General features: G+C 43.7%; 1 protein-coding gene across 1 annotated transcript; it reads right to left on the bottom strand.

Annotated features, from left to right (window-relative positions):
• Window positions 1–9,570: 9,570 nt before the first annotated feature.
• ccdc71 (coiled-coil domain containing 71) lies at window positions 9,571–52,742 on the bottom strand. Its single transcript, XM_023954695.1, has 2 exons — window positions 52,626–52,742; window positions 9,571–12,593 (listed from the first exon to the last, which is right to left on the bottom strand). The coding sequence occupies exon 2, from the start codon at window positions 12,581–12,583 to the stop codon at window positions 11,507–11,509; it is 1,077 nt and encodes a 358-aa protein (XP_023810463.1). The 5' UTR covers window positions 12,584–12,593; window positions 52,626–52,742; the 3' UTR covers window positions 9,571–11,506.
• Window positions 52,743–72,089: the final 19,347 nt, after the last annotated feature.

Genomic DNA, 72,089 nt, shown 5'->3' on the forward strand with positions numbered 1-72,089 from the left:
CACTTTGAGTGACATCTGTTGTCGAAAAAGTGCTATATAAATAAAGGTTGATTTGATTTGATTTACGCACCACTAAGCTGAGTTGCCACACCGGTCTCGTCTAGTCTCGCGATACTACAGCATCAGCCCTACTACCTCCCTCGATTACATGAAATCTTTCCACCTTTATCCACCTTTGTCATGGTAGGGAGAACAAGTCAATGGAAGGGGGGGGGTCATAGGATAACACAAGGGTTAAAGAAGGCTTTTGATTTTGATTTGATTTGATTTTGCGGTTGTCATGGAGACAATGCAGCGACGGAAGGAGGCGTTGCCTTGGGCGCTCCAGGATGAGGCAAGCGACCGAGAGGGGATGCGCGGGAGAGGAAAAAGGAGGGCTGCTCGGCCGGCTTATGTGCCCTCTCTGAGTTTTGAACGAGGAAGTGTTTGCAGACGTTGTGCTGTCCTAACAGTTTGATCCATGCAAAGAAATAAACGGCTTCTAGCCTGTTCCAGAGCAACGGTGTCCCGAAGGATTAGTTACCGTTTGCGTCCCGACCGGGAGCGGACCGGGAATAACGAAGTCTGAGGCTTGAAGGTAACACGCTGATGGGGCTCCAGCTGTCCTCGAAAAGCAAAATCAGCGCACAAAAGCACCTTAAGTCATGTGATCTCAGTTGGTGGTGTCCTGAGTTGACGTCACTGACTTACGTGTAACGCTTCTAAGATTATAGGACCAGGCGCAAGTTGCAATATTCAATTCGTCTCAGGGAGCCCAAGGGGGGGGTAAATGAAAACAAGACAGCGATGAAAGTAAAATGCAATCGATTGTATTAACAGAACAAAACATTTAAACAATGCAAAAAACAAAAAGGAACTTTGATATGGGTCTGAGTCCTATTAAGTTGTTTCCAAATGTCTATTGGTGATGATTTAGTTGAGTTTTGCTGCAGCTGAGGAGTCGTTATTGAAGGTGGTAGTATCAGGATCTCAGATCATGTAGTTGGGTAGCTCGCCAACAAGTTGCAGATCAAAGAATACACACACAAAAAACCTGACCTAGAAAGGGTCAGAAAAAAACAGAAATCAAGAATTGAACAAAAGCAAACCACAGTCATTTCACTGGGTGTACTGAAATAGATCAGATTAATCATCTTTTTAGAAAGCAAAAACAAGAGAAACATTCTCATCAAAAATCAAACAGCTGTTTCAAGTTGAATTCAAATTGTGTGTACACAAGTCAAACAATTCAATGTCAAGGTTCAAGGTAAGTGGATAAAAGTTTTAAATCAAAAATGTACTCTAAAGTTACAAATTAACTTTATCCCATCATTAATCAAAAGCAGTATTATAAAATAAATTAAACATTCAAATTGTCAATGTACGCAACATGGTTGTTCAATCCATCTAAATCAAAAACAGTGGCCATTTTGGCATCATGGAAATAAAATTAACTAAAACAGTTCAAAGTGTTCACTTACCACAAAAGAAAGAAAACGACTTTAAAAATAAATGCTTTGGCGTGAATTCAGCCGACTAAATTAAAACAATTAAACCAGAACCATTAAATAAAACAAAGCCTCAAAGGTGAGTGCAGCGTTAGCTTAGCGATTATGACAAAGCTTTGTGCCATTTGTTTTTTGTGCCGCAGCCGCAAAGACTCACCGATGAGCAGGTCTCTTTGGGGTTAGTGTTCAAATGAAAGTGTTGAGGTTTCCAATTATGATTGTGTCAAGAAAAGGTTTCAGGCATCCTGGTGTGGCTACAGCAACAGCTGAGAGCAGGAAGCAGCCAGGAGGAAGCAGGAAGCAGCCAGAAGGAAGTGCACCAGCTGACCTGGAGCTTATATCCACATTGACCCTTTCACAATAAGGGCGGGGCCAGGTGTTCCCACTTAATCTGATGGCAAGGGGTTACATAGGACTCGCAATTACTGGGGAATATCCGATTTGTCTGCTTTCAAGGCACACGCAAATGCACGTATCCGATTCGTATCCGATTTATTTCCACATATGAATGAGGCCTGAATCCGATCTGAGAAAAATAGAATCCATGCGCTTTTTTCCTGCTTAGACGCTCACCGGTCATATCCGATCTGTGCCACATGAGAGGAAGAAATTGGAATTAGGTCACTTGAACCATGCAGTGTAAATGCGGCCAAAGTGAGCGACCTCGGGAGCATTTCAGGTAGATAACTCAGGCAGGCATTTACTTCTGTTAATCAACTCACCTGTTCAGCATCCTATTTAAGTCCAGGTGTGTAAGCTGTTCATCCTTCTTTACTGCAGCGCTGCGTTTGTTGCCGGTTGTCCTTGCTCGCTGTTCTCCTTCTCATTTTCAGCGTCATGGTGTCCCCCCCCCCCCGTTCCTTTCGGATCGTTGATCTCCCTTCTTCTGATGTGGGGGCGTCGTCCCCCCGCGTCTGCCCCTCCTTTTTCGATTGTTCAACAGCTGTCCCAGCTCCCTTCTTTCGGCCCCGCGGCCCTCGCGTCTCCGGCGTGTATCTGCAGAGGAAGCGTCCTGCAGTATTCAGGTTGTCAGCGGCGATTGATCGGGAGATGTGTTGGCCTTATTGAGTGCCATGATCGCCGGAATCTCTTGGTGAGCTGCCATCTTTCGTGCTTCTGTGTTGTGATCTTTCCGAGTTGCGGCTCTTCCTGTTTCCTGCTCGACACGGTCATCGGTGATGTCACGCCCCTAAAGACCCTGGGACTTGCAGTTTTTTTGTTAAAAGTACCTGGTGCGTTTGTGCAGCACATCGAGAGGGACTTCTCTCTTACCATTAATGCATATAAAAATATTACGGCAGGTTCCATATTAACTATCATTACTTGTTGGAATCTGTGCTCTGATGGTTTTCTATGGTGCGATGAATACACAAATAGAACCTTCTCTTTAAACTCACTACTTGATTTCATCTTCTTAGAGTTGTTCTTAAAAGCACTTTTATTCCCTTTATCTCGAGCATTCTAAACTGATCAGTTCTAAATTATTTATATATTCATTGCCAAGACTAACACTGCTTTGTCTTCATCTATGCATCGCTTCCTGAGCCTGCGACCCATACTCCCCGGTCAGCAATTCAGTTTCTGGCGGATGATGTAAAAGCCTCAACGAGGTCGGATGGCTTCCAGGTCCCACATTCTCTGCTCGTCCTGCAGCTTCCTTGCAGATCGTAGCCCCTGCACTGTTTGAATGTTTGAAAACTATATTGCCAGGTGGAAGCCTCAAATTTAGGATGTTCCTAAGCTGTGTTACGATATGCAATGGAGCTCGAAATTGGAGGTTACTTAACCCTTGTGCTATCCTAGGCACTTTAACATTGGGAGTTGGGTCATCTAGACCCACTAGACAGTGCTCTGAACCTTTTTTCTTCAATGATTTGTGATCTTCACTGGTGTCCATGGATTACATGAAATCTTTCCACCTTTATCCACCTTTGTCATGGTAGGGAGAACACGTCAATGTAAGGGGGGGTCATCTAGGATATCACAAGGGATAAAAGGGAGGAGACAATTACAAGAATAGTATTCTTCAATTCTGTTCCTTTCTAATCAGGAAAATGTTAAATAATGTAAAACAAACATGTACACATATTTGACAATCAACAAATTTAATGAAAGGAACAAATAAATCCATAAAAACTGAAAAAATCCTGACCTGGATGATGGATCCCACAAACCACCCTGGATAACCCCCTAGGCCTAGACCAGAACCCCCCCCCCCCCCCCCCCCCCCCCAACAGGCCACAGGGAGATGGTGAATATTTATGGGGGACCAGAGGGACTGAAGTTCTTCTAAATTGTTTTTGTTAGCAGCCAATGTCAACTCCAAGCTGATAGGTTCTGGTATTGATTGATTATAACTGACGCTGTTTTTACTCTTCCAGTTAACTACTATTGTTTTTTTATCAGAATCAGAATCAGAAATACTTTATTGATCCCACATGTGGGAAATTTGTTCGTTACCATAACAACTGACAGGGAAAAATAGACTAAGAATAATATAAAATAATAAAAAACAAGAACAAGGAAAATGTGGTATGATTTAAAAAGCTATTTACAAAACAGTGCAGGTAAAGAGATGTGCAAAAGAAATGTGCAAAATAAAGAAAAAGAGGAAAAAAATGTGCAAGGGTTATCTTTTGCATTGTGAGTTGTTGTACAGGGTTATTGCATTGAGTATGAAGGATTTTTGGTACCGGGCAGTTTTGGAGCGGAGCTGTCTGAGCCTCCTGGAGAAGGAGCTCCACTGTTTGTCTAGAACAGGGTGGAGAGGATGCTCTGGGTTGTCCATGATTGAAAGGAGTCTGTTCAGGGACCTCCTCTCCATCACTGTTTCAAATGTGTCCTGTTTGCAGCCAATGACATAACCCGCCTTCCTGATCAGCTTGTTCAGTCTGTTGGTGTCACTGACTGCAGTGCAGCTTCCCCAGCAGACCACGGAGGAGAACAAGGTGCTGGCCACCACAGACTGGTAGAAGATCTCCAGCATCTTGCTGCACACATTGAAAGACCTCAGCTTCCTTAGGAAGTAGAGTCTGCTGCAGGCCTTCTTGTACACAGCAGTGCTGTGGCTCCTCCAGCTCAGCCTGCTGTCGATAGTCACACCCAGGTATTTATACTCCTCCACCACTTCCACATCCTTGCCCAGGATGCAGAAGGGCTGTAAGGGCCTGTTCACACCGGGACGAATTTCGCCGGCGATTTTCGCCGACGTTTAACGCCTCGTGACTAAACAAAGGGCACCAATGTGAGTGTGCACACCGAGGCGAAAAAACGCCAAGCGCCAAAGCGTCCAAAAAAAAAAACGCCTCGGGTTCGTTTTTTTTTTTCGACGCGTCGCGTCGAGATCTATTCGACCAATGAGAATGGCGCTTTTGCACACGTGTCTGGAGCTTCTGAAGTTCCAGTAAAACACAACTTGGGGGCGCTCAAACACAAAACTGCCTTGCTGAGCACACATACCAGCGAAGAAGATAGACGCCAAGTAGCGTCTACACTGCCGCGAAGAAATAATGACGGACATTCTTAAATATCCCCGAACCAAGTACCAGTTGGAGCTACTGATGCTTGAAATATTCATGTTATCTTTGTATGATTCTGACAAGCGCGTAAATACTTGCTCTCTTCTTCTGAGTGAAAAGCGACTTTAAGAAGCGTAAAGTTGCGCAGCGCCACCTTGTGTACAGGAGTATTTCTGTTTACATTAAGCGCCATCTAATGTCAGGGAATGAAATTGCATGTTCGCTCGGCTCATCGTCAGCGAAAATCGCCTGGGTGTGAACACAAAAGACGTGGCGAAAAACGCTGGCGAATAACGCCTGGCGAATATTCGTCCCGGTGTGTACGGGCCTTAAGACCGTCCCTTTCCTCCGGAAGTCGATCACCATCTCCCTGGTCTTGTCCACGTTGAGCAGCAGGTGATTCTCTCCAGCCCACTCCACAAATCCATCCACCAGCCTCCTGTACTCTTCCTCCTGTCCACCGCTTATACACCCCACAACCACAGAGTCATCAGAGAATTTCTGTAGGTGACATGACTCTGAGTTGTGCTGAAAATCTGAGGTGTACAAGGTGAACAGAAAGGGAGAGAGCACAGTGCCCTGTGGGGCTCCCACACCACTCAGCACTAGCTATGCAAAGGGCAGTAAAGATGACAGATTTTGATCTTTCCTCTGAACCAGGTGTGGGCAATTATATTAACTCGAGGGCCACATTGGGTTCTAAATTTCGATAGAAGGGCCGGATCAGGTGCAGATGCGTGGAGTGAGAATGAAATAACATGGAATTTAAATGAAAACATTTAGATTGAAAATTATATTCTAAAACAGATTATTCTAGAGTTTTTAGTTTAAAACTTTTGTTCCCGTTTTAGATCTCTTTTTTATTGTGAAGCCCTTTGGTACCTTCAAGGAGTTGTAAAGTGCTGTATGTATAAAGTTTCATTCATTCATAATCCTTTTACTTAAATAAATAACTTTATTTATGAAATAAAACAATGACCAAATAACACTATGATTTCCAAAGACAAAAATTCAGAAAAAATATACAGATGCATGAAAAAAAAGCACACAAAAAAAATTAAATAGTGGATCCTCTCCCGTCATAATCCTAATAAAGAATTTGAGGGCTGCAGCTCCTCACATCTCACAGTTTGCGCAGCTGCGCTGTGTCCTGCACGTCATCCAGTAATTATGAAAAAGCACATTTGTACCTCTTCTGCTGCAGATAAGCATATATCTGAATTAACTTTTCACCAGTACAGAGTTCCTCGTTTATTGCAGGAGTTACGTTCTAAAAATAACCGTGATCGGCGAAATCCACAGAGTCTGATTACTGACGTTCATGATATTGTAGTGACCTGGGGGTTAGCCCCGCCTTCAGCCCCTAAGACTCATGGGAAGTGGGGAATCTTGGTGTGAAAACCATGAGTGAAAGGGCTGGAAACACAAGTCACCTCCATGCTGTTTGGCTGTGTCCACAAAAATGGGCTTTGATGCTGAAAAGGAGCCTTTGCTTCTCTGCTTATTCCTTCCTCTCTGAGACTGTCCGGAGTCGTTTGATGTATGAGACACAGACAGCTCTCCAACGAAGCCAGTCAATTAACACCTTGGCTCTTGCTTCCCCGCTACAGTGACGAACCAACTGGGTCGTTACATTGGTGTCAGAATAGGGATACTTATCCGATGCTGCTACGCCATGGAGAGTTACGCCATGGAGCGAGAGATGGCTGAGATGGAGCAACAAATTTCACATCTTGGCGGCAACTCAGGACAAGGGAGGAGCAAGGGCGAAATCATCTTTCTAATGGTACGAGCACCCGCTGTCATCTGCAGCCTGTCCCTGCGAGTCGGGTTTCCACGCCAGTGATGAACCGTCCAGAGCAGTCTGTGATGATGGTGCACAGCCCTGTCAAACTTTCACAGTGCAATGGCTTAACACCACTGGAACCAAACCTAGTTCAGGTTAACTTGGCGATCAGCCATGAAGGCTGGAGTCCAGAGGGAGACTTGTTACACACCCAGGCCTGGCGCTGGAGGGCGCTGTACTGCTGGACCTCTCTTCTGCGGAGCTGCGAGACCTGTCGGCACTGACAGCAGCATTAGAGCGACGCTTTGGAGAGCAGGGTTCCACAGAACGGAACAAACAGCAGCTGAAGTCTTGTCACCGTGGGGACTTTCGCCGCTGATCAGCAGCTTTTCGCTCAGAGAGTCTACTCCCCCAAGGCGACGTGCACCCTGAGGGTGGTGCTGCCACCGCTGCGGGACAGTGCTTGATTCTGCTGGATGGGCACTTACTGGCACGGAACTGTTTCAGTAACAGATGTGGGAACCCAGCTAGCTGGGAGGAAGACTGTTACACGGTGGTGGTTGGAACCCAGGATTGTGAGCATAAGTCTTCAGCCATGTGCTCATGTGCTTTCCTGTGTGTTTTTTGTTCTCACCTATGTGAGGGTTGAGGGGACACTTAATCCTCTTAGGTGGGGGCAGTGTAGCGACCTGGGGGTTAGCCCCGCCTTCAGCTCCTAAGGCTCATGGGAAGTGGGAAAACCTTGTGTGAAAACCAAGAGTGAGAGGGCTGGGAACACAAGCGACATCCATGCTGTTTGTGGTGTGTTCAAATAAATGGGCTTTGATGCTGAAAAGGATACTTTGCTTCTTTGCTTATTTCTTCCTCTCTGAGACTGTCCGGGTCATGCGGTGTATGGGACATGGACAGCTCTCCACCGTAGTCAGTTAATTAGCAGCTTGGCTCTTGCTTCCCTGCTACAGTGACATACCAACTGGGTCGTTACATTATTATGGGAGTAAAACTCCTCACTGCCCACTTCTACACTTTTCTCACACAGACATGAACATTTTCACTTTTCTCTCTTGTTTAAATTCTCAAACCTTCCTAGAAATTAGGTCCAGGATCTTCGAATGAAAACAAAGATCTGATTGATCACAGATTTTTGATCTGCAGAGATCCGCGTTTCTGTACAGGAGACAGCTCGGAGGAGATTTATTGACAGGGTCTCCAGCCAATCAGGACACAGAACAGGGTGCGCTGTTTAAAAAAGTCAGAATGATCGCTCTAAAAGAATGAGCTAAACCAGGAAAGATGAACTACGACGTAAAAAGGGAAGACTGTCTTCTGTTCTGTTTGACAGAGATTTTAGAGGGTTTCAGGTTGGAGCACAGACTGCAGAAGGGGGGAAGAAAATGTCACGTCTTGATTGTGTGGCCAGATTAACCCTTGTGCTATCCTAGGCACTTTAACATTGGGAGTTGGGTCATCTAGACCCACTAGACAGTGCTCTGAACCTTTTTTCTTCAATGATTTGTGATCTTCACTGGTGTCCATGGATTACATGAAATCTTTCCACCTTTATCCACCTTTGTCATGGTAGGGAGAACACGTCAATGGAAGGGGGGGGGGGTCATCTAAGATAACACAAGGGATAAGTGGTTTTACTCTTACCTTACAGATCGACACTTTTATGTAAGTATGGATACGTGCTCTTCAAGAATCCATGAAATAAGTTGTGGGGTTCCCCAAGGGTCGATTTTAGGTCCTACACTGTTTAACTTGTATATGTTGCCTCTTGGAGATGCCATCAGGAGACAGGGTGTTGACTTTCCCAGCAATGCTGATGATGATACACAGCTTTAGATCCCCGTGTCTCCTGATGACCTTGAACCTATTAAGTCTTTTAAACTGTATTTTTGATATAAAGTCGTGGATGGCAGAAAACTTCTTACAGCTCAACCAGGACAAAGCTGAAATTTTTATTGCTTCTGAAGATGAGAGAGAGCTAATTTTACTGCATCTTCAGAATTTTAAACCATCTCACTGTGGGTGGGGTCATGGGTCTTATGTTTTAACAGAGGGAGTGGGCAGGCAGAAGAGTTGGTTGGGTCTTTAACTGTTATATTGTGTTTTTTGTTCTTAATGTTAAAGCGCTTCAAGTGGCGCAATGTATGATAAATGCTTTCTTTTATAAAGTTTAATTTCATTTAAATGTACTGTTAGTTGGTGTCGTTTGTGACCCCCCCCCCCCTCGTGTCAAGCTCTTTACTCATGCAGTTATCAGAAAGGGAGGATCAAGGGCGGGGCTACTCAGCTCAGCATCAATGGCCACGCCCATGTAGAGGAGACTTTGGAAAGAGACTTCAGATAATTATAAAATATGGCTTTTTGAGACATTTAGGTTGTGGGATTTTGGTTAAAAACATCAGTCATAATAAAAAAAACACTGGGAACTTTTTTAAAAAGACTTTCTGAAAAATGTGATGGGAGGAATTTAAAGTTATTTGACCCCACTTTGCGTGTTGATTGGAGAAGAGCAAACAACCAAATCCTAAGTTTCTCTAAATTTCAAAGACATCAAGGACAAAAATGTATCAATCACATCTTGGACCGTGAATAAAACCTTTCAGAATGCAATCTCTTGCTTATTTAATAAAGGAAAATTTGATTATTCCTGCACTTTGTAATTTCAATAAATAAGCACATATTTTAAATATGGAGACCCTTTTTCAGTATTTAGTGAAAGCGTTTTTCTTGCTCTTGTGAATATATAATTTAAAAAATGCAACAATTGAAAGAAATTTAAGAGTCTTTTTGTTTTTATTGAACAAAAACATTTACAAAGATCGCGTAGGAAATACATTATATTACAAAAAGTCTAACAGAAAAAAATGGAAGGAAAAAATGACAGGAGTGGCTGCATAAATGAAAATAATAGAGAGAAAGGGACAAAGATGTGAAATACATGGATGTGGTCGCCAAATGCCAACTTGGTCTTTGCTTGAGAAAGGCAACAGGTTCCTCGTCAAAAATACCTCCATTTATCATAGTTTTTTGTAGTATTTCTAAAACAGATCTAATTTAGGTACATTGCTAGTTCTTTTTAGAGTTTGATGTCATTTATTAAAGATTGAGACTTTAAATAAAAGTTTAAATAAAGGCTAATACATTACAATACATACAGATTTGTTTCCAAATATTAGCTCTGAAAACTAAAATGAAAAATGTTGTGGAATGTCACTTTGTAACACAAAATACACAGTTTTTACCAAAGATGATGAACTGAAGGATCTGGGTGGTTTCTCACAGTATTAACACTTCGAAAAGCACACAAGGCGGTTTGGTGTGCTAAATGGCATCAATACCCAACAGGGAGTGGACTTCTCTGAAATGCATCAGTCTGAACAAGTGAAAGAGACAGCAGAAGACACGATCTGTGCCAGCACCAGCATGAAAATGTTAGCACCTGTAGTGCTAATACACCTCTCCCAAAAGGAAGCCATTAGCCGTTTGTAGACCCACCAAATCTCAGTGTGTCGTTTTTGCAGAATTTATCAACACTGAATTACAAAGTGCATTTCGTTCGATTTTCAAGTGGGCTGTAACAGTAAAACCACATTTGAGGAGCTTCAAAAACTACAGGTCTGTTTTTCTTTAGTGTTGGACAGTTCAGTTCAACAAAGCACAAGGTAATGCTGGGACGTGAACCATACACTAGTTCTATAGTTTCTAATGAAACGGCTCAAGAAACAGATTAGCAGCCACAGATTGAACAGAAACATCTTAAAACATCAATCCTGCCAACAGACTGTAATAACAGCTGTGCTGTGTATCTCTTTGATCAGAAAAAAACCTGATGCGAAGCAACTTCAACTTCAGAACATGAACAGAGGCCAAGTACTCGCCTAATTTTTTTTATGACAATCAGAATATTTGAAATCCTACAAAACAGATTCAATTCAGATTTTTTTCATTTAAACAAGGCTTGGATACAACTTCAGAATAGCTTTTCCAATAATTGCTGTGCCAGAAAGATATTAAATATTGCAAAAATGACAAATTTGCTATTATAAGGGTTTTATTTCCAAGTTATAATGTTGCAGGTTTTTTGCCTACAGTGAGCCCCATGTGTGTTTCTGGACTGAGCCTCCCAGGTGGTAATGACAAAAAGGAAGACCAGGAAAACAAAGTTTCCCCTTCTAAAATCACTAGGAACTGAAGTACAATTTGGTCTTTTTTCAGGTGTTAAGTGTGGTGCCGTACTACAATAGTGTCGTTATGAGACACAACAACTGTTAAAGAAAAAAACTATTCAATTTTAAAAATCTGGCTTTTATTTGTTTTCACTTATTACTCTGAGCCCATAGCCAAACCTTTCTTAAAAGGACAGAAATTCTTTCTTCCAACCAACAGAGAATGATGGGTCTGGTTCTGAAGGCTGATTCATGTTCAGCTGAAGTTTTGCACAGAATGAACTAAGGCTGACAGTTTAAATGTACCAGCATTTGTCTCAGTCAATTCCCAGCCTGCTGGGAAGACTACCACCGTACTTCAAATGCCTAACATTACCAGAAGCTTTTGCAAACATCTCCAAACATCCAGCAGCAATCACAAAAATCAATGTCATGGATCTGCTACAAACACAAGAAACCTGGCGGATGGGGCTAATGAAAGTCAAATAATAACATCTGTAGAAGGGGTTCTGGAGGTGAAAAGAATCAGGGGGGGTATAATCACTTTCTCTGGAGTCTGAAGTCTCTTAGCGCACGGTTAAGAGGTTGGATCTGTATCACAGGAGAAAGGTTGACCTGCAATATCTTCTGGGCTTTTTGACGGGCCTCAGCCACGGAGCGAGAGTCATCCACTTTTATTACTCTTCGAATAAAATGTTTTTTGTCCTTCCAGCTATTTCTCCTTCCAGCAGGATTCCCTAGATCCTTAGAGCCCTGAACATCTCTGTGAACGCCGTTTCCCCTCCAACCATTGCTGGTCAGCTCTGTGTGAGTTTGCGGGAACACCCGACCGTTGGGATTAAAAACTGGAGCAGAATCTCCAATTAGGGCACCATCCAAACGAATAGGACAGGACAGGCTTTTATGACTAAACAAGGCCACAGCTTTGGTGGAGGCCCCACCTCCGTTCTGGGAAGGCTGAGAGGGTATTCCTGAAAGAGTTGGACAGTGCTGCTGTGATGGAAAGGTAACAGTTTGCATCTCGGAGGACGGGTCTCTGATTGTGTGGATTTGAAGTCTGGCGGTGGGAAAACCAGACAAACCTTCTATGTTTGTCAGTCTGAGGCACGGCTGCAAGTCCACCAGCGACATCTCCACCATTTGACTGGCTGTCCTGCTACCGACAACTGTGTGATGGTCCACAAATACTTCTGCAGGTCGGATCCCTTGAATCCTAGGGTTGTTCCTATCAGATGAGATCCAAGATGGGTGAACCTCCCGCTTTTTGACCATGGGCTTTCTCTTCCTTTTCTTGGCTGCGGGCCTGTTGACATTCTTACTGGCTAGCTTTAGCATGTCTTCAGTCAGGGGCTGGCTTGTGTAGGAGCGGTATCCATAAACTTCCTTACTTCGCAGCACAATGGGCCTGTGGCCTTCCTCGCATAGCTCCTGTAGAAATGTCACAAGCTCCTCCGTGCTTGAGAGATCTCGGGACATTGGGCTAAGAACCTTCTGAGTGTCCAAGAGGACGCTGAGGCCTGCTGATGAAATCCGGGACCAGGAGTGAACAGCTCTGCGCTCTTCATTTGTGAAGGCCAGTGGGCGGCTGACCAGGGAACCTTGTGGCGTGTCAGACATTTCTCTAAACCTGCAGACAAAAATAAGAAAAACATCTTGAGTGAAAGAATTAGAAAAAAATTACTTTCTTTCTTTCTTTTTAGAGCAAGAAAAAAAAGAATCGCACTTATTTCTACTGTGTGATTAAATGAAGATGATCAAATATTGATATGTAAATAGAAGCATTTATTATAAATGTGAGATCTTTCATTGACAAGTGGTGCATCTACACCAGCCTACATGCAGTGCACCATCGTTTTTATAAAATACCAAGAATAAAAAAACTTTTTAAAAGACATACAGTGCTTCAAAAAAGAATTTTGTCAAAGATTCTGCAACTTGTCCAACTTAAACTATTAGAGGTTGGTACTGTTTATCATAGACACTTATACTGTAAGAGACGGAATGTAAAAAAAGAATCTAGGAAATCACGTTGTGTTTTTAAGAATTTATTTGTATAACGGTAAAGAAAATAACGGTGCCCTAACGAGTATTTGACTACTCTCACACATTTAATCTGTTCCAGAAAAAAAAAAAGTAGGAATATTTGTGACATCTGGGGCCTCATTTATAAAACTTTGCGTAGGATTTGCGTCAGAAGTGGCGTCCGGATGAAACATAGGACGTGCGTACGCACAGAAATATTCGGATTTATAAAACCGTGCGCACGCACATCCTACGCATCTTTCCCTTTATAAATCACAACCGATTCTAAATGCAGCGCAGCTTTTGCGGCTACATGACACGCCCATAGTTGCCCATAAATAGTCCGTGAAACGCCCACAAATTAATATTCATGGCTTGCTAAATCATGGCAAACACAGAGAGGAAATCAAAAAAACGTAACTTCACTCAATGTGAAGTAGAAGTTATCGTTGGCGAGGTGGAAAAGAGGAGAAAAATGTTGTTTGGAGGGCCCAGTGTGGGCATTACTAATGCCAAAAAGGTACGTGAGCGGCAAACGGTGGCAGACGCCGTAAATGCTGTAGCCTCACAACCTCGGACCGTGGCCGAAATGAAAAAGAAATAAAAGAAATGATCGGACATCAAAGTCGAGGCAAAAAAACGTCTAGTGCTGCATCGGCAGAGTGTGTCCGCCACGTGGGGGGGGGGGACCGGAGCTGACCCCTCTTGAGGAGAAACTGACCGCTATTATTGGGGAATCCCTATTAAGCCCCCCTTATCGGCGTCCTCCTCCGCCTCAGTCACCTGACTGAGACGGAGGGGATGCCGACGCGCCAGGGTCAGGGTGACACAGGTAAGAGAAATAATTCAAATGAATGCAGTCAAGTCACATGTATGCAGGCTACACAATTACAGATTATTAATATAGAACAATTTTATTTTAGTTGCTGGGTGTTCCAGCGGGGCCAGTGGTTACGATGCTGCAGCTGAGCAGCCGTCTGGACCCAGCGTCTCCACGGCACGCGGCTCTCAACCCTCCAGCAGTGGACGTTTCCTCACCGATGCAGTCCTTGAAATGCAGAGGGAAGTCAGTAGTTCAATCAGAGAGGTGGCCAAGGAGTTGGACGAAATCAAGATCGCCCTGACTGAAATAAACTGCACGATGAGGGAATTCTTAAATAAATAATATTTTCCACACCTCTTTTTCTTTACAAGCGACGCATCACTTCCAAACGCTGGCGCACAGCAGCAGCGTTTGGCTCAAATGCGTGGGGATGGGGTTCAGGGTCGGGGCCAACACAGCAATCAGCGCCAGGGGGTAGAGGCACGTTTTTAAGCTGTGCCACATTGTGTAGCACAGCACATGCCAGCACAATTTGGCACACACTGTCACTTTCACGTGTTTCTTCCATCTGCCGACGGTGTCGCCGTTTCTCATTTCACCCGTTTTTGTGCGTACGCCTGGGTCAGAGCTTGCGTGAAGGACCGCACATTTTCCCGTCAAGTTTGCTTTTTATAAATCTCAACTATTGCGTAGAGAGTGGCGTACGCCTTCTTTTGTGCGTACGCAACGTTTATAAATGAGGCCCCAGATTGCTGGTTCATGATCTTTACATATATAGTAGAGAATAGTAAAAAAAACAACACTTGAGGCAATGTAATTATTGCTCTAAAATACAGAATGATGTTGGATTTTAAGTGTATAAACTAAACAAATTGAGTGTCACCAGAATTAAAAGTAAAAGAATATTTAAATAAATAAGAACATTACAAAAATGTGATCAATTATGTGATGTCATATGACTGCCTACTAGCACGGTGGAGAAGCTGTAGGTATAATGGAACTAGGGGTCGACTGATTATTGACCACGTCAAGTATCGGTGCCTATAAGTGTTATTTTGATGTAAATCAGCTCCAGCCTTTTTCTTTAATCAGACAGGCTGATATTAAACTGCTTCTTTTGGCTCTGTTGCAGCCAGGCCACTCTTTCTCCAGCATTGTCCCACTCAGTGTGATCTGAATGGCTAGGCCAGGGGTCGGCAACCCAAAATGTTGAAAGAGCCAAATTGGACGAAAAAAACAAAAATGTCTGGAGCAGCAAAATATTAAAAGTCCTATTTAAGCCTTATAATGAAGGCAACACATTCAATATGTATCTATATTAGCTATATTAGCCTACTATCAAAATGATTAAGTTGCTACAAATACATATTGAGCATTATTAATGATTAAATGTTTATTTGCCCTGCAGTGCATTCTGCGGATAACGACGCGTCACGTGACTGCTCTGTTCAAGTTTGACTTCATTACAATATTGTAACGACCCAGCCGGGACGTCACTTTAGCGGGGAAGATAAAGCCAAACTGCTAGCATAGTGGCGTCATTGGTGAGCTGTCTGTGCCTCATACACCGCACGACACCGGATGATTTCAAGATGACATAAACAGGAAGCTCACCGACATTCCTTCTCAGGATCAAGCCCCTTTATTCTATCACATGTAAACACCCAAAACAGCATCTAAGTCACTTCAATTCACAAGACTCTCACTCAAGGTTTTACCCCAAAACTCCCCACTTCCCATGAGCCTTAGGGGCTGAAGGTGGGGCTAACCCCCAGGTTGCTACAATATCAATAAATTATGTTTCATTGCTTTGATAAAATTAAAGAAATGTAATAAAGAAATCCGATTTTTGATGTCCTTTTTATTTTGAGGATTCGAACAAAATGCTCCCCTGGCATATCTGAAGTTTAATTTGTAAATTTGTGTTTTGTATTGTACTTTTGTTTTGTACAATAAAGTTTAAAAAAAAGTAATATTGTAGTGGCGGTCATGTGCATTTTAGGTCTGTTAGCAGCAGGGGATTGTGGGATGCGGTCTCTTGATCTAATTAGGGCTCAGCATGAGCGTTTCTGTTTGCCCACGTTTCTTTTCACATGGCAGTTTTGTTGTTCCACCTTAGTTTATTCTTCCTGTTATGTTTGTTTCTTTATGTTGCACCGTGAGTGTGGGAGGGGGAGTGGTTGATGACTCCTGTGTAATGTTCAATGTGGTGCGTGTCTTAAGGAAAGGGGCTTTGTAATGCCAGAAAGGAGACTATGCTCGCAGCTAAGCTTTCTGCCTGCTCCTCTCTGAAACTGCTCTGAGACGTGCCTTGTATGAGACACTGACATTTCTCCAGCACAGCCAATTGATTGACAGCTCAACTTCCAGACAGCTTGGCTTCCGTTTTGTACTCTGCAAGTGACGTACCTGCTTGACGTTACAAAGTTTTATTCTACGCATTCTTACAGCATTGGAAACCGTTAAGAATGTTTGTGTCTTGTTTTTCCTCCTACAGAAACCATATTAAAACCAAAAATATATTTCTCTCCCCCATTTTTTTACATTTTCAAACATTTTTGAAAATGCTCCAGGGAGCCACTAGGGCAGCGCTAAAGAGCCACATGCAGCTCCTGAGCCGCGGGTTGCCGACCCCCGGGCTAGGCAAACCACACAGCCAGTCCCGCCAGTAGCAACTACAGTTGTGACGAACTATTGCAAATGTCTTCTTTTGTCTTCCCCGTACGGAAAAAAACAAATAAAACAGCACATGTACAACCACCCACCACGCTTTAAGCAACTTGCAAACATGCAAGAATGTTTCTTTGTACACTACCCCTCATCAGTCCTGAGTGATCGCATCTTTAGCGAGGTCTCTGCCATTTCCAACCCTAAGCCAATTTGTTGGAGAACACACAGGCTCCTCCGAGACATTATCTCATAAACACTTTAGAACACCTTCAACTCCTCTGTCACCCATACAGCACACACCTCACCACTGTCTTACAGCCCTCATACATGTCCTGCACTGCTCTAACATACTTCTCTGTCACTCCAGTTTTTCTCATATATACCACAGTTCCTCTCTGGGCCCCCTATCATAAGCTTTCTCCAGATCTACAATTCAAATTAATTCTATTCAATTCAATTTTATCTGTATAGCCCAAAATCACAACAACAGTAGTCTCAATGGGCTTTGTGGGGATAGATGTAGGGTAAAACATCAGATCAAAAGGATCATGAACACAATTCAATAGAAAGATTCTAAACTGAACTTACTGAACTCTGAGCAATAACTTTACAGATTTATGTTTAATGGTGCGGTGGGGAAGCTTGCATACTCCATGCTACCGTAAGCCCCTGCTCTGTGGCATTGGGGGGCCCCTGTGGCAGTTCTGTTGGCCCTGCTCCTGCGGTAGCTGACGTGGGTCGCCCGGTGGGCGCATTTCCTCCATTTGCTATCCCGTGTGGGTGTCTGGGGGACCCTGGCTACAAATGCACAGTGTAGCGGTCTCTGTACTATGTGTATGTATGCCTTCCATTGTAATAAAATGGTGACATTCATTATATTTGACGCTGCTGTCGCTAGTGAACACGTGCACAGCACCGTGTCCCAGCTGCAGACACAACACCCGCAGGCCATGATTCTGCTAACTGGGGACTTTAACCATCGATGCACCCCCCCTCTCCACCACCCTGTCCAACTTCACCCAACTGTCATACAAGGGACAGGAAAACTCTGGACCTTTTATATGCTAATGTAAAGAATGCATATACTTCTGCCCCCCTCCCCCCTTTAGAACGCTCTGATCACAACCTGGTCCATCTTTTCTGCGTACACTCCAGTGGTGAAACATCAGAAACCACAGGTTAAAACAGTGAAGATCTGGACTGAGGAGGTAACAGAGCGACTAAGGGACTGTTTTAGCACCACAGACCGGGACGTTCTCTGCAGTCCACACGGGGGGGGGGGGGGGGGGGGGGGGGGGGGGGGGCATTGACAGTCTCACTGACTGCATCACGGACTATGTCAATTGTTGTATGGAAAACACAGTGCAAACAAAATCAATGCAGTGTTTTTCCAACAACAAGCCCTGGGTCACTCCTGAGCTGAAGACCCTCCTAAATGAAAAGAAGAGGGCTTTTCTCTCTGGGGACAAGGAGGAGCTACGCAGAGTACAGAAGGACCTGAAATACAACATCAGGAAGTGCAAAGACGCTACAGGAAGAAGCTGGAGCAGCGCCTGGAACAGAACAACATCCGTGATGTGTGGAGGGGTCTAAAACACATCTCAGGACATGCTGAGGCTGGAAATGGTCGCCAGGTCACAGGTGACCAACCCTGGGCAAATTAACTGAATCTGTTCTTTAACCGATTTGATTCTGCCCAGCCCACAGTCTCCACCCACACGGCCCCCTCTTCACACCTTTCCAGCTCAGGCGTCTCCTCCCAGCTGCAGCTGTTACCACCTCAGCACCAAGCAGTCCACTCTGCCCTTCCTCCAACTGGAACAAAGGGACCCCCTAACGACTCACAGCACCAGACCAGCCACCGCCCACCCATCCTCCAACCCCCCTCTGCCTCACCCTGAATCAGGTTAGGATGGAGTTAAGGAGAACAAAGGCCAGGAAGGCAACAGGCCCTGACAGCATCACCTCCAGGCTCCTCAGGGAGTGTGCAGACCAGCTCTGTGTGGTGATGCTGTTCATATTTAATATGAGCCTCAGACTGGAGAAGGTACCAGTCCTCTGGAGGACTTCCTGCCTGGTTCCGGTTCCAAAGGTACCTCGTCCTACGGAACCAAACCACTTCAGACCTGTCGCCTTAATCCCCCACCTGATGAAGACTATGGAGAGGATCATCCTCAGCCATCTCTGCACCCAGGTGAGCTCAGCACTGGACCTGCTGCAGTTTGCATATCGACCAGGCATCGGGGTGGATGACGCCATCATCTACCTGCAGCATCGGGCCCTGTCTCACCCGGAGGCCCCTGGAAGCACTGTGAGAGTCATGCTTTTTGATTTCTCCAGTGCTTTCAACAGCATCCAGCAATCACTGCTGAGGAGGAAGCTGGAGGTTGCAGGTGTGAACCATCAACTACCTCACAGACGGGCCACAGTTTGTGAGGCTGTGTGTCTGATGTGGTGGTCTGCAGCACGGGGGCACCTCAAGGGACTGTGCTCTCCCCCTTCTTGTTCACCCTGTACAAGACTTTATATACAACTCCCAGCACCTGCAGAACTTCTCAGATGACAGTGCCACTGTGGGCTGTGTATCAGGGGGGGACGAGCAGAAGTCCAGGGGGGTCATCTCTGACTTTGTGGGCTGGTGTGAAAATAACCACCAGCTGCTAAACACCAGCAAGACAAAAGAGCTGGTCCTGGATTTCAGGAGGTTCTAACCATCACACTCTCCGGTGAACATCCAGGCTTCAGACATTGAGATTGTGGACACATTTAAATACCTGGGTGTTCACCTGAACAACAAACTGGACTGGACCAATAACACGGATGCTCTGAACTAGGGCTGGGAATCACTGGGTACCTCACGATACGATTCGATTTGCGACACATTGCTCACGATAACGATACTATCACGATATGGCGATATTGTGGTAGTCGATAGATCTCATCTCTTACAACTCACAATATATCAAACTTTAAGAAAGAAGAACTTGAAAAACTGTTTTTGGGAAAATATTTCCCCATTTATTTTGATAATAAACAACTTGTGTCCTATTTGGTGTAGTGAATAACAGACTTTTATGTAACATTGCTTAAATCAGTAATACTCTGTCTTTGACAAACAATGACAATTTTCATTTGGAAATATCTGTAAAACTTGGTTTAAACAATAGTGAACATGAACAGCAGCCATTATTTAGTCCAAGATTGCTGTAAACAGGATAAAAATCAATGTCAAGTAGCTGCCAGGCACATTGGTATTAACTTTTGAAAAACAAAACCATAGCCATCACATTTTTTAGAAAAATGGCTGTAAATCAGATATTAATTCTGTGAACAAATGATAGTGTGCTTGTTAAAAAATAAATGACACCATTTAGTGCAAATGTGGTGTAAACAAAAATATAATTCTCCCAGAAAAAAAAAAGTAGCTAGAAACGTTATTTTAAGATTTGTAAGACATAAACTGCTTTCAAAATAAATGACCAGGGATAAAATACATGAAGAACTTAAAGTGCATGTGATGTATGTTTATATGTTCATGTTCAGGCTTTTTAGCGTCAAGCTGCTCGTCTTCCGCTGCTTAGAGGAGAAGGGGGGTCTAGAGCAGGGATGCCTCTCTATCTTCCGTTTCCATCTCAACCATAGCTCTGGTCTGGCCGTACAGTGCAGGGATCTTTTTTTCAGTATTTCTGAGAGGGAACGTCAAAGCGTGCCTCTAATGCATTCAATAAAAACCCAAACCCCTCGTTCTCCACCTCGCTGCACGGAGACCGTTCTCCGTTTGTTATTGCCGCTGCTCTGTCTTGCAGAAGACGGCGGTAGCTTCGTCTGGAAAAAGGTATCCGCGCCGGGCTGTGTCGATAATGCAACTTCAATGCTGCCAGCGCGTCTTTTAACTTGCTGCTCTCACTATTTTCCTTGTTTTTCCCCTCTGCCATTTTTGTTTGAATGTGTATTATTCTTCGTCCGCCCGCGACAGCCAATCTCGCAATGAGCGCCCCCTATCGACCCTCTGAAGAATTGTCTTCCCAAAGGATGGTTAATATAACGTTTTACAGGGTCTTTAAACGTAAATAAAGGGTCGAACTTGATGAAGACGTCTCGAGAATCAATCGCGGGACTAAATATCGGGATATATCACCATATCGATATTTTGGCACATCCTTACTCTGAACAGCAAGGGTCAGAGTTGCCTTCACCTGCTGAGGAGACTGTGTGGTGGGCGGGGGGCAGTACAGACAGAGACAGGAGGAGGCTTAACAAACTGGTTAAGAAGGCCGGCTCTGTCCTGGGCTGCATACTAGAGTCCATCGAGGAGGTGGGGGATAGGAGGATGTTGGCTAAGCTGACATCCATCATGGATAACTTCTTCCTACCCCCTGCACCAAACTATAGAGGCAACTGACCAGCTCCTTCAGCATCAGGCTGTTGCACCCACAGTGCAAGGACACAACCGCAGGTCATTCCTCCCCACAGCCATCAGACTGTACAACACCGTGTTACAGTGACACACTACGGACCCAGGGTGTTTTTTATCTTTTGTTTTGACTTTGCTGTTTTGCTTTTTCATTCACTCATTTTATTCATTTTTACAAACTGTTGTTGTTTTTCAGTTGTTGTTTTTTTCTTTAGCGGTTGCTTTTGCTGTGTATTTTACTTAGTTATTTTTGTTTAAATTGAATTTACTATTTCATAGAGTATCTATAATGTAGTTTTATAATGTTATTTATATATAATACTGTTCGGATCACTTTATCCTCTGGGTCTGCCCATTCTTTTTGCTGTTTGTATTTCTGAATGTCTTTTTTTGCCGCTGAAGATAAGAGAATTTCCCCATTGTGGGATGAATAAAGTTTATTTAATCTAATCTAATCACCACAATGTTAAGTACTGCAACTGTATCGCCTGTACAAGTTGCTTTTATCTAAGCAAATTCATAGTGCTTTTATTTTGGTAACTTAAAATACATTTGTTCTGAAAGCGAGGGAACAGACAGCATTGTCTGATTTTTACAATAAACATTTTTCAGTACAAGAAAAAAAAATGGAATGAATGTGCCTTAACCGATGAGGTTCTAAAAGTATGATTGAGGAAATAAAGTTGTTTGTTTCCAACATTGCTAAATGTAGCTTCTGCATTACATTTCAAACTGTTCAGGAGCCTGAACAGTGTTTTAAAAATGAAGGGGGGGGGGGGGGGGGGTGATTCTTTCCAGAAACAAAGTGTGATGAGGCAGCAAGACGGGGAGAAGGAGAGCGCTTTAATGTGGCTAAAATGCTTATTTAAGTGACAGTCTGCAATGCAGCGTTGCAGCTCTGTTCCATTTTCTCACACACGGAAGTAATCACGTATTTCACCGCTCACTGCCACGACATTGGCAATGGCCGGTGGCGTTGTACACATCACTCTGATCCATCAGGTTGCTGAACTAGAATTTATTGCTGTGAGGTTCCGCAGGACTTTTGCCCGCTTTGCAGACAGCATTTTTGTTAGTGATCTTTGCATGAGCTGCTGTGCAGCTGCAGTGACTCAATTGCAGTCAGGGGTTTAAGTGAAAAACAAGAGTCAGATGCTGAAGGACGCTAATAAATGGTTAAATAAATATCCTGAACGCATTCCACATGCACAACCTCAGACAACTTCTTGGCATCATCTGGCAGGATCGCATCTCAATTGCTGACGTTTTGGCCCAGGCAGGCATGTCAAGCATTTTTTCTATCCTCTCCTAGAGGCACCTGCGCTGGACCAGCCAGGACCAGGCTCAACCCATGACCATCCCACCCCTACTAGGTGATGTGACTAAACAGCTGGGACCAGGGAGAGTCTGAAGCAGACAGATTATGTGTAGAGGAGACAGACATAATCTTTAAACTAATATGGTCAGACAGACATGAGATTTCTGTATTGATTAATTCTAAGATCATTTCTGGATTTCCAGTTTAGGTGGATAGTGCTCTTTGCGATCCATAAAGCGGTGACATGCCTTATTTTGAGGAAGCAGAGGATGAGGACTTAGGGGTGAGGCTGTCCATCACCCAGGCTAAAGTCACTGAGGTGGTTGATGAGCTCCTCGGTGGCAAGGCCACCCCGAGTACCTCAAGTCTCTGGATGCTGTAGGAGGGTCTTGGCTGATACATCTTTACAGCATCGCTGGCAATCATGAACTGTACCACTGGACTGGGTTGGTTCCCCTTTTTAAGAAGGGGAGGGTGTGTTCACACTTCCAGGGAATTACACTCCTCAGCCTCCTTAGAAAAGTCTATGCCAGGGTACTGGAGAGGAGCGTCCGTCCGATAGTTGAACCTCAGATCCAGGAACAACAGTGCGGTTTCCGTCCTGGTCATGGAACAGTGGACCAGCTCTACACCCTCTTTAGGGTGCTGGAGGGTTCGTGGGAGTACACTTATCCAGTCCATATGCATTTCGTGGATTTGGAGAAGGCGTGCGACCACGTTCCCTGTGGCATCCTGTTGAGCAGTGGTTCTCAAACTGTGGGGGGGGGCGCCTCCCTGGGGGGTGCAGGGGCATCTCAGGGGGGCCGCCAGCCACCCAGTGGGACAAGGTTTGGACGCTGGAATTTTTTTCACGGCCTATAATAAACAAAGGGCGCTTCAGGACCACAGGTCTTACGTGACTTACATTAACCTAATCCTAACCGTGATATTTGAAGATGTAATTATTGTTGCTAACAGTGGCTAATGCCGACAGGATGATGACCCATTTCGCACATGCTACCGGTACGGATTGGATACTTAAGGCCCGTACACACCGGGACGAATATTCGCCAGGCGTTACTCGCCAGCGTTTTTCGCCACGTTTTTTGTGTTCACACCCAGGCGATTTTCGCTGACGGTGAGCCGAGCGAACATGCAATTTCATTCCCTGACATTAGATGGCGCTTAATGTAAACAGAAATACTCCTGTACACAAGGTGGCGCTGCGCAACTTTACGATTCTTAAAGTCGCTTTTCACTCAGAAGAAGAGAGCAAGTATTTACGCGCTTGTCAGAATAATATAAAGAAAACATGAATATTTCAAGCATCAGTAGCTCCAACTGGTACTTGGTAAGGGGATATTTTAGAATGTCCGTCATTATTTCTTTACGGCAGTGTTGACGCTACTTGGCGTCTATCTTCTTCGCTGGTATGTGTGCTCAGCAAGGCAGTTTTGTGTTTGAGCGCCCCCAAGTTGTGTTTTACTGTAACTTCAGAAGCTCCAGACACGTGTGCAAAAGCGCCATTCTCATTGGTCGAATAGATTTCGACGCGACGCGTCGAAAAAAAAAACGAACCCGAGGCGTTTTTTTTTTTTACGCTTTGGCGCGTGGCGTTTTTTCGCGTCGGTGTGCACACTCTCATTGGTGCCCTTTGTTTAGTCACGAGGCGTTAAACGTCGGCGAAAATCGCCGGCGAAATTCGTCCCGGTGTGAACAGGCCCTTACACCTGCCTTTCTTTGCAACTGTGATCAGAATTGTTGAAGAATGGAGAAATGCATGTCTAATTAATGTAATGCCTCTCCGCCTTTTCATTAGGGGCGGTTCCAAATGGCTCTTTGAGTAAAAAAGGTTGCCGACCCCTGAACTAAACATTCTTTTCCCGCCTCGAGACTCCACTGTATCAACGCAACTACAGCATCTTCACCACGCATCCCACTATCTCCTCACAACTCTCAGCAAGGCAGTTTTGTGTTTGAGCGCCCCCAAGTTGTGTTTTACTGTAACTTCAGAAGCTCCAGACACGTGTGCAAAAGCGCCATTCTCATTGGTCGAATAGATTTCGACGCGACGCGTCGAAAAAAAAAACGAACCCGAGGCGTTTTTTTTTTTACGCTTTGGCGCGTGGCGTTTTTTCGCGTCGGTGTGCACACTCTCATTGGTGCCCTTTGTTTAGTCACGAGGCGTTAAACGTCGGCGAAAATCGCCGGCGAAATTCGTCCCGGTGTGAACAGGCTTTTAAGGCCCGTACACACCGGGACGAATATTCGCCAGGCGTTATTCGCCAGCGTTTTTCGCCACGTTTTTTGTGTTCACACCCAGGCGATTTCCGCTGACGGTGAGCCGAGCGAACATGCAATTTCATTCCCTGACATTAGATGGCGCTTAATGTAAACAGAAATACTCCTTTACACAAGGTGGCGCTGCGCAACTTTACGATTCTTAAAGTCGCTTTTCACTCAGAAGAAGAGAGCAAGTATTTACGCGCTTGTCAGAATAATATAAAGAAAACATGAATATTTCAAGCATCAGTAGCTCCAACTGGTACTTGGTAAGGGGATATTTTAGAATGTCCGTCATTATTTCTTTACGGCAGTGTTGACGCTACTTGGCGTCTATCTTCTTCGCTGGTATGTGTGCTCAGCAAGGCAGTTTTGTGTTTGAGCGCCCCCAAGTTGTGTTTTACTGTAACTTCAGAAGCTCCAGACACGTGTGCAAAAGCGCCATTCTCATTGGTCGAATAGATTTCGACGCGACGCGTCGAAAAAAAAAATGAACCCGAGGCGTTTTTTTTTTTTACGCTTTGGCGCGTGGCGTTTTTTCGCGTCGGTGTGCACACTCTCATTGGTGCCCTTTGTTTAGTCACGAGGCGTTAAACGTCGGCGAAAATCGCCGGCGAAATTCGTCCCGGTGTGAACAGGCCCTTACACCTGCCTTTCTTTGCAACTGTGATCAGAATTGTTGAAGAATGGAGAAATGCATGTCTAATTAATGTAATGCCTCTCCGCCTTTTCATTAGGGGCGGTTCCAAATGGCTCTTTGAGTAAAAAAGGTTGCCGACCCCTGAACTAAACATTCTTTTCCCGCCTCGAGACTCCACTGTATCAACGCAACTACAGCATCTTCACCACGCATCCCACTATCTCCTCACAACTCTCAGCAAGGCAGTTTTGTGTTTGAGCGCCCCCAAGTTGTGTTTTACTGTAACTTCAGAAGCTCCAGACACGTGTGCAAAAGCGCCATTCTCATTGGTCGAATAGATTTCGACGCGACGCGTCGAAAAAAAAAACGAACCCGAGGCGTTTTTTTTTTTACGCTTTGGCGCGTGGCGTTTTTTCGCGTCGGTGTGCACACTCTCATTGGTGCCCTTTGTTTAGTCACGAGGCGTTAAACGTCGGCGAAAATCGCCGGCGAAATTCGTCCCGGTGTGAACAGGCCCTTACACCTGCCTTTCTTTGCAACTGTGATCAGAATTGTTGAAGAATGGAGAAATGCATGTCTAATTAATGTAATGCCTCTCCGCTTTTTCATTAGGGGCGGTTCCAAATGGCTCTTTGAGTAAAAAAGGTTGCCGACCCCTGAACTAAACATTCTTTTCCCGCCTCGAGACTCCACTGTATCAACGCAACTACAGCATCTTCACCACGCATCCCACTATCTCCTCACAACTCTCAACCACTGACCTTTCAAATAATTAATAAAATTAATTAATGAAGCTCAGAGACATGAGTCTGTCCAGCATAAGCACCACTGCCATCACTACAACTCCCATGATGCATTGGGTTAATGTGATGTCATCCCTTGCTGTGCTCCTGTTAACTATCATGAACCACAACAAATGCAAACATCTGATCTAACAGTTTCCAAACCTTTTTGATGAAATCAGGATAACAGTTTATGTCTCCTTCTAGGTTTTTGTTGGAGAATAAAGGAATTAAAGTCAGAGATTCCAGAGTTTGGTCCAAGTCATGTATATAAAAGAAACAACAATAATGTCTGGATTAAAGTAAAAGGCTATGTTCACACTGCAGGCTGAAACAACCCCATTTTTTTTGCCCCTTGTATCTGATCTTTTCATCACAGTCTGAACGACACAATTCCGATCTTTTGAAATGCGACCCAGGCCACTTGGGTATGTAGTCCTGAATCCGATACGTATCCGATCTTTTGAAATGCGACCTCCGTCTGAATGGCCAGACCACATGAATCCGACCCGTACGTCATCGATACGCTACAAACGTGATACTTCTGCATTGAAGTAGGCGGGAACGAGATCATAAACATCAACCATGGCGGACGATGCTGCTGAGACCACTCAGTGGAAGGGAAGCGAGGTCACCGATTGGATTAATATTTGGGGTGACCGCTCTATCCAGGCCAAACTCGAGGGCTTTTATTGCAATCGGGCGGTTTTTGAAAAGATTTCCAGCTAAATGGCTGAGCGTGGTGTTGAAACTTTCCCGCGATTACTTTCTTTGCTTTCCGACCGTGGTCAGAAGAAGCGCGGGGGACAGAAGGCAGATCCTACTTCGGGGTTCGCTTCCTCATTCTGACCCTCAGATTTTCCAGAGCGGGTTAATAAAGAGTCAATAGCATTTACTCTGGGGGAAACCTTCTTTTATTATCGTTCTCCTTCCTCCATAACACACAACATGAATGCGCGTCGCCCTAATTCCCTACCTCGCTGCACGCGCTCTCTCCTCTCTCTTACACACACACACGCACGTGGCCCTACCACATACACATTCCCATTCCAGAACAGTGGTTACAGACGATCCTGGCTCCAATGCCTTCTTAAAATGAGAAGATTGTAATTGTGCTGGCTCCTTCGTGAAAATGGATGTATGAATGCAAAAAGAGCTCCGCTGTTGACACACCTAGCAAAGTAATCGTAAAGAACGCCTGATCGGAAAAAAAATGCGTCATGTAAACACGCCGTTCGGAATAGTCTGCCCCGATCATACTCGTTCAGATCAAAATTTCTTTCCGATCGAGACAGGTGGGTAATGCCGATTGTTGATCCCATTGTTGTTCATGTAAACGGTTTATTCCAATCGTGTGTCACTACTGCTCTGGTTTACGTCATTCATAGACGGTGTTTCGCTGAGAGAAAGCTTTGGAGCGCATACGGGAACGACCGGCTGCTCTGCGGAGGCCACGTGAAAAGCGCCGCTCCGCTTTCGCCCCGCTGGCTTTTCGCCTCTTGGCTATCTTACAGCCTCTCGAGGGGGATGCCGGAGGAGGAGCGCTTCGTGCCCACCGACGTCCGGAACCTGCACCCTAGCTCTGTGTTCGAGCTCGGGAGCCAGTGGACCGAGTGGACCGTGTCTCTCTCTGAGGAGAGCAGCCGGATTTATTAATGTGTGTTTGAGGGGAGGGAGGAAGATGCTTTGTTACGTGTGCGTTTTGTTGTTTATGTGTGGGAGACTTGGATGGACTGCGATCCGTCCCGCCGCTCTGGGTTAGCGGCTGCCGACTACAGGAGAGCCGTGTGTGTCCGAGCAGAGCACGGACCGCCAGCTCACACAGCGGCTTTGGGGCGGTGTGCCAGCTTTTCAAAGCAGAAATGCCTCTTAGTGCTAAAAAAACGTTCAAACAATCACATGGATTTGTGTTTCCAGTTGTGTCCCGAGAAAATAAAGGCAGATGTTATTCCCACATATTTACGTCCAGCCAAGATGCAGATTACAGCTTTTCCCGCATGGTACTGGATTTTGTGTCCATGATCAAACAAGGCTAATGTTAGCCCGTGTTTATAGCCTCTCCTAACTGGCTTCTTCCAGCTCCGTTCTTCCACAAAAAAAGTACTGACCAAGGGGATTAAAAATAAAACGATGAGCACAGGCGCTTCATTATATTCATTACATTAATAAAAGCACGTTTGGGAGATCGTCTCGTACATAACAGAGCTGCTGCATAAATTAATGCGTGTTTACAACGGGACTCATGTCCTCTTCCGGGATTTTTTAACACTACTGCGCATGCCCAAATGATTTATTCCGACCGAGAGTGTGGCCCATGTGAACGTTTGTTCGAATCGGAAAAAGGTTTTCTGTGCCCATGTGCACGGTTGAATTTTAACCCGACCATTGATCCGATCAAGATATTTTGCCCATGTAACCGCGGCTACTGTTGTTGACATACATTAACGTTAGCTACTTCAGCAAACAACAGTGATGTCGTTCACCGTTGAGTACTATTCTGTGCATGCGGGTCACTTCTGGGTCCTTTCACGGTCACATAGGAGATCACAAAAGTTCGCATTTAATTGGAAACGTAAATGGCCTTGCAAAAAAATTTTGATTTTTTCAAAAAAATCGGAATTGATCATTAAGCCCTGCAGTGTGAACGTAGCCAAAAATTGAATTTCAGACTCTATTCTCTTTTGAAAAAGTTAGGTTTAAATCTAAGTAATAACAAAATCAAAGAAACAGTATTAAGTTGAAATGTCCAACAGACACAAACTAAAATGAAACCATTTCATTAGCTAAAATGAAGTCAAACATTTTTGTTAACGCTACATTTTTGATTTAGACAAAAGAAAAACAAATAAAACTTCAGCGTGTTCACATTTTCCAGATGTACAATAAGGATATTGAATGCAAAACGTTATCTGAAGATACTGGAGTGCAGGTGGAAAACTTGCACTCTTTAACTTACATGGGACACGCTTGGACTTTTCATCGTGACAATAATTCAAAACACAACGCCAAAAAAGATGGGCTGCATGGTCCAGTTGGCAGAAGAAAGCCTGTTTGCGTAAATGCCTCAAAATAGCTTGCTTACAAAATGCCAAACAGCACAGAGAACTTCTGGACCGAAGTCATTTGGAGTGATGAGACCAAGATTTAACTTTTTAGCCACAACCATAAACACTAATTTGAAGAAGAGTGAACAAGGCCTATGAAGAAAAGAACAATTCCTACAGTGAAATATGGAGGTGGATGGCTGATGGTGAGCTAAAAAGACACAGGAAACTTGGTCAGAATAGATGGACATATGAATGCAGCACATTATCAGAAGATAATGGAGGAGAACTTGCACTCTTCAGCTCGGAGGCTGCGCATTGGACACACATGGACATTTCAACATGACAACGTTCCAAAACACAAGGCCAAGTCCACCAACCATTGGTTCCAAGGTAAAGATTCTGGAATGACCAACTCAGTCTCCTGACCTCTATATTATTGATCTGGGGAGATCTAAACCAGACAGTTCAAGCAAGACAGCCCAAGAATTTAAAAATGGCTGCTTTACCATAAGAGAAAAGAAAGAACCTCATCCACAACAACCACAAGAGACTTGAAGCTGTTACTGATGCAAAAGTAGGCAATGCAAAGTATTAAAAACTGGGGTATGTAAACTTTTTGAACAGTGTCAGTATGGAAGTTTATGTTGTCATTATGATTTTAAAAGGGTAAACACAATTTTTTTGACAATAAATGGCTTCACCCAACCACTAACTATTAGCGGTGTAAGGCAGAATTGAATCAACAAATAACATTAAAAATAGTTTAAAAACCAGATAAATCAATAATCAAAGCGATCTTGGAAGATACCATTTGGCTTGAGACATGGTAGGCTTATTTTACTACAAGATAAAAACAACCAATTGTACCACAATGGACAACACACATGTGATGGCAGAAAGAAACACTTTGAATTTAGCAAAGACATGTGACCATACAGTGTGCTATAATGTTCTAATAATTTTCCCTTTGAATTATTTGGAGGAAGAAAAACAACAGTGGGCTGTATGGAAGCGCTTCTGTAGCATAATTAAAAATAAAAGTCAAAACCAGAAATGCTTTTTCATTTTCAAAATGAAGCTGCATTTTTTTGACTCAAAATTAAAATGAAAAAGCAATCCACCAAAATGCTTTTTCATTTTCTACTTCAACACTGCTTATTCTGTCACTTAATTAAAATGATAAAGAAAATGGTATTTGACATTTCATTTTCAAAAAGTTCTCTGGTAAATGTGTGGCAAACTTCATTTAGAAATGTCCAATTTGACAATTAAATGGATTACCAGAAATGCTTTTTCATTTTCAAAATGTAGCTGCATCAAATGACTCAAAATTAAAATTAAAAATCCATACTTCTAAGATGCTTTTTCTTTTTCAACTTAAAAAACGCTTATTCTGTGTCATAATTAAAACGAAAATGCAAAGAGGGGATTGCATTTGCGAATAGTGTTGCATAATTCAATTCCACTTAGCATTTCCAGAGTGGAGGCGGGGCGATGACATCAGTGCTACCTCTGTGTGTCCGGCTGCTAAGAGGCACAGACACTAGGAGCAGTGTAGCTTTGTGTTAGCGGCAGAGGAGAGGGCTTTGTGACGTTTGTGCTCCCCTGGTGATTGTACACAGCTTCTCGGGACTACGTAGCAGCATTTCTGCCTTATGCGGTCCGGAGATTGGGACCACAGCCTCCTTCGGAAGCCCCGCTGCCGAACGGTTTGAAGCTTCTCCCTCAGACTTGCTCTTTGAGCTAAACCCGGCCCGGTAGCCCGGAGAAAAAGCTTGTCCAGGGAAGCTTTGAAGCGCAGGAGGACGAAATGCTGCTCAAAGACCTGAGAAACTCCAAACCATCATATGAATTTGAGTTTCCAGTGGTGTCCAGAAAATCCAAGATGCTCATTGCTGGATTGGCCGCCAGGAGTTCTGTTTCTCCTTGGCTAATGTTTTTAGCACGCATTAGCCTAATGCAAACGCTTCTTTCGGGTCTTTGACGCCAAGAAAAAAGCACTGACCGTACGGATTTAAAACATTATGAGCAAGCAAACCCTTAAGAATAATCATAATAGCAATAACAGCACATTTAGAAGATAGTCTCCTGCAGCGTGGCGCTGATTTGGCTGTTCGATGACAGCTGGAGCCCCATCAACAGCTCCAGCAGATTTCGCCATGCTAAACGTATGCTGGTTGGACCAACACGTATCTTTTGGAGCAACACAGCCACGGATCTGTCCTATTATTACTGTATTACTATCTTGGATGTAAATATGTGGGAATTGCATCAGCCTTTATTTTGTCGGGACACCACTGAAAACACAAATTCATAAGATGGTTTAGTTTCTCAGGTCTGCGTAGCAGCATTCCGCCTTCGTCGATCTTGCTGCCGGTCCGAAGATAAAGCTAGTCGTCCGGGGGAAAGTTTCAACGAACCGCGGTGCGTCCAAAGGAGGACCACAGAAGGCGGAAATGCTGCTACGTAGTTCTGAGAAACTGTGTACAATCATCAGGAGAGCACAACTCTCACAAAGCCCTCTCCGCTGTCGGTAACACAAGCCTGGCCGCACTGCTCTTAGTGTCTGTGTCTTTTAGCAGCCGGACACACGGAGATAGCAATGACGTCATCGCCCCGCCTCCCCTCTGGAAATTGAATAATGCGACACTATTTGCAGGGTGGATGTGAAAATGAAAATGTAATCCCTTCTTTGCATTTTCGTTTTAATTATGACACAGAATACACGGCTTTAAAGTAGAAAAAGGAAAAAGCATTTTGAAGTATTGATTTTTTTTTTTATTTTAAGTAAAAAAATGCAGCTTCATTTTGAAAATGAAAAAGCATTTCTGGTTTTGACTTTTATTTTTAATTATGCTACCCAAATGCTTCCATTGGGCTGAACTTTAGGAAACTAAAATGTAAATGGATGTGCCATTAATTCTTGTTTAAATGTGTACAAACAAACTAGTAATTCCCACTGAAATCCAAGGTATCTGGAAAAATGTTGACAGTTGGAGACACTGTGGTTGCGCAGCAAGCAGACTTTAAGCCGGTGCTTCTCAACTATTTCTTGCCAGCCCCCCCCCCTAGGAAAAAGAAAATGTTTCGCGCCCCTAACCCCCTCCCCCCACACACACAAACTCGCACGGTGACAATATATTAGCTAAGCATCTATAGAAATTGTGTAAGTAAACCTAAAATTGTATCTTTTAACATTAACAAAGGAAAAAAGCAATATAAATCCACTTTCAACCAATATTATGTTGCCAGCCCCCCCCCTTGGACAACACAGTTATAGTCTAAAAAGAAAAGAAGCTTAAAGTGCCTGAAATAAAAAAAATCTGTCATTCCTTATTTAAACTAGAAAAATTTTGACCAACTGAACCATTTGATGCTGAGAAAAATAATTAATTCAATAAATAATATAAAATCTAAATTGATCTGAAATAGTAACCACCACTGTGTTTAACGTTTCTAGTCTGAAGAAATAGATAAAAAAACATTGTTCTGATTTTTTTTCTCAATGATGGATTGTTTATTAATGACCTCATAAAGTTCAGCTGTTTTCCTGCATTACCTGCTGTCTTTATGTCTGTCTGACACCAACCAAACCACAGGCAGACAAAGAATACATTGATGGAAGTAAAGACACGTCATCAAAATGTCTACAATAATTCATAAAGAATGACATTAATAACATGAGCTGAGGAAACTAAAGGCAAGTGGTGATCCTAGTGTTGGGCAACAGGCAGCGCTTGCAGTCCGCGTGCCCCCTTCCACCTGGCAGACAGAGCCTATTCCACCCCTCCCCTTTCGTTCTCACCCACGCACCCTTGTGTGACACGAGACAGGACCCGCTGCAGGGACGGGAATTCACAGTTTCAGGCTGTTACAAACTGTGATAGAACAGACAATAGGAACCCAATAGTGGACCAGATTTTTTTCCAAGCACTGAGCCGCTGTCACCACCGCCCCCACGTTAAATTTGCGCACCGGACAATTGCCCGTATTACCTGTGCATAAACCGCCACCACTGTGCGCCCCCCCTGGCATCGCTCCGCGCAGCCCCACTATTTGAGAAGCACTGCTTTAAGCTAAGAGTTGTAAGTGTCTCTCCATTTGGATGTCTGATTACAGTAACTCTTTTTTCACAGAAGTGGACTGTTGGAATTATTTGAACTTCCCCCTTCCAAGATGTAACACCAAACTGGCAACAAGGATATGGCTTTTCTCTGGAAGGTCGACAAGTTCAAACCCAAAAGTGAGTCATGGGCAGCTTATGTGGAACGACTAACTTTTCTTCAAGCTAATGATAATGGTGATAACAAGCAGATGCCTGTGCTACTCAGCGCTGTGGGAGTGGTGACTTACGGTTTTCTGTGGAACCTCGTACAGCCACAATTCTAAAAAAAAAAGTCTTTTAAAGAAATTGTGGACATTTTGAGAGTCAACGTCAACAAGGGTCATTTGTAGTATAATTTTTAAGCTGTTGTAAAGGAATGGGAATAATATTTTTGGTTGTTTTGCTAATTGTTTATATACCGCAAATTATATCGTTATCGCAATATTAATCACTGATATCGCATATCGCGAGTTTTCTTCATATCGTGCAGCCCTAAATCACACTCACTCCGTCAAAGCTCGCTACGCCGGGGCGGGAGAGTTTGCTCGCTACACCGGCCGCCAGGCGGTGGAATACAGAAAACCACCACTACTGGATTATTGGCATCGCTCCAATTTGATAAATCCACCCACGTATAACACTGATGTTTCTTTTTTACTTTGACCGGCGGTTCCAGCAGGAAAGGCACTCTGTTTAGCACAGGCCTGCTCCCCCTCCCACCCCTGTGTGCGTCTTCCCCCCATGGGGGGAGGGGTCCAAGCACACTCTGGCTAGGGATGGGTACCGTGCCCCGGTATTGAACCAGCCCCGGGGCCGCATTCTTCAAGACCGCAGTATCGTTAAGATCTGACCTGAACGGTTCTGCTATCGGTACTGGAGAAGTTACTTTTTCTTTTTCTTTTTTGTGTGTCCCACAAAATATAAGCGTTATCTGCCATATTTAACTCACCAAGTCAGTCAATTTTCCGTTAATTAATGATGATATTAATTTCGGTATTCTCGTTGAAGCGGAGAGCTCTGTCTGTCTATTTGTGTGCACGGGGGGCGGGGCTGTTGTTCAGACAGCACGCGCCGCGCGCGCACACAGTCAGTGGCGATCTTGTAGGGGACACGAGAGCGCCCTAGACTAAGAACACCCGTTTCTGCGTAAAAATTATTAAGTTTGCCTACCATGCTGTCACCTTGCTACTACGATGACCGTATGTTGTGCTGTTTGTGCAGAACTAATGATAGTTGTCATCCGTAAAATTAATATCATTTATTGGGTTTACTGGATTTAAAGAAAAATAAATGGAGTTGGCAAAATAGAAAGGAGTCTGCATGAAAGTGAATTTGTTTCCATCATTTAACTTAACTTAACTCTGGTGTTTGACAGACAGAAAAGTCTATTCAAGGTTGTGGAAAATGGACAAAAGATCAAATGAAACATCACACTCATAAATAATAAAAACAATTAGATTAAATAATTAAATAAATATCCTGTCTGGAACATTCTCATGTATAAAGTAAAATGTTTTGTTAAAAAAAACAATGTTGCATAGTGAGGAAATAAAACACTTTATGTTCTTAATTTGTTATTTATTTATTTTTTTTCGTCCTCAAAAAGTACCGATAAGAGTACCGATAAGAGTACCGGATCGATAAGCAGTATCGATAAGAGTAGTAGTATCGTTAAAACCTTAACGATACCCATCCCTAACTCTGGCTCTTCAAGATGTCCGTCGTCTGGAGTTTTTCACAAAGTTTCTGCACAGGATCATAAAATTGCTGTATGTAAGGCTTTAAGATGGAGTTGTCACAAGGGGGGGTTTGTTGCAAAGTCTTTCCATGTGTCAAAATTAATGTCACATTTAAAAAGCAAACACCTCGATGTTTGCAAAGAATACAATTCAAAAGCTAGTATTAGCAAGCAACAGGTACAAAACAAGGACAAAGGTAAGTAAATCAACACATCTCCAGCTAGCATTTGACAAAGCTAAAAAATACTCTAAAGCAGGGGTGTCAAACTCAAATCACAGTGTCCAAAATTAAGCAGTGAAGTAACGTCACGGGCCAAAGTCAATACTTATTAACTGCAACTGATATGTAACGTTTAACCTTTTCATATGCAAACAAACTTTAGTTTTGCTTAAACACAGAATCTGGAACAACCAAAGCTTGATATTACAAACACATGAGAAATTAAATTTGAAATAAAAGACCTGGTATTCAATGGTATTCTTTTCTTATTTAAATAAATAAATAGATAAATAAATAAAGTATGTCTCTCCCCAAATTTCAAGTTCATCTTCAAAGTAAATCATTTTCAAAGCCAACAACAAAAGAACCAAAAATAATGTCATTCAATAAAAATCCAACATTTAAACTAGGCCTGCACAATATACCGCAAATTTATCGTTATCGCAATATCCAGCTCTGCAATAGGCATATCGCAAAAGACGGCGAATATCGCAATAAATCGTAAACCCAAAATGTGTTAAAACAATCTTATGGCAGCTTGACGCTTTTAACGAATCAAATAAATCCCCTTATGCTTTGACCAATCAGATGGACGCCTTCCCATTGTTTACCAATCAGATGGAGGCCTATTATGTTAGATGTTTGTCACCTATGTCGATGAGGGTCATTTGGAGTGTAATTTTAAACTGTTTCTAATGAAATGGGAATGATGTTTTTGGCATTTTTGAAGCCGCTGCTTTTCTGCACTCTGAAAATGGATCTGATCAGCTGGTCTCTAAATTCGATCGACAAAGTATTTTCCACACTAAGGAACGGGAAAGCGGACCCTTCCTGCCCGGACGGCACCCACGCGGCTGGATACACCATCGATCCATGGGGCAAGTGGAGGCTGGTGTACCTGGCCCAGCTGTCTGTGGAGGATGTCGAGGACGTGTACCTATTTGGATTTCTGATAATTGGATTCCTTGTAATTGGGATCGGAGGATTTCTAATTTATCAGGCGGTCTGGGAGCAGAAGATGGAGAGAGGCAATCAATCGAAGCTCCTGGGAAAGATTTTTCGGGGAGGAGAGACTCAGAGAAACTTTCACAAGCGGATCAAAAGCTCTGTGCTTGTCTTGCCCACTTAAGCAGATTGCTTGAGACCCCTGAACTTGTGCGGAAGATGGATGCCACCTTGGAGCAAGTTTCTGCCCGGATTTGAGGGAAGACTGGGCTAAATTCACCCACTTCTCATTCGGATCAATCTCTGCCTCACACAAAGCGAAGAGCCAGTCAAGGACTTTGCCGGCAGTACAAACAACCTGCTGGCGCCCAAAAGTATTTTATCTAATCAGACTCCCCGAAGGAGCTATGGACAACTGTCCTTGGCTCCACCAAAACAAAGCCGCTTCTACAGAGTGGACTACAGCAGCTGTTCTTGAGGGTTGATAACTGCAACACACCCCCTCCCTGCTTGTCCTCGGCTTCCCAACCCCCTCCCTATCTCCTCTGTGAGCTGCCCGGAAGATGTGCCTGGCTCACGGAGCTGCACCTGATGGACAGACTCATGGGGGGCCCCCCACTCCCGTCAACCACCGTTTCCCCCCTGAGCCTCATGTACTGTGTCTTTGTCTGAATATGTGCTATTTGTGTTTAAACGGTGTAGTTTTTTTCTTGTATCAACACATTGTACGCAGTGTAGGGATACGACTTTTTTTTGTCACCAAACCCAACCCCCGGCCCTCTTCGTGGTCCATCTGCATGCTATACAAAGGCGCGCCGGCGCAGGTCATCTAAGGCGCTCGGCTGCATTGACCTCAGTAACCTCTCGAGATGTGTGTGTGTGTATCCTGTGTTGCTGTTTGTCTGACCTTCTTCATCGAGATGTACTGGAACTGAGTTTCTCCTTGTTGGGATTAATAAAGTTTTCATTCATTTTTCTATTTTTTTATATACCGCAAATTATATCGTTATCGCAATATTAATCTCTAATATCGAATATCGCAAGTTTTCCTCATATCGTGCAGCCCTAATTTAAACTTTGCCATGGAGTACAAAAAGTGCATAAGAAACAGATATTTTCAAGTTCAGTTTGCTACACTCTGATTTACTCTGCACATTGGTCTAAGCCAGATACCTGGCATCTTGAAGTTCATCAATGCCTGGAGTCAGGCTCTGACTGCGAAAAACCTAGTATTTTAGCAGGCATTTCTCAAAAGCTCCTGTTGTACATCTTTCACTTGGCCATTTCTGTGGAGGGTGGAAATTAATTTGTCCGATGTGCCTAGAGCAAGGTTTTCAATGACTGTCAACAGAATAAAGGAGCGGTTGCCGGTTTTGACTGTGCTGCAACAAACTAGCAAAGCATTGTGGGATTTGTAGTATTAGTGGTACAGTTTACAAAGCAGGCCAGCTCTAATGCTCATTTGGTATGATCTTGGGGGCCAAATATAATTACACTGCGGGCCAAATATGGCCCCCGGGCCTGAGTTTGACAGATGTGCTCTTGAGACTAAAGCCAAGTCAATTACCAGGAATTCGTGAATTTTGGATGACATCACAGCTGACACGGCTTTAAGATGGACATGTGGACCTCCACTGCAAGTCAGATGAGCATGTTGAATCTTACTGCTCAGTGGATTGATGAGAATTTCATTCTCCAAAAAGCTGTGTTGCATGCAAAGACATTTTATGGCTAGCATACTGGTTCTGCCATCGCTGAGAGCATTGACAGCATGTAAGCTAGGTGGAACATGTCTAAGGAGAGTGTGCATGTAGTGTTTAGTGATAACGCAGCCAACATGCAAAAGGCAATTGTCGAGGGTGGAGTCAGAAGTTTTGGCTGCGTGGCGCACAAACTGCAGTAAGTCGTACATGATGGACTTTTATCCCAATGCGAGAAAACTAATGGGACATTTTAAGCACTCTCAGCTAGACTGTGAGACATTCAAAATGAGTTGGGCTTGCCTAACAAGACAAGACAACTTGCTGGAAAAGTACATTTTACATTATGCAGCGTTTACTGGAACAGCGGTGTGTGCTGCTGATGTCATCCCTTCTGTGGTGGCACTAAAATGTCTGCTGACCAAGACAGTTTCCACTGATTTTGGAGCCTACACAGCCAAAACCACTCTAGCAGAAACAGTGGAAAAGTACTTCACCTCCACTTTCTCTGAACAGTTATACTATTTAGTGAGGTGCGCCAAAATATCGATATGGTGATGTATCGTGATATTTAGTCCCGTGATTGATTCTCAATGCATCTTCATCAAGTATTGACCTTTTATTTACGTTTGAAGACCCCGTAAAACGTTATCTTAATCATTCTTTGGTAAGACGATTCTTCGGAGGGTAGATAGGGGGCGCTCGTTGTGAGATTGGCTTAGGGTTGTGCAGTTGATCATTGATCCGATCAAGATATTTTGCACATGTAACCGCGGCTTATGGTGTCAATTCGCAGTGTGGTGGGGGCGTGGCATCACAATGGTGTCTCTCCATCGTGATGTCAGTCAGCCATCCGTCAGGCACAACCCTCCTACAAAAGAAAGTTCACAGAATGGTGACAGTGAGCAGTAGAGGTGTAACGATACACATAGTTGAACGGAACCGTTTCGTTAGTTTCAGTTTCGGTTCGGGTCACTCCTGTACCGTTTCGGTAAGTTTTTCCTTTCACCCCCCCACATTTCCATTGTAACGACCCAGCTGCTTTGTCACTCGTAGCGGGGATTGAGAGCCGAGCTGCTAATTAGCTAGCTACGTTGACTGTCCTTGCCCCCCCCCATACTCCACTCTCCCTCAAAAAATCTCAGAGAGAGAGTAGACAGAGAAATAGATGAATAAAATAGATAATAGAAATAGATAATAAATCCATGTCCTTTCCGACATCAAAATCCACTTATTATGAACACACACCAACAGTGTAACAACATGAACCTCACTTCTCTTCATAGCTCTCTCAGTGATGGTGAAGGATTCAACACAAAAGACTTCCCATGAGTCATAGTGGCTATAGGTGGGGCTAACCCCCAGGTCGCCACTGCTCTGCGCCGAGGTGGAACTAATGTTAGCCCTGAGTTTCCTCCAAGACTAGGGATGAGTATCGTTAAGGTTTTAACTGTACTACTACTCTTATTGATACTGCTTATCGATCCGGTATTTTAACAACACTCTTATCGATACTTTTTGAGAACAAAAATGAACAAATAAATAAAAAATTAAGAACATAAAGTTAGAGCTGTGGCGGTGTCGGATTTTTGATAACCACGGTGATGAACCACCAGGGGGCGCATGTTGCGGTTAACCGCAGCCCCCCCCCCCCAAAAAAACACAAAATCCCCCGGCGGCCGCATCAGAAATAAATACAACGTAGTATTCTTTATTAACAAATAACAGTAACAACTAACTACTACCTATCTAGCTAATGAACTAACTATATAGCCTATATAGGTGTTGTGGATTAACTGTGACTATGTGTGTCAGCGCTGTGTGTAGGAGGATGCGCGTGTTGATTCCTCTGCAGCGGACCGCTCTCTAGCGGCACCTTCACCTGTGCTCTCTGGTACAGACATCTTTTTAGAATATTATATATTGCCCAGTAATAAACAGACTGCAGACACTTTGTCACCTTTCCGCTGGCCATGAAGCCTGACACCCATGAGGAACGCGGGGCAGGAGGCCTTTATTCATCGAAATCTAACAGTGCGCGTTCATGTTTATTCATCATTTAATGAAAAATAAACAGCAACGTTTTGACATATTGCTGTCATGATGTAAATATAAAACAAATGAAATAAATGTTTGAGGTCATAAGATCATCCCAGAGAAAGTCTCTGCTTCAACTCCCGCGGTGAAAACTGTGTCTAAATCTGACGCCCGTGTTTCTATCCGACAGAGTATGAAGCCCCCGCCTCTCTACCTGTTCACCTGTTCATATCCTCTGCAGCAGCGAGTCGTTTTTTCCCGCACTCCTCCCAGTGTATTCTATACGGAAAACGCAAAATACGGTCATCATAGAAGCAGGTTGACACGATAGTCGGGGCGCTGTAGCACAGATTTAATTAATTTTACGCACGCCGCGTGTTGTCTGAACAACAGCCACACCCCCCGTGCACACAAATAGCCAGACAGACCTCTGCTCTTTAGAGAGAATAGTGAAATTAATGTCATCATTAATTAACGGAAAATTGACTGACTTGGTGAGTTAAAAATATGGCAGATAACGTTTATATCTTGTGAGCTTTGTTGTCAGCATCCATGAAGGAAAAAGATAATTGGATAAGTCAAATGCTGTGTGTTGACATTGTTACACCAAGATAGTGTGTGCCACAGTAACACATCTAATCTGTTAACCAACTTAAAACGGCATAACCGACTGTAACAATCGGGTCTACAAGAAAAATAATGTCCACGTTTAAATGTTTTTTTTCAGGCCAGTGTTAAGTATCCAAAGTTTTTGGTTCCTGGCAGCTAATAATTTTTCTTATTTTATAAAGCAGATCACCTACAAAGGTCACTTTTATTTATTGTTATATAAAACCAATAAATACATTTTACAAAATTTGATAGATCGATAGATCGCTAAAAACTTTATTACCAAGGGAGAAATGCAGGTGTCCAGCAGCAAAACACACACAATAAATAACAATAAAATAATAGTTCATAAAATAGCAGTTCATATCAGGCACATTTGTTAAACAGCAGTACCGAACCAAAATGTACCGAGCCGAGCCCCTATGAAATTCTGAAGCGAACCGAATTGAGATTTTAGCATATCGTTACACCACTAGTGAGCAGGGAGGACAAACTGCAAAGCACTAAATTCATCAAGCGCACCCACAGAAGAGGAGGAGCCCCAGGACAAAAGACAGAGACTGTTATGGAAATGAGACGTCACTGAGGGACATGTTCAATGAAATCCTGAAGGAGAGGAAGATCATGGAGCAACAGACACTGGAGAGTGCCCCATCAATTCTCCAGGTAAGTTACACTAGAAATAATTGAATATTTCAAACATTTATATCCACTTGGTTAACTCTGTCTTATATATAGCTTCTGACCAATATGCTCCATCTTTGTAGTACATTTTATGAATTTAAAGAATCTTAATACAGCTGTTTCTGTAGCAACCTCTTGTGGTTCAATACTAGCATTTTTACCCACAATTAATATAACATAGATTAAATAATACATACAATGGTTCCTGGTATTTGAAGTTTAAATATTTAACAATCACACTAATCATAAGATCCCCTGCTTTTCTGGAAAAAGCACTCTGGCATTCCCTGCTCAGGCTCAAGCTGCACAAAAAAAATAACTTTCAGCTCCATGCACAAGCATTGACAGTGAGCATCTCTTCTCAACTGCATCAAATGTAGTTGATGAAAAAACAGGATTATGTGTGAGAAGGCAGAAATGCTACTTTTTGTCCAAAAAAAAATAAAACAGGAACTGATTACTACAAAACTTTATGTCTACACTATAAAATACGTTTTTTTCTAAGCGATGTCCATTTTTATTGTTTAAAAAGACTTAATTTTGAAATTCTATTTTCAAATAATCTTGAAGGCCTATTGCTTGTGCAAATAATGATAATTGAATATTGAAGTTAAGTTTATACTTTCATTTTGATGGTTTCTATTTTGGATGCGTGTTTGTTCTTGGAAATGTGAAGGGTGTTGCATTTCTAATAAAGAAAAAAAGGAAACCTCTAAGCTTTATGATATTCTAGACACTCTAGGGCAGTGGTCCCCAATCACCGGGCCGCGGGACACTTGGCACCGGGCCGCGGGAAATTTTGGCACCGGGACGCACAGAAAGAAAAAATAATTTCCATTTTCCATTTTATTGTTTTTTTTTCCGAAAACACGTTTTATTTTGAAAATTGATCGGATTCTCTCTGTTACATCCGCCACACTTGACGCACGTCAAAGTCGCGACACCAAACATCACGTGATACACCCCGCTAAAATTAAACCCAAACAACCAAAATGAGAAAAAAACAAACTTCTTTAGAAAGTTGCTTTCACAAGGGGAAACGGTCCAATGAAGGGACAGAAGAGGAACCTGCACCCGCTAAAAAAGAGAAATCTGCCTTTAACAGGCAGCGGTAAACGTGCCTTGCGTTGGAGGGTGGAGGGTATGTTCTCCGATATTAAGGCTACGTTCACACTGCAGGCTGAAACAACCCAATTCTGATTTTTTTTGCCCCTATGCGACCTGTATCTAATCTTTTCTTCACAGTCTGAACAACAGAGATCCGATCTTTTCAAATGCGATCGCCGTCTGAACGACCAGGCCACATGTATCCGAACAGGATATTGACGCTACAAAAGTCATCATTCTGCGTTGAAATAGGCGGGAACGAGAGCATAAGCATAAAACCATGGTGGACGATGCTGCTGAGACCAGTCAGTGAAAGGGAAGCGAGGTCACCGATTGGATTCATATTTGGGGTGACAGCTCTATTCAGGCCAAACTCAAGGGCTCTCATCACAACCGGGCGGTTTAGGAAAAAACATTCCAGCGAAATGGCCGAGCGTGGTGTTGAACCTTTCCAGCGATTACTTTCTTTCCTTTCCGACCGTGGTGAGAGGCGCGGGGAAGACCTTCTCCAGGGCCAAAAGAGGATACTCCTCCGGGGTTCGCTTCCTCATTCGGACCCTCAGATTCTCCGGAGCAGGTTAATAAAGAGTCACTAGCATTTATTCTGGGGGAAAACCTTCTTTTGTTCTCCTTCCTTCGTAACACACAACATGAATACGTGCCCCAACACACGTCTGCTGCCCCCCCCCCCCCCCCCCCCCCACTCCCTCCAGCGCTACACACGCACTTTCCCTTCTCTTACACGCGTGCGGCCCCACCACATTCACATCCCCATTCCACAACAGTGGGTACAGACGAACCTGGCTCCAATGCCTTCTTAAAATGAGAAGATTGTAATTGTGCTGGCTCCTTTGTGAAAATAAATTTAATAATGCAAAAAGAGCTCCGCTTTTGACAACGCTGTAGACAACACTGCTGTTGACATCCATTGCTAACGTTAGGTACTTCAGCAAACAACGCGTGACGTCATTCACAGATGAGTAGTCTTCTGCGCATGCGGTTCACTTCTGGGTAATTTCACGGTCACATAGGATATCACAACAGTTCGGATTCAATTGGAAATGTGAATGGCCTTGCAAAAAAAAAAAAAAGAATTTAAAAAAATAATCTGATTTTTCAAAAACATCGGAATTGAGCATTAAGCCCTGCAGTGTGGACATAGCCTTAATATCGGAGAAGATACCTGAAGATATGCTTAGACACTGTGCTGACTCAATCATTGATATCTTCAACATTTCAATGAACTAAGTGGCCATAAGGGCATGTCTTTAAACCACCGGTATTGTAACAGTACTCAACGAATCTCCAGCCACAAGACTAAGCAACTATAGACCAATACCACTCTCCCTAAATACTAACAGCACTCTCTCCTGTATCCAGTCTCCCCATCTTACGTGAACCAAATCAGTTTGCATACCTCCCCAAACATTCCACTGATCCTCTAAATCTTTGCCTTACCCATCTGGGTAAAAATAAAATAATGTATGGATGCTCCTTATAGATTTCAGCTCCACCTTCAATAGTAATCTTCAACCACATGATAAAACAAACTCTGTGCAGAAGGTATTGGTAGATGGTCCAAAAACATCTAGCACAGGGGTGTCAAACTCATTTTGGTTCGGGGGTTGCATTCAAGGCGTCTAATACCAAGTGGGCCGGACCAGTAACATAAAAGCAAAAAACAGTTGTTTTTTTGGTTTTTTTTTTACTCAGTTAGAAAAAATGCCTCAGCCAAAACTGAATATTTTACATCTGATACTGAATCAATCCTAAACTCAATAATAAACTCAAGAGGGGCTACGGGAAAAAAAACACCTGCCTAAAATGTAAATGTGCAAATCAATAAACAATTAAACTAAATTAAACTTGCAAACATTTGTGAACATAACAAGAATTTGGAGTTAACCTCCTTTTTCTCTCCTCAAACTTCAGCCAGCCATCAATATCAGGATTCAGATCCTGTGCAGAAACATATTTACTGTCATTCAAGTGTGCAAAACACAATGACATGTCCAAGAATCTTTTCCTGGTTTCTGCCTGAATTTTGTGGCAACCCCTGACTTCTTCCTGACCTTTGATGGGGTGCTATCAGTAACCAGACTGACATCACATGACCAGTTCATTCCAACATAGTCTGGTACAGTAACTAGAGAGCTGACTATGTCATCAGCTGTTGTTGTGTCCATCAACTCAAGAAACTCCGCTGTGACGGTCTCTTCAGCACCTCTAAGAAATAGTCACAGTTGTGCAATATCTGTATCTGTGCTTACATTAATAGAGACCAAAAATGCTTTTAATGACTGGATTCCTTAATATGGCGCCCAAGTCTCCTCAGAGATGTTGGATCTGTAATTGTAATCCTTGACAGACTCATGTTGGCAAAGGTCGACTACTTTTTGGGAATAAGACTTCTGCAGCCTTCAGCATTTTTCAATAAGTTCAGCATCTGAAAATGGTTTGGATGTTTGCTCCAACTTGTCTGCAATCAGGTGTCCATCACTGCTCCATCAAAGACGTCACGCTGCAGTAAATGCAGACGGTTGTTTTTTCAGTCCAGCTTTTAGTTGGTAAATCTTCTCTTTTCTTAACTGCAAATGGTGAAACTTTTCTCATTGTCTCATAGTGGTGCTGAATGTTATATTCTCTGAGCAATGCCACCTGTTGATGACATAACAAGCACGCAGGTTTTCTATTCAACTCCGTAAAGAAATAAAACTTTGTCCATATTTCTTGGAAAGCTCAGCACTTCACTTCAACCCTTTTTTCTTTTTGACAACATCTTGGTCATTAGGGTATCACTACTGATCATTCTTATAACAATGTAAAAGCAGTGGGGCTCACAGGGAACCAAACTACATCTTATTCAGACACAGAGCCGTTAGATTTCACTTTTGACAGGTGCGGGGTTAGGGTTATGTGCTGTTTCACCTGTTTTGCTTTTCCTTTGCTTCCCCTAGTGGCGGAATTGCGCATTTTGGTTATTTCTGTAAAAAAATCATAACTCACCATAGGAATGGACTAGAAACGTGCTTGTTTTTTTAAACATCCTTATAATTATTACTCTTCATGACTGGGCCGGATTGAACCATCTGGCCGACCGCATACGGCCACGGCCCGCGGGCCGTATGTTTGACACCCCTGGTCTAGCAGGAGCATCAAGTTTGTTAATCAACCTGATGATCCTGAAGTGTAAGGGAAGTAGCAACTGCCAACATTTTTTATAGCCTTACTGCTACGTTGTGGAAAACATGGATTATTTTGAAGTATTACATTAGGTTTATTTATTTTGAGGAGCTTTATAGAGGTATTGACCAGTATGTTGCCATGTCTGGATTCACAAGATTCTTTAGAGACGCTCTCAGCAGCCTTTCAGCAGTACCAGGGCTCCAGACTGCGATCATTTGGTCGCATTTTGTGACAAAAATTTGAGAGTGTGCGACTGAATTTTACATCTAGTCGCACATGTGCTACCAGTAAATTTGCCTCCCCCACCCTCCGTATTTTTTATACATTAAACGTGGGAGGGGCACGTCAATGATCAATGAAATAATCAATGAAATAATCAATGAGACGCGAGCGCACACGCAAGCAGACAGACACACACACACTCGCACGAATACTCATGAGACTGGAGCACACGCGAGCGCACACTTGCGTGTCATTGAGTGATGCCCGAGGCGGCCAATGCGTGTGAGAAGAATAGGGAAAGTCACTGTAAGTGGCTAAAATATGTGGAAGGGAGGGGCCCCGAGATAATCGAGTGCGCGTAAACATATGTGGGAAGGAAACGGAGACAAATATCATCACAACCTGATATGTGCGTCTGAGCTATGAGGAAGCAAACTATTGATTCGTTCTTCCGACCTGCGGCTAGTGTACCAGTGCCAGAGTCTACAGCAGAGGTCTCAAACTCACGAAGCAAACCACGGTTCTCATCATGCACGGCTGTTACTATGGCAGCACACCGCTCCCGCGGGAGTTGGGTCAGCTGAGGAGCATAAATGTCCCACACCTACATGCGTGACAGCTAACGGGGCTGTAACATTAAACACGTGTGAGCGACAACACGATTTAGTCTTTGACACATTTAAAACACGTGTGGAAAATGCAACGATAGACATGTTTACGATGAACCAGCGCCCTGGGGGGGGGGGGGGGGGGGGGGGGGGCATGAAGGCGAAGCTGCAGCGAGACTGAAGGAGAACAGGAATTAGGAGTTGTCCTTAACATTCAATTTAGTTTTAATTTGCCTCTCCCCCTAATCCGATATTACATCTTTTATAATTATTTTATTTTTTATTTTATTTATTTATTTTTTTTTAACTTGTCCTGTCCAACAGCTGGGCAGACAGATGAGAGCTGAGGGCCTCTTGTGTTGGACATATTTTGCTTTAACAAGAGGGGTTATTAATCTTCAGACAAACCAAAGGTATGTCTGAATAAACCCCTTTTGTAATTGAGGCCAAACTTTATTAATTTCAATCATGTCGGAAAATCTTTGGTGTTGGACCGGACGGAAAAGGAAAGAGGGGAAGAAGAGAGAGGGACGCTAGAGAGAGGGGGGGTAGGGGGGTGATAATAGGAGGGGAAGGGGGATAAGACCATGAAGCAGCATACAGCAACAAGTTTACTGGTTGTTAATCATTATGGTAAGGTTCAAATGTAGTACAAAAAGGGCGGGGCCCGTCCACACACACACTCAAATGTTATAAACACACCTGCTAGCTGCAAAAATGTCCACCTGTCGACATGTACACAAAACAGATAGTGTTCACACACATACTTATGCCTTAAAACCAACTAGTGTGAAATATTGCAGTCATTCAGTCATGCAAACTGTTAGTGCAAAGGTGAGCTAACACCAGTGCTCAGGTGAGTGTTTATGTTCTTCTAAAATGGATGGTGGAATGTGAAAAGAAGGAGGGAGAGTGCCCAGCCATCCCCACCCCAAGACCCCCACCGCAGCAGCAGCGGCAGCCGGAATCCCCCCAACGCCACACGGGAACCGGCAGGGAACAACCGCCGCCCGGGCGACCAAGCCCGCCACCCAGGCCAGGGCCAGCAGGGCCGCCGCAAGGCCCCCAGAGCCAGAGGCCAGGGAGGCACGGAGGGAAAGAGAGCGCCGCCCCAGCCCAACCAGGAGAGCAGCCACCCCGCCGCGCCGGGAGAACCCAACGCAGGGCCCCACCGGAGAAGGACGCCCACAGCCCCAAACGAGCACCCCACCACCACCCAGGAGTTCCGGGCATCCCCCCGCCCCAACCCCAGGTACGAGCCAGGACCCCCCAAGGGAGACCCGCTCCGCACTCCAGGCAGCCATCCGCCCGGCCCACGGTTGGTCCAGGGAGGAGCGAGGCAGGGGGCCCGCCGCCCCCGCCCAGGAGGGGGGAACCCCGGGGAAAAAAAGAGGGCCCACAAGGGGTGTTGTAAATATGGCCCGACCAGGCTCGGCCACAGTTGGAAATTTGGCGGGGCCCAGCACTCAGGAGCAAGGACGAGAACCCACCCCCCAGGGACCAGACACCCCCGGCTCAGATGTAATGTGAACCGCGCGGAGAGAGCACCGCCGGGCCCAGGAAGCCGGCACCCCGGGGACACGGCCGCCGTTGCAAAGGGGCCCGTACCCCCCACCAGGGAAGAGGCAGGGGACAGATGGACCCAGGTCCCACCTTCCTTGCAAAATGTGTGTGCGTGTATGTGTGTTTGAGAGGGTGTGTGTGTGCATGTGTGTGTGTTTATGTTGGGATGTATATATTGAGGGGGGAGGGGTGTGTGTACTAAGGGGGGTGCAGTTAAAATTGGCGGGTAGGGCACTAAGGGGACATCTCCTGATTACTCACAGTGACGTCCCCTCACCATCCCCACCAAGGGGCCCTAAATGTCTAAGGTGCGGTTAAAATTGGCGGGTAGGCAGGGGTTGACATAGCCCAGAAATTTGCACTGGCCCACAGGGCCAGTAGTTTTTGAAACTTACTGGCCCTGCCTGAAAGTTACTGGCCCGACACCGCGCATAGCGGGACCCGCCGCTCCGCAGGTGCTTGCAACTTTAGGGGGGTCCGGGGGCATGCCCCCCCGGAAACTTTTAATATGGTGCAATTTGGTGCATTCTGGTGACATCACTTATTTCTACACTTTTCAATGACTGAAAATAGACCATATCAAACTTAAATCTGCTCTAGTCTGTTTCAGATGTTTTGAAGAGAGCACTGCAGTGTAGTAAGTAACACTAGTTCAGAAGTTTTCATGGTGCTTCTAACGGCAAATAGCGCAATAAATCATAAACCTTAAATGTGTTAAAACAATCTAATGGCAGCTTGAACCATTTAACGAATCAAATAAATCCCTCAATGCATTTGACCAATCGGATGGACGCCTTCACATTGTTGACCAATCAGATGAAGCCCTGTTATGTTAGATGTTTGTAACCTATGTCAACGAGGGTCATTTGGAGTATAATTTTTAAACTGGGAATGGTTATTTGGTTATTTTGCTGTTTGTTTATATACCGCAAATTATATCGTTATCGCAATTTTAATCTCTGATATCGCATATCGCGAGTTTTCCTCATATTGTGCAGGTCTAACTGAGATCATTCAGCTAACTAGAAATACTTACTGCTTACAGTGTTGTAAAGAAAAACTAAATTAAGTAGTTTAACATTCTACTGCATTTGAGTCTGAGATTCAGGTATTTGGAGTTGCCTTTGATTCTTTGACATTCAGCTTAAAGCTTAGTGGATACAGTTTCATCTTCAATGCATTCATTAAATATCTTGCTGTCCATACTACTAATTATACCCACTACTCCATCCAACATATTCCTATCTATTCCTGCCATGTCTTCCACATCTCTGACATGCTTCAGTCTCTCTTCAGTGACGGTGTCGGATTTATAATCAAATGTAATAATAACCCACTGGCTTGTGCCTTCGTTGTTGCTGTTTAACATTGTTTTGTATTGAATTGTTACATTCAATAAAGTTTGAAAAAAAAAAAGTAGTGAGCGCTTGCCGCGTGGTGCTCGGCAGTGAAAGCCGCGCAGGCGGGAGAGAAGGAGAAGTGATCAAAGGTTTCCCATGGAAACCCTTGAAGTCTGAACACAGGACTAGCAGAAAAACTAAATTATGAAGACGAGGTAAATGTACACGTTTTCGCAAAATTTACTTTATTGAAAAAGGTGAAGAACATATAAACCGTTAGATATTTTAGTGGCCCGAGCGGGCAAGTGAAAAGTAAAGTCTTGTGGTCCGCACTGCTCGAAAAACAGGACCGGGCCAGCGGACAAGTGGCTATGTCGAGCCCTGGTAGGGTGCTAGGAGGACATCCGCTGCTTGCTGGCAGTGATGTCCAAGCACCCCCCCTACCAAGGGCCCTACATGTCTAAGGTGCAAATAAAACCGAAAGAGGGGGGGCCCACTCCATACAGCAACCATAGGAGGGGGGCCACTGCCTAGTAACCCCCCCCCCCAAGGCTCATCGCAGGCTAAGCCCCCCACCCCCTCACCCTATTATGAGGTTATATGAGGAAGGGGGTAAGTTGGGGACAGCTGATAGACTGTCCCCTGGTGGTCAAACAGCTGTCCCCCCCCCCCCCCCCCAGCAAGGGGGCCAGGCCCACCCAGCCCAGGGGCCCCACCCCCGGAGGCGCCGACACCCCAGGCCCAGCACCCCCCCCCCCCCCACACAGAGAGAGAGGAGCCAGAAAGCGCTGCCCCCCCACCCACCCCCCCGGAGCAAGCCCAGGACCCCACCCCCAAACGCCGGCCCTAGAAGAGCTCTGGTCAGGCCTTTTTATAATTATTTTAATGTTTTGGAATGTATGTAGCTTTTTTAATCAGTTGGTATTTTAAATTATTTTAATTGATCAGTGAACTACAAAAACCCATCAGGACACATGTCCCATAATGCATTGTTTTGTAGTCTGTAGGGCAGCTTTCAGTCAGTTCAGTACTAAATTTCCAGCTGCGTTTGCTCAGGTTGGGGTCTTGCTTCCGCCCCTTTCTGGTGATATTTTTGTTTTGATTGACAGGTGATGTTAAAGCAAAAACAAAAATATGTCTCACACCAGGTGATCTGTGCAGCGTTGCGTCCATCTGCGTGATCTCAAATTATTGTGCATCTTGGCTGCACCTATTTGGTGTCGCCAACATGAATTTACATCCCCTAATGTTTACATACATTTAAGTATTGTTTGAAACTGTGAAATGACACTACGGTATTCACTTGTTACTAAAAACTTTTTTTAATGTATGGTATTTTGTTTACTATTTGTACTGTCATGACAGCGATGGTGCTGTCAGTTTACCTTGTTGCATCTTCAAAAGTACAGAATAAAATGTGGCACTGAATTTGAAACAGCACATTGTAATTTCGGCATCTGAGAAAACATTCACAGTCCTTAAATCTAAACTGACAACAGTGTTTCCAACAGACAGGTTTTAAAAAACACTTTTTTCATTTTTAGTGGGCTTTTTTTCCCCCTTTCGGCTTATCCCGTCAGGGGTCGCCACAGCGAAGTAGCTTTCACCGATTCGCACAGGTGGTTTGGCAGAGTTTTTACGACAGATGCCCTTCCTGACACAACCCCGTATATTCAAGGCACAGGGAGACCCAGATAGGCAGCAGTACGAAGGGTCTTGCCTAGGAGCCCACACAGGACTTTTTACCTCATTGTGCCCCTGGGAATCAAACCCCGGTTTCCTGCGCACCATACCTACCAAGCCTACTGAGGCACTTGTGGAAATACCAAAGAACTCCAGAACTTTAGATAAAAACTTTACAGACGCGTTCAGGAACGACTTTTTTACCATGCTAGCAAACAGTCATTTGACATCATATGGGTTTCATGATCATGGGTTTTTTGTCATGTAGAGTTTTTTTAAACATTGCTTAAATCTTTTTTATTCAAATTTACAACTATATTTAAAACAGAATCAGTTTTACATCATTTATTTCAGTAAACTGAACTTCAGGCATTGCCCGAAGCGTACTTTTTATTCTACTAAAATTAAAATAATTGTGAATCACAGATCTTGGATGTCAAAAATTTTTGTACTTGTTTTTTTAACAGTTCGCAAATATCCAGGTATTCGAATACTTCTCGCAGCCCCAATCACTGCTAACATGCTTAAGGCAAAATTTGTTTCTCCAGCGTGAAGTATGAAAAAGTTCGAACACAGTTTTTGAAAGAGTTGAACACTCCCATTCTTTTATATGGAACACAACATTTAAAATTGTACTTTTTAAACACATAAATAAAGCACAGATGGTATTTATAACTTAAGAGCATAAACCCATGTCATTCAACCCAAAAACACCAAAAGCTGCATTTCCACTGACTATGAAATTGCGCAAACTGGATTTGCGATCATAAATATGCCAAATAGAAACACGACAATTTCAGGAAAGAAAAAGGTAATTTATTAAAAAACAATTTTCCTGCAAAAAGGAGGTGGTTTTTGAGGCGAATCGAAATGGATATAATTCACTAAACTGAATTGGAAACACTTTTTCGTATTAACTAGGTCATGTGACCAACAATCAAGTGGCTGCCTCAGGCACTGCACAGTGGGCGACACAAGAGGTCCCACAGCATCACACCGATCATCAAAAGTTGACCGTGTCACGTGGAATTGTTGGTTCCACAGTTACTGTTAAATCACCAACCACCATTTACCAAAATGGCTTCATCTGTAGCCGCTCCCACGTGAAAAGAGCTTGCCGCTCCATGGCTTTAATAAGACGCCGACGTCTCCTTTGACAGATGGTGAGGTCTTGTGCCGTGGCAGAAATTTGAATATGTCTGCGGTAAATCACAGTATTTTATCACATCCGTCGCCGTGTTTTTGAATGACTGATCGCGCAAGTTGGTTTGTGTTTATTCGCATTTATGATTTAATGGAAAAAGCGCAATCGCCAAATTGTGTTTTTTTTAAATTTTATATAATTTCTATTCAGTTTTGCTCATACGAGTAATCGAGTAATGGAAACGCAGCTTATGAAAACCTTCAGCACACAAAAAAATATTCGATTAATGGCACAATTTTGAGGTTAGTCCATAATAAGAACCAATACATTTTTAACATAATACTTAATAGTCCTATAATAACATAACAGGCAGAGAGTAGCTAGCCAAGGATTAGGTTGCGCTGCATAGGCAAAGCAGCGATGCACCAGTTGCTCTCGAGCGCCCCCCTCGTGTCTGTGAGATCGGTTTATAAAAATAACGCTGCTTTAACGCCTGGTAGGCGCCGCTAAATGGAGAAGATTTTCACGGCAGAGCCGAAGATTCCGTAAACCACTTTCAAAGACATAGATGGACATGTTGCCATTTTTACAGCGAGTTGCTAACCGCCAGCTGCAAGCTACGCTCGCCAAACATTCTCCAGTCCTTTCTTCGACCGAGCAGTTGGACAGACTGCTTCAGCTCCTCCGGCAGGGCCGCAGCCCGCCACTCATCCACTCAGCCGTTTACCGCGCAGCAAACCTCGATGTTACCCACATAAATACAATTACACGTGAAAAATAGGAGCTTACCTTTCACCAGCGCTGTCTCGACACTCCCCAATCGCAGCTGTGTAGACGGGCGACAGTAAAATGGCTACAACAACGGCGGTGTGGACGTCAGATCGCTGAGAAGAGGCGGAAGCTACGGAGGGGGTGGGGGTGGGGGCGGGTTCAGTTTACTCGCTGTGGGGTGGGGGTGGGGAGCCTCCAAAACTGCTGTAAAAGACTTCATTAAATTTAATAACTTAAGCCAAAGTTATCTCGCGAAAGTATTTTTCACCAAAATGGCAGTTTGTAAACAGACATTGATGTACAGGAAACATTTCTCACCATGAACCCTAAAAGCTGAGTGTAAAATGATGTTGGGCATGGGCGGAGCTTCTGCTTATAACTTTTATAGGTGGGATTCTATTATTGACCGTATATAAGAACTGGACCGACCAACCCCTCCCCCTTGCATTCCAAACAGGAAGTACCTGCTGGTCCCAAAAAGCCTAAATGCCATAAACTTCTATTGAGATATAAACAGCTATTACTCAGTCATTCTGTTCATCAGAATAATCATTCTTGCTCTGATACCTTATATTAACATGTTCTTGCTAATCATATTGGGTTTTTATACATGACATTTTTGCCATAGTGCACACTATTCAAGTTATAAATAGACCAATCAGGTGCCTCAATAAAAATAGGTGGCCTTGCGTCAAAGTTCGAAGATTGACAGATACTCCCAATCTATTTTTCAGTGGTAGGAGTGTGGCCTTCTAACATGCTCATTCCTGATTGGAGACAGTGGATGCCATAGAAATGTGGACTGGTTCCAACATGGTGGAAAAATGGCAACTGAAATTGGTTGAAATTGATTGAAATTGGTTGCAAATGGAAGCAGTTGTGGTTCAGGCACAAATGACGCCCTGGGCGAGCTGCACCAGTAGCGCCCCTCGGTATCCCTTAAGTACGACCCATTTTTCATATATTTTACAAATAAAAATGACAAAAATGCAACTAGAGCCTTGGACATTCTTACAGCTGAAAGGACTGTTACAAAACAAATACTAAAATGAACAATAACTCTCACAAGGATAACATCATGTTTGCTTGAGGTTTAAAAAGACTTCCATTAAAAGATTTAAAAAAACTATACACAACTAGTGCAACTTAAAGCTTGAAGCCCATTGAGACAACAATTGTTGTAATATTGGGCTATACAGTAAACCCCTCGTTTTTCGCTGGGGTTACATTCCAAAAAATAAGCGGTGATAGGCAAAATCTAGAAACATTTATTTTTTTTACAATTATTATACAATTAAATACTATATTATACAATGAAAAGAAAGAACAAACCATTTTACAGGCTCAAACATTTGTTTCACAAATAAAAGTACTTTTGAAAAGTATGTGAACAGAGGGCTTCAAATTGCGGAGATTAGCCCCACCCACCGCGACCCGAGTAATTGGATTAAACGGGAGAAAAATTAAAATGATTATGAAAAAATACAAAGTACAGTCTGACAAAAGGCCCGTTCACACCGGGACGAATTTCGCCGGCGATTTTCGCTGACGGTTAACGCTTCGTGACTAAACAAGGGGCACCAATCTGAGTGTGCACACCGACGCGAAAAAACGCCACGCGTCAAAGCGTCAAAAAAAAACGCCTCGGGTTCGTTTTTTTTCCCCGACGCGTCGCGTTGAAATCTATTCGACCAATGAGAATGCCGCTTTTGCACACGTGTCTGGAGCTTCTGAAGTTACAGTAAAACACAACTTGGGGGCGCTCAAACACAAAACTGCCTTGCTGAGCACACATACCAGCGAAGAAGATAGACGCCAAGTAGCGTCTACACTGCCGCGAAGAAATAATGACGGACATTCTAAAATATCCCCGAACCAAGCACCAGTTGGAGCTACTGGTGCTTGAAATATTCATGTTTTCTTTGTATGATTCTGACAAGCGCGTAAATACTTGCTCTCTTCTTCTGAGTGAAAAGCGACTTTAAGAAGCGTAAAGTTGCGCAGCGCCACCTTGTGTACAGGAGTATTTCTGTTTTACATTAAGCGCCATCTAATGTCAGGGAATGAAATTGCATGTTCGCTCGGCTCATCGTCAGCGAAAATCGCCTGGGTGTGAACACAAAAAACGTGGCGAAAAACGCTGGCGAATAACGCCTGGCGAATATTTATATATTATATATTATATTATATATATATTATATATTTAAAATAGTGACTCAGCTGTATTTCACTGTTCTTCAGACTGAACCGCTGCATCCTGACTCCGCTCTGCAGTGTTTTCTTCTTTTGAAGCCCGCGGTGCTTTGTTTCGGGAGAAGAACATGGTGATAGGCAGTTGTTGTCGCTCTTTTTACTTCTTTGCAAAAAGATTCTTATACACCGACATGCCACCATCGATTATGTTGGAGAACTGTAATGAACGGCTCATCAAAGGGTCCCATTCTTGAGCTACTCGCTGAAGTTCAGTGGCCATTCTCACCATTGTTGCTAAGTGACCAAGTGTTAGTCCTTCCACCTCATCTTTAGCCACACTTGTGTCCTCTTTTTCCTTCTTCTTGCTTTTGTCGGTCCACAGCGTTTTGTCGACATTATGGGTTTTAGAGAAACTCGAAACTGCCAGAGAATTTGCGTGTACATAATGTAAATTTGTCAAGCTGTTTTACGTACGTGTACATATTAAACTACAACGTTATTGACGCACAGGTAGAGAAGAAGCAGAGTGACTTTTTAGCCAATCAGAATGCCGCACACAATGCACGATGCAAATCCGTGAAGTAGCGAAACCGTGAAAAGTAAACCGCGTTATAGCGAGGGATCACTGTATACAGTAAATGCATTCATTCATTCATTCATTTTCTATACCGTTTTTCCCTTTCGGGGTCACGGGGCTGCCGGAGCCTGTCCCGGCCACTTATGGGCAAAGGCAGGAGACACCCTGGACAAGTCGCCAGTCTGTCGCAGGGTAGAATATCCACAATCACACATCCATTCACCCTCACAGTAATACCTATGGTCAATTTAGAGTTGCCAATCAACCTATGAAGCATGTTTTTGGACAGTGGGAGGAAGCCGGAGATCCCAGAGAAAACCCACGCATACACGGGGAGAACATGCAAACTCCACACAGAAAGGTCCCCACTGATGTTGTTTTTCAGGTCCCCCAGCCGGGACTTGAACCATGGGCCTTCTTGCTGTGAGGCAAGAGCGCTAACCACTGCGCCACCGTAAATACAATTGAATTGAAAATTCTCATTGTGGTGATAGTAGCTTCTTCCATCATTGTCATTCCTGGGAAAAACAAATGTGGATGGCACCTCAATCGGTTTTCTGGAAACCAGATGTGTTTGATTCCTGTCACTCATGGATAAGGGCCAGTTAGCTGGGTCAGTGGACAGTTCATCATCAACTGAAGCCGCTGTAATGGATGGAGATGTTTTTGTGTTTGTAATTCTAAAAAAGGCACATATATTGTCAATAAATACGTGTTTACGGAATTTGTTGAGGCAGTATAGATTGTCATACATTTTATGAAATGATGTGCACTGTGACTGACCATGAAAATATATATCTACTTTCAATTTTATGTATTTTATTTATACTACTCTAGTAATTTAAATGCTGTGCAAACCGGATGTTTCTTGCTGTTGTGGATCAGATGCAGATGGGCCTTTAGAATTTGTGGAAATGTTTGGCTCTGCATCCTGAACTTCCAAAACCGGTTCTGAAGTTCTCTCCATCTCCTTCTGAGTGACTGAGACTGAGGTAGATGGCTGTCTTGGACCACAGCAGGTGCTTCCAAATATTTTAGAAGTGCATTTCAGATGAATGGAAAATAGAACCTACTTACAAAATATTAAGACAAACATGTCAAGGTAGAGGGGATTAAAGCTGTTTATTTTTAATATACCGTACAGTTAATATAATGCTGAGAATAAGAGACAAATTACAATATGTAATTACAAATATCTAAATAATGGGACAGGACGTCATCATGTCGCGTTATGCTGTTTTAATAAAATCACCTGTGAAGGAGTTAATTAAAATTGGTTGGATTTGAGTGAATACAAAATTGTATTTAATTAGCTTAGTGCACAAATTGAGTTGTTAGACTATACTAAAAGTATAGGCTAGCAATAGCCTTGGCATAACTACTCTTCAAACATTATTGTGCATGTTTAATAAAGTTGTCTTCGGTTTACATAATGCCATTGACAATGTTCAACATCATACCTTTGTTCTTTTCACGTTTCTCTTGGTCTTCTATCTTCTTTTTTCTAAATTGAGCACCGGATGGTTTTCTCCTTTTTTTTTATTGCACTCACAAAAATAAGCAAGTTAGCATCTTCTGACACCAACTACCGCTTAGCATCACATCAGCTTTGAGCTAAACCAATACTTATTATAGTTTGTTTAAGAAATTGGAATTGGGTTTTAAAAATACATCCATGGTGAATGCAATCTGTGATTTGGTGTGAAAGTAATTTTAGCTAGAGATGATTGTTAGACTGAAAAATACTCCTGATTGCCTGTGTTGCCGGTGTATTGCGCCCCCCTCTTGGGTAGGGATGGGTATCATTAAGGTTTTAACAGTACTACTACTCTTATTGATACTGCTTATCGATCCGGTATTTTAATGATAATCTCATCTATACTTTTTGAGGACGAAAATAAACAAATAAATAAATAAATAACAAATAACAACGTAAGGTGTTTTATTTCCTCATTATGGAACAACATTGTTTTTTTAACAAAACATTTTACTTTATACATGATAATGTTACAGTACCAACCTGGAATGCACGTGGATGTGCTAAACCAGCGGTCAGCAACCTGAACCTCTCAAAGAGCCATTTGGATCAGTTTCCCACTGAGATGAAAGCACAGGGAGCCCCAACACTAGGGATGTTAGAAAAAATGGTTTTGCTGATATATCACAATAGTTCACTTGGCAATACTTGCATTGATTCAAAATGCTCTCAGGATATTTATTTGATTATTTAATTTAATTGTTTTTATTCTTTATGAACGTGATGTTTCCTTTGATGTTTTGTCCATTTTCCACAACCTTGAATAGACTTTTCTGTCAAACACCAGAGTTAAGATGAGTGAGATGATGGAAACAGATTCACTTTGACTCCTTTCTATTTTTTATTTTTCTTTAAATCTAGTAAACCCAAAAAATTATTTTAATTTTATTGATGACAACTATGTTTTATTAGAAAGCAGCTGTTAGTTTGTCTGGAATCATAAGTAGTTAGTCTAAGCCCCGCCCCTGCCTCTCTACCTGTTCGTTGTTTTCCCCTGCATGTACCACTCCCCCCCCAGCATGTTCTACACTGACAGCTAAACATACGGTCATCGTAGCAGCAAGGTGACAGGATAGTAAGGGCGCCCTGAGGCAAATTTAATTAATTTTGCCTCAGGGCGCCCTGACCCCCTGAAATGGGGGTTTTAGTCTAGGGGGAAAAAGGAATTTTTTTGGGGGGGGCGCTCATGTTGCCACGGTCTTCCTGGGTACAGGGTTGGCAACAACGGATCTGCAGGATTACGCCTCTCTTTACTACAGATCCGGCAGTAGAGAACTAACTCATATATCTGCTGGCTTGATCCAGGCCACCACACCAACTGCCGTGCACGCTCCCTGCATTTCACGACTCCTTGGTGACCTTCATGGACAGTTGTGAGCACCCCATTTCTCATTGAAGAAGGGATAGCAAGCCTGTCACCCTTAAGCAGCCGTCCATCATGTACCTAGAGTGATGCTCGTTCCGCCCAGTAGGGTCTGATTGCTGGCTCATGGTTGTAGTGAGTCGGCCATCCTTGCTCGCAGAGTTGCATCACGCGTGCACACACACTGTCCAGTTGCAGCACTTTTTTCAGGTTCTCCACAAAGAAAGTGTTTGCTGGTAAGTTCTCCATTATCCTGTCCACATATATATTTGTGTCCTCCAGCAACTCCTTGTCATCCGGTGTTTCATTATTTAACATTGGAGCATGTGATAGCATGTCTGTCGTCCACAAGCTCTTTCCTGGTACATGCAATATGAAGTAGGAATAACGCATGTGTCATGGTCCCTCTGTCAGCTTCCTCCCCCTCCCCTCTCTGCCTGGCTCCTGATGATTTCCAGCTGTTTCCACTTACCTCATAACCGACCAGACCTACTTAAGGACATCCAGAACCAGCATTCATCGCCAGTTCGTTGCCCCTGATGGCGCATTATCTGGTCTCTCGTCTAGTTTAGTCCAAGTGTTCATGTTCACGTCTAACTTTTGTATTGCCTCGCCTTCAGGACATTCTGACCACGAGTGGACACCTGAGTCAGAGGATTACCTGAGCCAAAGAACCTCTCGGAACACCAAGAACCTCCAGCTTTGCCTCGAGCCATCACTGACCTCCAGCCTTGCCACGAGCCAACTCCGACCACCAGCCTCGCCTCAAGCCATAACTACCTCAAGCTACTTCCAGCTACTTCACCCGCTGCTCTCCAGCCTCCAGCCACATCAAGATCTCAAGCAACTCCGAATATCATTAAAACTTGACTTACCAACTTACTCACCTTGTGTTTTCCTTCAGGGTTCCAGCGCCTGGGTCTGCCTCGCCTAGCTTGCCATGACAGTGTGAGGTGCATTTTAAACCATTGAACACGAGGAGGAAGGGCATCCAGTTGCTGGGACTCTAACAAACTCAGGAGAGGTTTGTGGTCAGTCTCCATCTGGAAGTGCTTGCCTATGAGGAAGTTTCTGAACCTTTCACAAGCCCACGTGAGTGCTAAGGCTTCTTTTTCTATTTGGGGATATCTCTGCTCTGTTTGCATGAGAGAGCGTGAGATATAGGCAACAGGTCTTCAATCGCTGCCCCATTTTTGGAGTAGGACGCTCCACCGTCCATATGATGATGCATCTGCTGAGACTTTACTGTCCCGATTTGGATCATACACGGCCAATACTGGGGGTGAAAGCAAGAGTCTTTTAGATTTTGAAATGCTTGAGCCTTGTCAATCCCCCACACCCAGTGGTTCTTTTTAGAAAGAAGGTCTCTCGGAGGGATGTCTCTATCTGCCAGCTGAGGGATGAACTTTCCCAGATGATTAACTGTTCCAAGGAAACTCCTCAGTTCAGAAACATTAGTTGGTTCTCTTATTTTTCTCACTGCTTCTGTCTTGCTTGGATCAGAACCTATGCCATTGGCTGAGATGACATGTCCTAGTAAGATCACTTCCTGCTTTGACATCTGACATTTTTCCACATTCAGTGAAATGTCTGCCTCCTGCAGCCTTTTAAGAACAACATGAAGGTGAGTGTCGTGCTCTTCCTGTGTTCTGCCCCAAACCAACACATCATCCGTGTGGCAAACCACACCTTCCACACTGTTTATGACTTCTGACATTCTGTTCTAGAAATGTTCAGGAGCAGAACCAGTTTCAAAGGGTAGCTGCCTAAAACAATAATGGCCAAAAGGTCTAATAAAGGTGGTGTATTTGGCTGACTCTTCGGTCAGGGGAATTTGCCAAATTCCCATATTAGCATCTAGTTTGCTAAAAATTCTGGCTCCAGCCAATTTGCCAAGTGTCTCTTCCACTGATGGCAGAACGTATTTTTTCCGACACACTGAAAGGTTAAGGTGTGTGACATCTTCACAAATGCGTACCCTGTCTGTTTTCTTTTTGGGGTACCACCACCATGCCAGAACATCAGTCTGTTGGCTCTTCTGTTTTGCTTATCACATCCAAGTTTTCCATGCGGGACAGTTCCTGCTTCACTTTCTCCTTGAGTGGCAATGGAAGCGTTATCCCTCTGATGGCGAAGGGGGACAAGATTTTACGTCTGTCAGAGATGCAAGCCTGTAAAATATTTAGACTTTTTTAAAAAAGAGCTCTGCCCGCTTTCTCTTGTGGTTTGTGAGACCCCACCCTAAAGTGGAAGCGTTACCCCACCAAAGACAGACAGGATTTTACTTTTGAAAAAAATGTCATAAAATTTTGACTTTTTTCAATTTAAAAGTTACACGCGCTGTCTATTGAGATCCATAACTTGCCTGTTTCATCTTGCATTCAGTACATGACATTTAAACTGCTGTTTTAACTGCTGACTTATTTTTGTTATCGTTGAGTTACTGCTCTTGTGTTTTTATGCTTTTACTTAACTTTTGTACTGTGAGGCAACCTTGAGTGTCTAGAAAGGCGCCATATAAATAACATTTTTTATTATTGTTTTAGATCAAGTGGTTTAAATTTAATATTAGAAAAACTGCGATTGTAGAAGGAAAAATTTTGGCTAGGAAAAAAAGATAATAACAGACTGAAATAATTGAAACACATTGTGTAATTTAACTCAACTGAGTGAGGAGAATGTTATTGAAATTAACAAATTGCAATCTAAATTAGATGAACTCTATACTGAAAAAGCCAATGGAGCATTTATTCGTTGGAAGGCAAAGTTGATGGAAAATGGAGAAAAAGAAATTCAACCTGCTTTTTTAACTTGGAAAAAGGTAAACAAAGAAAAAAAATCTATCACCAAGTTACAAATGGAAAACTCTCTAGTGCAGTGTTTTTCAACCTTTTTTGAGCCACGGCACACTTTAACCTTGACAAAAATCCCTCTGCAAACCAGCAAAAAAAGAAAAGAAAAAAAGAAAAGGAGAAACTCATAGTTTGTATTGATCTTCAGCCCCTCCGCAATCTCATGTGCATTTTTGTGATAATTGTGGCAGAAAAAGCTGGAAGTTGCAGCTGTTTTTTCTAAAAGATGTAATAAATTTTAAGATTTAAAAACGGTTTGATGTGTCTTCGTTGTGGTTTCACGATGTTTAACAAGGACGACTCATTGTGTGCTGAGACGCTGTCACTTTAACCCAATGCATCATGGGAGGTGTAGTGTGTAAACTACACCTCTAGCTGGACTCTCTTCTCTGACCTTCATTGTTTTGTTCACTTGTTCCACGGTCTGACGCTGGATTCTGTGGAAAGCTGCACCGCTAAAGACGAGCTTTAGCTGGTATTTTTGTTAGAACTGAGAGACTTTATGAACTAAATCGCAACAAGGAAATGAAGACTTTAACCACTTCTGATTGGTCAGACTGATGACGTGTGATTAAGCCTCCAAGAATGATTGGTGGAGACAGTTAAAGGGGCGGGACTTTTCTGAAAACAGCTGTAGCTGCGGCTAAATCGCGGTACCGTCATTCTTATCAAAAGGTCTTTAATAGAATCAAATAAACACAAAGAAAAACTTATTTTATGATCTTTCATATTCTTACTACTCAGTGTTTTATCAGGGCCTGTTTGGATGAACACAGAGCTGATATCCTGGAGATGGAAAATGTTTTTAGATCCGTTAATGAGGGCAATTTCCCACGGCACACTTGACCATCTCCCACGGCACACTAGTGTGCCGTGGCACACTGGTTGAAAAACACTGATCTAGTGGAAGACCAAAACAATATTAAGGATTATATCACTAACTTCAATAAAAACTTTTACACTACTTACTATTCAAGTCAAAACACACTCTTTAAAAGACAAGACATTCAGAGATCTCACGGAATCTGAACTTACCATAGATGGTACAGTTGTTTCCCAAATGGCCAGTGGTAAATCAGCCGGACCTGATGGAATTAAAGCTGAGTTCTATAAACACAATTACATCAGAGAAATGTTGTTTGAGGCACTCAATGAATGCATTGACAAACAAATATTATCACTTACAATGAAAAGAGGCATTTTCTCTCTTTTACCCAAACCAGGCAAAGATGTGTTATTAATTGATAACTGGAGACCAATCACACTTCTTTGTTGTGATTATAAAATATTAGCACATGTCTGTGCTAACAGACTGAAATCAGGAATAGCTCAGATCATAGATGAAACACAATCAGCCTTTATTAAGGGGCGACATATTCATCACCACACTCGCTTAATCTTAGATATATTAGATTACAACCAAATTATTCCCCAGGAAAGTCTTGTCTTCTTTTTGGATTTTTATAGGCCTTCAACTCATTAGAACATGCCTTTTTGTTTAATGCCTTTCAAAATTTTGGAACATAATAAAAATGTTCTACAAAGACATAAGTAGCAACATTACACTTAACTGAGGTTTCTCAAATGTCTTTCCTGCAAATGGAGGTGTTCGCCAAGGATGTCCAATTAGCCCGCTGTTGTTCATAATTTCGTCTGAATTACAAGCCATTTTTCTTAAATATTCTCCAGACGTTGAAGCTATTAACATTTTGGACAGGGAGTTTCAAATTAGTCAATTTGCTGATGACACAGCTTTATTTAAAAAAATAAAAATATGGCACCTGTTGTTATCTATAAAATACTTTCTTTTTCAAGAGCATCCGGCCTTACTCTAAATCTCAAAAAATTTGAAATCTTACATATTCATACCTGCAATCAAAGTAATATTAAAAAACATAGCTGTAAAAAGTGAAGTGAAATATCTTGGTCTAATTACAAAAAACAGTAAAGATAGAGGAAGTGTAAATATAACTACCACACTAAAAACAATACAGAAAACATTAAATCAATGGTTGGGTCGTGGCTTATCAATAATTGGCCGCATTCTATTATCCAAAGCGGAAGGTTTTTCGAGACTTGTGTATCCCTGCTACTCATTATATACATCCCCAAAAACCATCAAGTTGTCTAATTCTGTTCTCCATAAATTTATATGGAAAATAAGACCCACTATCTAGGAGAAGCAGGTCCGGGCTCTGCAGGAGCCGTGCTTCAACAGGATGGATGTAATCGAAAAACGAAAGGATGACCAAGAGCAGATCTCCAGATCTAACGACGTGATTATCACCGGATTGAAAATCAAACCCCGGTCACGCGGAACGGTGAGGAATCCGACAAGCAGGTGACGAGCTCTGTGGAAAAACAGGTGGAAGAGTTCCTAAAGTCCAATGGAATTTCTCTGGACATAAACAATTTGGAGATCTCACAAAAAGGAATGCCGACATCGCCAGAAGAGCATGTTACTGGAAAAAGCTGGGGAAAATTCAAGGAACCTGGGTAAAAGACTGTAAAATTTATGCCAAACTCTGTGGCTCCCCTGAGCAGTCCAAGGTTGTTCTTATCAGGAGCCTGCAAGATTTGGAAAAATACTTACCCACTACAGTCTAAACAAGAGATACGTGAAGATGCTGGTCTTACGAGGTGAGAAGATGAACTCTACTATCCATGGCTTCTAAAAAAAACAACAGTTTTTCTTCAACAGTCACCTGCAACCAAACGACTCTCAGAGATCTGAATGGTGAGCAAACCGACCTTAAAATATTCAGTAATAATGACAACAACTTTCAAGACATCGACCCTGATCAATTCTTTTCCACTGTTAATATGGACTGCAAATATTACAGCATAGATGATTTTAAAACTCTATTAACCCAGTAGGAAGACTGTCAATCATTCACTTTAACAGCAGAAGCATGTATACCACCTTTGAAAACATCGAGGACAATCTACAGAATATGGGGCATTCCTTTGATATCATAACCATATCTGAAACTTGGTTCAGCTGCGACAAGGACGCTGACTTTGAATTGGAAAACTACGAAATTAACTATGTGAACAGAGTAAACAAAAAAGGTGGAGGAGTCGCAATATATGTGAAAAAAACACAAAGTTTACAGTAATTGATAAATTGTCTGTTGCAGTTTATGGAATACTGGAATGTCTTACAATTGAAATATGTAACGATTCAGGGAAAAATGTCGTTATAAGCTGTGTTTATAGGTCACCAGTGTCAAGCCTATAAGTGTTCAGTGACTGGATGGAAAAGATGTTTACCTCTCTAAATAACAAAATATTATACATCTGTGGAGATTTCATTATCGATATGATAAACCCCAGGAAACATAGAGCAACCGACGACTTTATCAGCAGAATGTCTGGAATGAGTTTATATCCAACGATAACAAGACCCAGCAGAATCACTACTCAAAGTGCTACTCTTATTGATAGCGTATTTACAAATAATATAGAATACACTCATATGAGTGGACTAATGATATGTGACATAAGTGATCATTTACCAGTTTTTGCACTATTTGACATCAATGTGAAGATAAAGAAAATTATAAAAGAACCTGTCTACAAAAGAATAAGAAATGAAAATCCCTTAAGGTCTTATATAGAAAACCAATGTCATTCCATGTCTGTAATATCTTGAAAAAGTACAAGTTGTTAAGCTTTGAGAATTTTAAAAATTTTAAATTTGCTTGTTTGATGTACAAGGTGTTACATGGACTTGCTCCGCCTCCCATGTCTGACTTTTTTAAAAAAAAAAGGGCTCACAGCGCTCTCAGGACTAGGGCCTCGTCTCGGGGGGACTGTGAGGTTCCATACAGAAAAACAGCGTTTGGACAAAACGCTCTCTCTGTAAAGGCCAGTAAACTCTGGAACAGTCTTCCACTGTACATCAGGGAGTGTCAAACATTACAGACCTTCAAAACACAGCTCAAGCAGTGGCTGAAAGCAAACCAGTCCTGTAGCCACTGACTTTTAACTCTCATAATGTACCACCTTCTTGTGTTCTTATTGTATCTGTGATTCTGTCTTTTGTTTTGTCCTGTTTTATGTTTCCTGCCTAGGGATTATGGATGCAAATTAGCATCATTGCTATAATCCAGCATGTTTACGCCTATCATTGTTTGGTAGATGTTCATTAATGTGCACTGTCCCTATTAAATAAAGCTTAAAAAAAAAAAAAATAAAAAACTAAAAAACTAAGAATTCTCTTAATAATGACTTATTCAGACAAAACTGGAACTCTGTGTACAGAGAGAAAGATGTGGACATCACTTATGAATGTTTTTTAGATATATTTAGCTCACTTTACAAAAATAATTGCCCAATTTATAAATTTAGGAAAAAATTTGCCAAATGCCCTTGGTTAACCACCGGTCTACAAAATGCTTGTAAAATTAGTCAATTTGCAGATCTAATGTTTATACATTAGATCAGACCTGCTATCAGAAGAAAAATATTTCAAGGACATCAATGCTGATAATGAGTCTGAACATTTGATACCATCTCCAATTCTATTCTTTTCTAACCAGTGTGTCGTGGTGCCTCTGTCAGATTCCTCCCCCTCCCCCTGTCACTCCGTGCCTGACGCAACCAGCTGAAGCTACTCACCTCATCAGCCTGCAGCCTCTTAAGGAGATCTAGGACCAGTATTCGACGCCAGTTCGTTGTACTCCTATGGTGCTTAGTCTGGCCGTCTCATGTTATGTTCATGCATGTTTTCCCCACGCTAACTCCTGTTCTGTCTGCCCGCCTTCAGGAATATTCACCACGAGTACTTACCTGGTTGCAGTCATTCATCCGTGCTCCTCGCTCTCGCCTCGCATCCTGCTCGGACTCCGTCATTCGGTTGCTGCCGTCAAGACCCCCCAGCCACACCACCACGGTGCCTCAAGAATTCTGGACTTCCATCCTGCTCATAATCCAACCTTGTGCTGTAAATTAAATCCATTATACTTACCTTACGAGTTCCCTGAGTCTCCTTCCGGGTTACAGCATTTGGGTCTGCCAAGTCTCACGTGATCATGACAGAGCGAATTGGCCATACTCCTGAGCCAGCTGACCCGGAAGAGCTCTTTCACTCCATCTCTCAGCAAGGGATCTTCCTCGAACAACAAGCGGCAGCAAGAGGATGCAACCTGACCGCGGATGGTTGCCTCGGTGCTGTGCTCTCTCGCATTTATCACTTTTTTCCCTTTTAGCGTTGTCCTCCGCTCTGCCACTGCGGTTACATTCAGCAGAGAAGAGCTTTTGCACATCGGGCAGTCCAGTGCCGGACTTTGTAATCCTGTTTTCACTCACACAGATAGTTTTTTGGAGATCCTGATCGGAGGCGCAGCAGCCCTGTGAGGACTTAGGAAGCGGCATCAACGCGGTAAGCGGGCAGGCGCGCTGGTCAAACGAAGGCAGCGTGGTTTACGCACCGCTCTACCGGCCATACACATAGGAAACATACGCTCTCTGGCCAACAAAGTGGATGAACTGCTGCTTGTCCTAAACAAGAACTCGGATTTTCGCTGCTCCTCCGCCCTGTGGTTTACTGAAACCATGCTCAGTGAACACATCCCGGAGAGCGCACTTCACCTGCCGGGCTTTCAGCTGCACCGCGCGGACCGCAACACAGCGCTGTCGGGGAAATCAAAGGGGGGCGGAACGTGCTTCTATATAAACGAAGGTTGGTGCACAGATGTCACTGTGCTAAAGAAGACATGCAGCCCGCACTTGGAGTTTTTTTTCATAAACTGTAGACCATTCTATTCTCCCCGGGAGTTTTCCTCGTTCGTGCTGGTCGGTGTTTACATTCCACCACAGGTGTGCGTAACGGAGGCGTTACAGCAACTCGCTGACCAGATCACAGAGGTTGAAAGAAACCACCCTGATTCTCTGGTGATTACACTCGGGGATTTTAACAGAGCAAACCTCAAGGTTGAAATACCCAAATACAAACAGCATGTGACTTGCCCCACCAGAGGCTCGAACAATTTGGACCACTGCTACACAACAATAAAGGACGCATATCACTCTGTTTCCCGCGTTGCCCTGGGACTTTCTGACCACTGCCTAGTCTACCTTATCCCAACCTATAAGCAAAAGCTGAAATCAGCTAAGCTCATAGTGAAGACTGCGAAGAGATGGTCAGATGAGTCAAAGATGCAACTGCAAGCCTGCTTTGACTGCACTGACTGGAGCGTCTTCGAGGCTGCTGCCTCAGACCTGGAGGAACTCACTGACACTGTCACATCCTACATCAGTTTTTGTGAGGACATGTGTGTGCAGACTAAAACCTTCTTCACAAACAACAACAACAAACCATGGTTCACTGCTAAACTGAGGCAACTACGTCAGGACAAAGAAGAGGCCTACAGGAGTGGAGATCGGGACCGGTATAAGCAGGCTAGAAACAAGCTAACAAAGGAGATCAAGGCTGCAAAGAGGTCCTTCACTGCAAAGCTGACGGACCAGTTTTCTGCCAACGACTCTTCTGCAGTTTGGAAAGGCCTGCAGACCATCACCAACTACCGGAGACCATCCCCCCGCCCCTCAGACAATTACCACCTGGCTGAGGAGCTTAACGACTTCTACTCAAGGTTCGAAAGAACATCACCTTCCCCCTCAGCCACCATTTCCATCACACAGGATCTACCTGCAATCCCATCCGCCCCCACAACTGCCCCCTCATCCACACTGATGATCTGCGAACGAGATGTGCGTCAACAGTTCCAGAAGCATAAGATCAGGAAGGCTCCAGGACCCTATGGAGTCTCTCCCTCCTGCCAGAAAGTCTGTGCTGACCAGTTAGCTCCCATCTTCACCAGGATCTTCAACAGCTCCCTGAAGATGTGTGTGGTCCCTGCTTGTCTCAAACTCTCCACCATCATTCCAGTCCCCAAGAAGTCCCCAATCACAGGACTAAATGACTACAGACCAGTCGCCCTGACCTCGGTAGTCATGAAATCCTTCGAACGACTGGTGCTGAACCACCTGAAGGTCATCACACAGCCTCTGCTAGACCCCCTGCAGTTTGCCTACAGAGCAAACAGGTCAGGGGATGACGCAGTCAACATGGCTCTCCACTACATCCTGCACCTCCTCGACTCTGCAGACACGTACGCATGGGTTCTATTTGTGGACTTTAGCTCTGCATGTAATACCATCGTCCCAGAGCTCCTCCACCACAAGCTGTCCCAGCTCGCCGTGCCTCTCCCCACCTGTCAGTGGATCACAAGTTTCCTCACCGACAGGAGGCAGCAGGTGAAACTGGGTCGCTTCACATCCAGCACCCGGATCCTGAACACTGGCGCCCCCCAGGGGTGTGTTCTCTCCCCTCTGCTCTTCTCCCTCTACACAAATGACTCCAGATCAGGAGCCCCCTCTGTGAAACTCTTGAAGTTTCCAGACGACACCACATTCATTGGGCTCATCCGGGATGGTGATGAGACTGCATATAGAGGAGAAGTGGAGCGGCTAGTCCTCTGGAGCAGCCAGAACCACCTGGAGCTGAACCCACTCAAAACAGTGGAGATGACAGTGATCGGCTGAGAGGATTATTGGTTCCAGCCTTCCCCCCTGAATGGGGAAACACAGCCTGAACACAGCCTCATCGACCAAAACCTTTTAAAACAACTCCAGCTACCGGTTGAACTTCTAGACTCCCCCATCAATGCTGCTGGGTTAGGGGGACAACAACTCTCAAGAATTACACATCGCACCAAACCCATTCTTATCTTCACTTCCGGCAACCATCGCGAATATCATAGTTTCTTCATCATTCAATCACCCCAGACCCCGGTTATATTGGGGTTTTCCTGGCTCAATAACCCCCAAATTGACTGGTCGTCTCTACGCATTGCTAATTGGAGTATGTTTTGCATGGCTAACTGTTTACATTCCGCTATTCCTCCCATTGCCGTTTCTGCCGATCCCGCTAGTAAAGACATCAACCTGTCTGAAGTTCCCCCTTGCTATCATGACCTTATGTCAGTATTCTGTAAATCTAAGGCCAGTGCCTTGCCGCCCCATAGGCCTTACGATTGCTCAATCGAACTCCTTAGTGGGGTTTCTCTTCCCAAAGGGAAATTATTTAATCTGCCCTGAAAAACTTGCCATGGAGATTTATATTCAAGAAGCTCTCTCTGTCACATCCGCCCTTCATCCTCTCCAGTCGGTGCTGGTTTCTTCTTTGTGGAGAAGAAGGCTAAAACTTTAAGACCCTGTATTGATTACCGCGAGCTCAATCAGATAACTGTGAAAGACAAATATTCCCCCCTGCTTATTCACTCCATCTTCGACTCCATACAGGAAGCTCGTATTTTGACTAAGTTGGATCTCCTTAATGCCTATCACCTGGTCCGCGTCTGAGAGGGAGACGAATGGAAAAGCGCCTTCAATACACCTTTTGGGCATTATGAATATCTCGTCATGCCCTTCGGACTCACTAACGCCCCCGCAGTTTTCCAACGGCTAGTCAACGATGTTCTCCGTGACTTTCTTAACAGATTCGTCTTTGTTTACCTTGACGACATGCTAATTTACTCAAATAACCTCACCCAGCATGAACACCATGTTCGCCTCGTCCTCGAAAGACTTCTAGAAAATAAATTATTTGTCAAGTCTGAGAAATGCGAATTTCACGTCTCCTCTGTACCCTTTTTGGGCTATATCATCGAGGCGGGTAGCATCAGGCCCGACCCCTCCAAGATCCAAGCAGTGTCCGAATGGGAAGTTCCAGAAGCTCGCAAAAAACTACAACAGTTCCTAGGTTTTGCAAACTTTTACAGACATTTTATTCACAATTACAGCAGCATAGCGGCCCCCCTCACACAGCTCACCTCCGTCAATAAACCTTATGTTTGGAATCCTGCTGCTGAAACCGCCTTCAAAAAACTAAAGGAACTGTTTGTCTCTGCTCCCATCCTCATACAGCACGACGTCCAAAAACAGTTCATAATTGAAGTTGATGCCTCTGACTTGGGGGTTGGAGCTGTCCTCTCCCAACGTATACCTCATCAGGAAAACTTAAGCCATGCGCCTTCTACTCCCGAAAACTCAGTCCCGCAGTACGAAACTATGATGTTGGAAACAGGGCACTATTAGCCATCAAACTCGCGCTTTAAGAATGGTGCCACTGGCTGGAGGGGGCTGAACAACCGTTTATTGTTTGGATGGATCATGTATACCTGGCATATCTCCGCTCAGCAAAAAGATTAAACTCCCGACAAGTTCGTTGGTGTTTGTTCTTCGACAGACTCAAGTTTACCATCACTTATCGCCCAGAAAGCCGGAAGGTCAAACCAGACGCCCTTTCCAGAAAGTGCAACTCCTCTGATTCTACCTCGGCATCGACTATCATCCCTAACTCCTGTTTTGTCGGCTGTCTCACTTGGGATGTAGAGACCAAAGTTCAGCAAGCGCAAGGTAAGGTACCTGCTCATATTTCATGCCCTCCTGGAACTCTGTTTGTCCCTGATTCACCTCCCGGACAGCCATGGAGTTGTCCACCGTACCCTAAATTTACTCAAGAGACGTTTTTTATTGACCCTCCATGGACAAGGACGTCCGCGAGTACATCGTTGCCTGCACCACCTGTGCTCACTCAAAAACCTCCAATTCACCTCCTGCGGGGTACTTGCTTGCCTTTACCTACTCCCAGCCACCCATCGTCACACATTGCAGTGGACTTCGTCACCGGTCTACCACCTTCCCAGGGCAACGCGGTGATTTTCACAATCATTGACCGCTTCTATAAAGCTGCTCGATTTATTCCTCTCGCTCAGTTACCCACTGCCACAGAAACCGCCAACATCCTCATTGACCAAGTTTTCTGCCATCATGGGATCGCCACAGACATTGTGTCCGACCACGGACCCTAATTCGTCTCCGAAGTCTGGAAGGCTTTCTGCTCCGCCCTCGGATCCACCATCAGTCTCTCATCCGGCTACCATCCGCAGTCCAATGGCCAGGCTGAAAAGGCCAACCAGGAGTTGGAGGCAGCTCTTAGGTGCCTGGCGGCTCAGGATCATGCGGACTGGTCAAATTACCTTGTCTGGGTTGAGTATGCCCATAATACTTACCCTTCCACTGAAACGGGGATGTCTCCATTTGAAGCCTCCTTAGGGTACTCACCACCTCTGTTTCCAACACAGGAGCTTGAATCTGGCAGTGCCCTCGGTCCAGCTCCATCTTAAACGGAGCCAAGAGGTCTGGCACCAGGCCAGGGCTGCTCTCCTCTGCACCAAGGAGAGCAACTGCTAGATCGCTAATCTCCACAGGGTGGTGGGACCCACGTACCAACCAGGACAACAGGTGTGGCTCTCATCGAGGAACATCCCCCTCCAAGCTACCTCCCGTAAATTGGCACCTCGCTAAATTGGGCCTTACGTCATTGACCGCATCATTAACCCCTCTTGTGTCCGCCTCAAACTACCTCCTGCTTTCAAAATTCATCCCTCAATTCATGTTTCACAAATTAAAGGCCTGTTCACACCGGGACGAATTTCGCCGGCGATTTTCGCCGACGTTTAACGCCTCGTGACTAAACAAAGGGCACCAACGAGAGTGTGCACACCGACGCGAAAAAACGCCACGCGTTAAAGCGTCAAAAAAAAAAAAAAACGCCTCTGGTTAGTTTTTTTTTTTGACGCGTCGCGTCGAAATCTACTCGACCAATGAGAATGGCGCTTTTGCTCACGTGCCTGGAGCTTCTGAAGTTACAGTAAAATACAACTTGGGGGCGCTCAAACACAAAACTGCCTTGCTGAGCACACATACCAGCGAAGAAGATAGACGCCAAGTAGCGTCTACACAGCCGCGAAGCAATAATGACGGACATTCTAAAACATCCCCGAACCAAGCACCAGTTGGAGCTACTGGTGCTTAAAATATACATGTTTTCTTTGTTTGATTCTGACAAGCGTGTAAATACTTGCTCTCTTCTTCTGAGTGAAAAGCG

Source organism: Oryzias latipes, chromosome 5 (assembly GCF_002234675.1).
Source record: "Oryzias latipes chromosome 5, ASM223467v1".
NCBI lineage: Eukaryota > Metazoa > Chordata > Actinopteri > Beloniformes > Adrianichthyidae > Oryzias > Oryzias latipes.

Excerpts from the sequence above, each read along its gene's own strand:
- ccdc71 (XM_023954695.1), bottom strand. The coding sequence starts at position 12,583 with ATGTCTGACACGCCACAAGGTTCCCTGGTCAGCCGCCCACTGGCCTTC.